This window comes from Protomyctophum bolini, assembly GCF_963924005.1.
Source record: "Protomyctophum bolini genome assembly, chromosome: 1".
NCBI classification, from domain to species: domain Eukaryota; kingdom Metazoa; phylum Chordata; class Actinopteri; order Myctophiformes; family Myctophidae; genus Protomyctophum; species Protomyctophum bolini.
This window is the reverse complement of record NC_137862.1, coordinates 22,614,532-22,686,620: the sequence shown is the minus strand read 5'-3', so window position 1 is coordinate 22,686,620 and position 72,089 is coordinate 22,614,532. Positions and strand designations below refer to the sequence as shown.

Here is a 72,089-nt window from a genome sequence, read left to right as displayed (position 1 = left end):
CAATTAATGTTTTAGGAGCTGTTTCTCAATTACCAAAAGTGTAAAATAATGTTTTAGGAGCTGTTTCTCAACAACCAAAGTGTCAAATAATGGTTAGAAGCTGTTTTTCAACAACCAAAAGTGTCAAATAATGTTTTAGGAGCTGTTTCTCAATAACCAAAAGTGTAAAATAATGTTTTAGGAGCTGTTTCTCAACAACCAAAGTGTCAAATAATGGTTAGAAGCTGTTTCTCAATAACCAAAAGTGTCAAATAATGTTTTAGGAGCTGTTTCTCAATAACCAAAAGTGTAAAATATTGTTTTAGGAGCTGTTTCTCAACAACCAAAGTGTCAAATAATGGTTAGAAGCTGTTTTTCAACAACCAAAAGTGTCAAATAATGTTTTAGGAGCTGTTTCTCAATAACCAAAAGTGTAAAATAATGTTTTAGGAGCTGTTTCTCAACAACCAAAGTGTCAAATAATGGTTAGAAGCTGTTTTTCAACAACCAAAAGTGTCAAATAATGTTTTAGGAGCTGTTTCTCAATAACCAAAAGTGTAAAATAATGTTTTAGGAGCTGTTTCTCAACAACCAAAGTGTCAAATAATGGTTAGAAGCTGTTTTTCAACAACCAAAAGTGTCAAATAATGTTTTAGGAGCTGTTTCTCAATAACCAAAAGTGTAAAATAATGTTTTAGGAGCTGTTTCTCAACAACCAAAGTGTCAAATAATGGTTAGAAGCTGTTTTTCAACAACCAAAAGTGTCAAATAATGTTTTAGGAGCTGTTTCTCAATAACCAAAAGTGTAAAATAATGTTTTAGGAGCTGTTTCTCAACAACCAAAGTGTCAAATAATGGTTAGAAGCTGTTTTTCAACAACCAAAAGTGTCAAATAATGTTTTAGGAGCTGTTTCTCAATAACCAAAAGTGTAAAATAATGTTTTAGGAGCTGTTTCTCAACAACCAAAGTGTCAAATAATGGTTAGAAGCTGTTTTTCAACAACCAAAAGTGTCAAATAATGTTTTAGGAGCTGTTTCTCAACAACCAAAAGTATAAAATAATGTTTTAGGAGCTGTTTCTCAACAACCAAAGTGTCAAATAATGGTTAGAAGCTGTTTTTCAACAACCAAAAGTGTCAAATAATGTTTTAGGAGCTGTTTCTCAATAACCAAAAGTGTAAAATAATGTTTTAGGAGCTGTTTCTCAACAACCAAAGTGTCAAATAATGGTTAGAAGCTGTTTTTCAACAACCAAAAGTGTCAAATAATGTTTTAGGAGCTGTTTCTCAATAACCAAAAGTGTAAAATAATGTTTTAGGAGCTGTTTCTCAACAACCAAAGTGTCAAATAATGGTTAGAAGCTGTTTTTCAACAACCAAAAGTGTCAAATAATGTTTTAGGAGCTGTTTCTCAATAACCAAAAGTGTAAAATAATGTTTTAGGAGCTGTTTCTCAACAACAATAATTTGCCAAAATAATTTGCCTCCCAAAATAATTTGCCTCCCAAAATAATTTGCCAAAATAATTTGCCTCCCAAAATAATTTGCCAAAATAATTTGCCTCCCAAAATAATTTGCCAAAATAATTTGCCTCCCAAAATAATTTGCCAAAATAATTTGCCTCCCAAAATAATTTGCCAAAATAATTTGCCTCCCAAAATAATTTGCCTCCCAAAATAATTTGCCAAAATAATTTGCCTCCCAAAATAATTTGCCAAAATAATTTGCCTCCCAAAATAATTTGCCAAAATAATTTGCCTCCCAAAATAATTTGCCTCCCAAAATAATTTGCCTCCCAAAATAATTTGCCTCCCAAAATAAATTTCCAAAATAATTTGCCTCCCAAAATAATTTGCCAAAATAATTTGCCTCCCAAAATAATTTGCCAAAATAATTTGCCTCCCAAAATAATTTGCCTCCCAAAATAATTTGCCAAAATAATTTGCCTCCCAAAATAATTTGCCAAAATAATTTGCCTCCCAAAATAATTTGCCAAAATAATTTGCCTGCCAAAATAATGTTTTAGGAGCTGTTTCTCAATAACCAAAAGTGTAAAATAATGTTTTAGGAGCTGTTTCTCAACAACCAAAGTGTCAAATAATGGTTAGAAGCTGTTTTTCAACAACCAAAAGTGTCAAATAATGTTTTAGGAGCTGTTTCTCAACAACCAAAAGTGTAAAATAATGTTTTAGGAGCTGTTTCTCAACAACCAAAGTGTCAAATAATGGTTAGAAGCTGTTTTTCAACAACCAAAAGTGTCAATTAATGTTTTAGGAGCTGTTTCTCAATTACCAAAAGTGTAAAATAATGTTTTAGGAGCTGTTTCTCAACAACCAAAGTGTCAAATAATGGTTAGAAGCTGTTTTTCAACAACCAAAAGTGTCAAATAATGTTTTAGGAGCTGTTTCTCAATAACCAAAAGTGTAAAATAATGTTTTAGGAGCTGTTTCTCAACAACCAAAGTGTCAAATAATGGTTAGAAGCTGTTTCTCAATAACCAAAAGTGTCAAATAATGTTTTAGGAGCTGTTTCTCAATAACCAAAAGTGTAAAATATTGTTTTAGGAGCTGTTTCTCAACAACCAAAGTGTCAAATAATGGTTAGAAGCTGTTTTTCAACAACCAAAAGTGTCAAATAATGTTTTAGGAGCTGTTTCTCAATAACCAAAAGTGTAAAATAATGTTTTAGGAGCTGTTTCTCAACAACCAAAGTGTCAAATAATGGTTAGAAGCTGTTTTTCAACAACCAAAAGTGTCAAATAATGTTTTAGGAGCTGTTTCTCAATAACCAAAAGTGTAAAATAATGTTTTAGGAGCTGTTTCTCAACAACCAAAGTGTCAAATAATGGTTAGAAGCTGTTTTTCAACAACCAAAAGTGTCAAATAATGTTTTAGGAGCTGTTTCTCAATAACCAAAAGTGTAAAATAATGTTTTAGGAGCTGTTTCTCAACAACCAAAGTGTCAAATAATGGTTAGAAGCTGTTTTTCAACAACCAAAAGTGTCAAATAATGTTTTAGGAGCTGTTTCTCAACAACCAAAAGTATAAAATAATGTTTTAGGAGCTGTTTCTCAACAACCAAAGTGTCAAATAATGGTTAGAAGCTGTTTTTCAACAACCAAAAGTGTCAAATAATGTTTTAGGAGCTGTTTCTCAATAACCAAAAGTGTAAAATAATGTTTTAGGAGCTGTTTCTCAACAACCAAAGTGTCAAATAATGGTTAGAAGCTGTTTTTCAACAACCAAAAGTGTCAAATAATGTTTTAGGAGCTGTTTCTCAATAACCAAAAGTGTAAAATAATGTTTTAGGAGCTGTTTCTCAACAACCAAAGTGTCAAATAATGGTTAGAAGCTGTTTTTCAACAACCAAAAGTGTCAAATAATGTTTTAGGAGCTGTTTCTCAATAACCAAAAGTGTAAAATAATGTTTTAGGAGCTGTTTCTCAACAACAATAATTTGCCAAAATAATTTGCCTCCCAAAATAATTTGCCTCCCAAAATAATTTGCCAAAATAATTTGCCTCCCAAAATAATTTGCCAAAATAATTTGCCTCCCAAAATAATTTGCCAAAATAATTTGCCTCCCAAAATAATTTGCCAAAATAATTTGCCTCCCAAAATAATTTGCCAAAATAATTTGCCTCCCAAAATAATTTGCCTCCCAAAATAATTTGCCAAAATAATTTGCCTCCCAAAATAATTTGCCAAAATAATTTGCCTCCCAAAATAATTTGCCAAAATAATTTGCCTCCCAAAATAATTTGCCTCCCAAAATAATTTGCCTCCCAAAATAATTTGCCTCCCAAAATAAATTTCCAAAATAATTTGCCTCCCAAAATAATTTGCCAAAATAATTTGCCTCCCAAAATAATTTGCCAAAATAATTTGCCTCCCAAAATAATTTGCCTCCCAAAATAATTTGCCAAAATAATTTGCCTCCCAAAATAATTTGCCAAAATAATTTGCCTCCCAAAATAATTTGCCAAAATAATTTGCCTGCCAAAATAATGTTTTAGGAGCTGTTTCTCAATAACCAAAAGTGTAAAATAATGTTTTAGGAGCTGTTTCTCAACAACCAAAGTGTCAAATAATGGTTAGAAGCTGTTTTTCAACAACCAAAAGTGTCAAATAATGTTTTAGGAGCTGTTTCTCAACAACCAAAAGTGTAAAATAATGTTTTAGGAGCTGTTTCTCAACAACCAAAGTGTCAAATAATGGTTAGAAGCTGTTTTTCAACAACCAAAAGTGTCAATTAATGTTTTAGGAGCTGTTTCTCAATTACCAAAAGTGTAAAATAATGTTTTAGGAGCTGTTTCTCAACAACCAAAGTGTCAAATAATGGTTAGAAGCTGTTTTTCAACAACCAAAAGTGTCAAATAATGTTTTAGGAGCTGTTTCTCAATAACCAAAAGTGTAAAATAATGTTTTAGGAGCTGTTTCTCAACAACCAAAGTGTCAAATAATGGTTAGAAGCTGTTTCTCAATAACCAAAAGTGTCAAATAATGTTTTAGGAGCTGTTTCTCAATAACCAAAAGTGTAAAATATTGTTTTAGGAGCTGTTTCTCAACAACCAAAGTGTCAAATAATGGTTAGAAGCTGTTTTTCAACAACCAAAAGTGTCAAATAATGTTTTAGGAGCTGTTTCTCAATAACCAAAAGTGTAAAATAATGTTTTAGGAGCTGTTTCTCAACAACCAAAGTGTCAAATAATGGTTAGAAGCTGTTTTTCAACAACCAAAAGTGTCAAATAATGTTTTAGGAGCTGTTTCTCAATAACCAAAAGTGTAAAATAATGTTTTAGGAGCTGTTTCTCAACAACCAAAGTGTCAAATAATGGTTAGAAGCTGTTTTTCAACAACCAAAAGTGTCAAATAATGTTTTAGGAGCTGTTTCTCAATAACCAAAAGTGTAAAATAATGTTTTAGGAGCTGTTTCTCAACAACCAAAGTGTCAAATAATGGTTAGAAGCTGTTTTTCAACAACCAAAAGTGTCAAATAATGTTTTAGGAGCTGTTTCTCAATAACCAAAAGTGTAAAATAATGTTTTAGGAGCTGTTTCTCAACAACCAAAGTGTCAAATAATGGTTAGAAGCTGTTTTTCAACAACCAAAAGTGTCAAATAATGTTTTAGGAGCTGTTTCTCAATAACCAAAAGTGTAAAATAATGTTTTAGGAGCTGTTTCTCAACAACCAAAGTGTCAAATAATGGTTAGAAGCTGTTTTTCAACAACCAAAAGTGTCAAATAATGTTTTAGGAGCTGTTTCTCAACAACCAAAAGTATAAAATAATGTTTTAGGAGCTGTTTCTCAACAACCAAAGTGTCAAATAATGGTTAGAAGCTGTTTTTCAACAACCAAAAGTGTCAAATAATGTTTTAGGAGCTGTTTCTCAATAACCAAAAGTGTAAAATAATGTTTTAGGAGCTGTTTCTCAACAACCAAAGTGTCAAATAATGGTTAGAAGCTGTTTTTCAACAACCAAAAGTGTCAAATAATGTTTTAGGAGCTGTTTCTCAATAACCAAAAGTGTAAAATAATGTTTTAGGAGCTGTTTCTCAACAACCAAAGTGTCAAATAATGGTTAGAAGCTGTTTTTCAACAACCAAAAGTGTCAAATAATGTTTTAGGAGCTGTTTCTCAATAACCAAAAGTGTAAAATAATGTTTTAGGAGCTGTTTCTCAACAACAATAATTTGCCAAAATAATTTGCCTCCCAAAATAATTTGCCTCCCAAAATAATTTGCCAAAATAATTTGCCTCCCAAAATAATTTGCCAAAATAATTTGCCTCCCAAAATAATTTGCCAAAATAATTTGCCTCCCAAAATAATTTGCCAAAATAATTTGCCTCCCAAAATAATTTGCCAAAATAATTTGCCTCCCAAAATAATTTGCCTCCCAAAATAATTTGCCAAAATAATTTGCCTCCCAAAATAATTTGCCTCCCAAAATAATTTGCCAAAATAATTTACCTCCCAAAATAATTTACCTCCCAAAATAATTTGCCAAAATAATTTGCCTCCCAAAATAATTTGCCTGCCAAAATAATTTGCCAAAATAATTTGCCTCCCAAAATAATTTGCCAAAATAATTTGCCTCCCAAAATAATTTGCCTCCCAAAATAATTTGCCTCCCAAAATAATTTGCCAAAATAATTTACCTCCCAAAATAATTTGCCTCCCAAAAGAATTTGCCAAAAGAATTTGCCTCCCAAAATAATTTGCCAAAATAATTTGCCTCCCAAAATAATTTGCCAAAATAATTTGCCTCCCAAAATAATTTGGTTTGAATGTAAGTCATCCTGTTTATCCTTAATGATGTTTTCTTCAATTTAAATTATTGATTAAAATAAATCTAAATTATTTGCCCCCCAAAATTATTTGCCAAAATGGAACCAGATGGACCCGTTAGGTGGACCCGTTAGGGTCCTTTTGGTTCCATTTGTTCACTCGCTGAGTTACAGACTCATAAGGGTCCATTTGGTTCCAAACTATCATTTAGCTGGGGGACCCCCTGAAACTCCCTCAAGGACCCCTGGGGGTCACCAGACCCCACTTTGGGAACCACTGTGTTACAGACAGTTTGAATGTCATCCTGTTTATCCTTAATGATGTTTTCTTCAATTTAAATTATTGATTAAAATAAATCTACAAGAAATACACAATTTAAAAATATAGAATAAAAACATAAGTGCGCACGCACGCGCGCACACACTCAAACGCACACACAGTCCACGGACAAAGGTTAATATTTAAACACTGATATTTGCGCCAAGTTCAACAGAAACATCAGCTTTTCCACTGCTGCTCTTGTAAACAGACAACACACACACACACACACACACACACACACACACACACACACACACACACAGTGATGATGATGATGATTATAGAGTGTATGCACATGCATGATTTTCCCATCAGGACACGCCCCCCTCATCTAGACTGAGTGGCAAAACCTTGAGCAGTTGGATTTGGAGTTTGGAAGCGCTCGTTGGAAATCACTCAACCGTCCTGCCGTACCACCTGTTTCTAAATGTCACACATGTTGTGTTATTGAAAACAAGCACTTCCAAACTCTGACACTTAGAAAACTAATCAAATGCAGGGCATTTCTTGACAGAAAGTAGCTCATAACATTTCTATGGTGGATTTTTTTTATGGAACAAAAACTTTGCAGATAGAGGATAATTCAAGCTTTTCGTACAGCTGCAATGTTGGTGAGTTTAACATTGTTTGATGCAATCAGACAGGTCTTTTCTGTTTGGATGAATGGGCTGTCAAGGCCAGAAAGTAGTATTTTGCCACTCAGTGGGTGTTCTCGCATATAACTTCCACGTACGTCACACGCATATATCTCTCTTTACTGGAACCAGATAGTCTCTAATCTCTCTTTGAAATATCTACAGTATGTGCGTACTGTACGTGTTGTGTTGCATCAGCCTGCAGAGTGATCATGTTACAGAGCATGGAGCCAGCTATAGTGTTCATGAAACATCCTGTACTTCTGTAAAGAAAGACAAATTTGAGCAACTTAATGCAAGTGGATGGAAGGAGAACTCGGATGTCATCTCTATTCATATACTCTTAAGGTCAAACCATGTGACTCCCATTGGAAATGCATCGAGGCAGTCATTACCGACAGAAGACACAGGAGGACACAAGTGTGTCTTGCGAGGCCAAAATACATGCTTTTAACCCATTCTGCATCATGTTATGCTTTAGCTATTGAAAAATAGCAGATCTACAAGCTCATAGCGCGCCACCGAGTGGCGCGCTATGAGTTTGTAGATCTTTTTAACTCAAATCTTTGCTTCTGCAAGGTGGTCCCTGGAACAACATATTTTCAGATGGGGGGGGGGGGGGGGGGGGTCTGATGCAGATCATTCTGGGGGTCCTTGACATGACCAAAAGGTTTGATCACCACTGACATAGAAACAGAGGTTTAGCATTTTGTAGAATCTGGTCTCAGTCCTAAATGGCTTAATCTATGATGTATACATGGCTGAAAGATAATTTAATGTTTGTTTAGACACCGTTTGTTTTACATCACCATTACCTAATCAACTTTAATATATTAGCGCCCCTCACTTCACACGGGTGTGATTTTTTTTTAAGAAAACTGTTTAGAAGCCATTTTTTAACACCCATTTTGGGGCGGGAACCCCTTTTGGTGGTAGTGATGTATATAATATACCATACAGAGGAGAAATGTGCACGCAGCAGACGAAGAGAAGTTCCATAGGTGTTTATTCAAACGGAGTACACAGCATACACAGCAACAGCATACAGGCTCATCACCAGCCATGCAGCAGAGTGCATGGCTCACGTCTCCCACAAGGCTCGCACCCCCGACTGACTGACTAAAATGATAGCATTGAAGCCACCTTTTAAACACTCCACATTTGGTCAAAGGGATCGACATGGTGCATATCTATTATAGTAGCAAAGTCCTTTGAGCAACTCAGGTCAACACAGACCCCTAATTAACATACAACGGAATTAGACTCCTATAGCTACTCCTGAAGAGACCGACACCCCTCTCTAGCAGCTGCTCACCAAAAGGTCTACTGTATGTAAATTTACACAATTGACATAGGCCTTGCAACACTGTATAATTATGAGATCCTAAATATTCTTCATATTCCCCCCTTGATCATCAAAAGATGATCATCTAAAAATATGGAACCATAATTATCTTACACCCCCCTTGACCCTTAGCTTAGACAATACATTCAAGAAACCAAAAAATAACCGCATTACAGTACAGAATTCTCCCAACATGGTTTCAAACATCCATACGTATATGAATAATGGAAAAATGATTAGTACAGTTAACTGACATTAAACAATACATATGCCGCTTTCAGCTCCCTTTTACAAGAGCCCTTTTTTGATACGCAATAACCTACGTGATTTACAAACTAAACTCTGCTGTCCAATGTTAAATACACAATGCCAGCTAAACCACTCTCGGATTTACGTCTGACCAACATCACACACTGGTGATCCAAGTAGATACACATTCCACGCCAGAGCCTAACAATAATATCACATATCTCTTCATATCCATAGGAAAATTCCTCATTGATTCATAATTAGGCTAAATGACTCAACTTATCTAATTATACGACAAACACATACCAACATGAGGCCTATTATAATTCATGCTGAAAACAAACTTGACGCACAATTTGTAAAACAGAGAGAAGAAAGTCCATCTTTTCTCTGTACGAACAAAGGAAACTTCTTCTCTGTATGCTGCTCATTCTAGTTTACCTCGAACTGTTCGCTTAGCTGCACGGACCAAAGTTCAAGAGTCTGCACTGCTGTTTTTTCGCTGTCCTCGTCATCATCATCCCTCTCCCCCCTCCCAACTCTGAACCATCAGAGCTGGGAACACTCGTGAAGAGAAAAGAAAAGACTGGAACGTCTTCATCACAGACCCCTGTCTGTGAAGGCCCTCAGCTTAGGTCAGACGGCCACTGCTGCTCCGCGCTGCGTCTCACCGATCCCCGCCCGCAATCGCTGTCCCCGCGCCGACGTGATGAATGACCAAGGCCTCCGTGTGGCTGTCGCCGCTCCATCGACCTCACCGCAGCCCACCCGTGACACCCGTCCGGTGGCTCGTCATCGGTCCCCGTCGCACAACACTCCTCACGGCGGTCGTCGTCAACATCCCCGCTGCGAAATGGACAAGAGATCACGGCCGGGCCGGGTCCGCTGGAGCTCCTCCGTCGCCGCTCACAAAAAACTCCCCTCCACCGAATTAGACGGAAAAAAAGCCGCTGGCACTGTTTCATCTGACGTGATAAACACACCAACACGACCGGTTTCTGGCACCATCTGATGTATATAATATACCATACAGAGGAGAAATGTGCACGCAGCAGACGAAGAGAAGTTCCAAGGTGTTTATTCAAACGGAGTACACAGCATACACAGCAACAGCATAGACTCACGTCAGCCATGCAGAGTGCATGGCTCACCCACAAGGCTCTCGCCTCGACTGACTGACTAAAATGATAGCATTGAAGCCACCTTTTAAACACTCCACATTTGGTCAAAGGGATCGACATGGTGCATATCTATTATAGTAGCAAAGTCCTTTGAGCAACTCAGGTCAACACAGACCCCTAATTAACATACAACGGAATTAGACTCCTATAGCTACTCCTGAAGAGACCGACACCCCTCTCTAGCAGCTGCTCACCAAAAGGTCTACTGTATGTAAATTTACACAATTGACATAGGCCTTGCAACACTGTATAATTATGAGATCCTAAATATTCTTCAGTAGCATTATGTTATGCTTTAGCTATTGAAAAATAGCAGATTTGCCAAAATAATTTGCCAAAATAATTTAACCAATTTAGGACTGAGACCAGATTCTACAAAATGTCCTCTAAATCATGTCCATTCTATATCAGTGGTTTTCAAAATATTTCATGTCAAGGACCCCAAAAATTATATATATTTGGCCACCGACTCCATGTCGGATTGTCGGGGATAGCGGAACGCCCTCTGTGTGATGATTTCAACAGATGATTTAAAAAAGATTTGGCACGGAGGCCAGACACAACAGCCTGGAAATGAAAGAACGGCCTTGAGGGATGACACGCATGGCAAAGTTTAAATGACCTACAGTAGCAGGGATAGAAATTGGCGTTTTGAGATTGAAGCGCTGAATGTGCAAGATTGGGTACTCTCTCGAATGCGCTGCAGGTCGACAAGAAGAAAATCATCAAGCCGGTGCAAAAAGGATGGCAAGCGAACCCTATTTAACAGGATCCAGCAAAGCGCTTCTGAGACCAAGTTGTGTCGTCCCCTGATGTCATCGCTAGGGACACATGCTTCAGTAGGCAGGAACTGGGGGTGGCAATAAGGACCGGGAAGTCTGGCGTAGCATTGTGGAAGCCATTATCTCGACCGCGGTCGAAAAATGATGATGATGATGATGATGATGATGAGGATGGCATGGAAAGGAGAGGAGTGGCACGTGCATTTCTTTCACCATGTATAGTAAGAATTGTGGGGCCCGCTCATCCCAGAGTTACGCTGCAGCGCAATATGGGAAGAAGGAAATTGCCGGAGTTGACAGACTCCACTTCATGTTGCAGCTGTGTTTGTAAACCCAGTATTGTGTAGAAACGGATGGGTTATTAATTATTATTATGTGTTGTTGCGCACACACACACCCACACACACTACAAATCCCTGTAGGCTACCCACATATTGGTAGCCTATATTAGCCCAATATTGCCGTTACGCATTACCGCATCGGAATCAACAGTGCAGAGCAGAGCAAACTTTTGGTTTGAACCTTGTGCGATGTGTGTGCGTGTGTGTGTGTGTGTGTGCGCGCAAGCGTGCACGCGCGGAGAGAGACAGTTATTTAATGAAACTGAAGATTACAACGTCCTGTCTCGCTATAGCTCTATCACAAACATGCCGCGGCACGCAGAGAGAGAGAGAGAGACAGATATGCGCCCTGTGTGGGTCTCGCACTTGTATCACGGCATCCTGCACACGCATGTCAAAATTAATTGGAATAAACACTTGGTGTTGTGCATGGTGAGATGTGTGCAAACGGTGTGGTTTCGGTCGTGTGCACTGCGTGTGTGTGTGTGTGTGTGTGAGAGAGAGATATAATGGCCCTATTAACTATTATTGTTAACGTTAAGTAAACAATATCTCTCTCTCACTCACGCACACACCACACACACACCTGTTGCACCGGACTCCGTTCCGGTGATATTGATTATTTATTAAGTAATAGAAGTATGCCTACTAGTTGGCCAAGTTTCACATCATCTGCTAATTAAAAGCAAACTTTAAATGTGTTGATGCTGTAAACGAGGGTCTGGGGACTGCATGTCCGGAACCCACACGTAAACACAAGCTGTTTTAATTGATTTTACGACGTGCTGGATATATACAATTGTATTTCTTTCCATAAATACGGTATGCTCTTGCTAAATCAACATTAACATTACATACTATTTAAAAAATAGCCCGGAAGGTTTCGCTCGTGGCCCGAGGAAGAGGAGAGCGGAGTGGGGGGTTCCCCCCCCAAAGATGAGCACTTCATCCGGGGTAAAAGAGGGAGGATCGAGATCCGGTCCGTGATCTTGTTCGGTTATTTACAAGCATGTTTACCAAGATTATAGTGTGTAAGTAGGCTGTAGGAAGTCACGGTTCGTGGGCTCACTGGGCTTGTTTTCTTAGATGTGTCAAGAAATTAGCAACGGTAGCCTATGGGAAAACAGGATGCAGTGTTGCCAGGTCCACAAGTTTTCTTTTTTTTTTATAACTTTGTTTATTGGTTTTTTTTCACAGAAGCATTATTTAAATACTGAGTTTGACAAATAAATGGTGGCATTGACAGCTTCTCTTAAATAAACCCCACAATTATGACATAAAAGAGTAAACACATTGGATTTTCACCCCAAAGAAAAAGGACAAGCCAGGTCCACAAGTTTTAAGCAAGTTGTAGTGTGTGTAAGTAGCGTGTTGAATGACATTTTTTGTGGGCTTGTTTTCCTAGACCTGGCGACAGTCAGTGTTCAGTGTGTGTGTGTGTGTGTGTGTGTGTGTGTGTGTGTGAGTGTGTGCGTGCGGGGGTGTGGGTGCTTGGGGCATAGTGTTTGTAGTAAACAAATGCATTGCCGGCGTGAATGTGGAAAGGAGGTGATTTTGGTGGCAGTGCAATGACAATTGTTCAATTTGTTCTGCAGGTGGTGTTGAGGCTCTGCGTTCTGCGCGACATGAGGAGATAGCTAGCTCTCCTGAACGACGTGGAGGGTAAGTGTGTGAAGTCACTGCCGTGTGATGTGAGTGTAGTGTGTAAGATGGCGTTGCAGTAGTGACGTAGCTGTTGACTTTGGGTCTGGGTTGCGTACACCTTTTTGTGTACACGTTTTCAATTGTATAATAGATGCATGCATTCATGGTCTGGTGGTTGTAGTTGTTTTACAGAAGGGTAAAATGGCAGGGGCTGAAGCCCTCTTTGAGGTCTATGTGTGCACATCCCCGCGGGGCCCACGGTTGAAAGTGAGACACTATTGCTGTGACGTTGGAATCTGTTTGTATAAACCGCCCCTAGCTCGGTTCCATAGCCTTCCTGGAAGCAGGAAGGCTATGGAACAGAGCTAAACTCTCTCTAGGAAGGAAGGCTATATGGAACAGAGCTAAACCGCCCCTTGAAAATACATTTTCCACACCAAAGTTCCAGACTAATATCTACGCGGTGAGGCTAAACTCTCCCACTCATGCAAGCATTGACAATATAAAGTCACATTTATTTGAGATTTTTTATTTATTTTTATTTTTTAGTTTGGAGTTAGTTGGTTTCTTCCCGACAGCAGAGATACTATACTTTAATTTGTCCTATTTAGTATTTTTGCTAATTCAGTATATTTTTCTATTTTGCTAAATATTTAATGCATTTATTATATGGTTTGTTTTGCATGAAAGAAAAATGTATAGCCATATTAATTCAGTATATTTGTGTTGCATGCTTTTATTTTGAACGTGATGGGCATTTTGGGGGCACAGCTGTTGCTATTTAACTAATGAGCACACAGACAGTACAGTAGGCCTGCAAGCACATATGGGCATCAAGGCACGGCAAAAATCCGCTCGGGGCAGGAGTTTCTTCCTGGTTTTTAGACAGCTGGTGGATGGAAATTAAGCTCCAGAAAACGGCCAGAAAACCAGAGACACTTGTCCCCGCGGCAAGTGGAAGCGAGCTTCATTTTCCATCCACCAGATGTCTAAAAACCAGGACGAGACTCCTGCCGCTCGCGGCTTTTGGCATCTTCATGACGCTACAGGCTACAATGTGTGTGCACCAGTTGACAGACAGTCAGTCAGAGCCTATAGCAAACAATTTGAACATCTTTTTCTCTATGTCTGGACTGGAAATCTGATTAAAACACCATCACAATGGCTAATGTGATGCCATGGACAATGGCTTAATTCCCTACTCTGTGTAAGATTCGCTGCCGGGCGCCTAGTGGCCTTTTGTGTTTCATTGTTGGTGTAAATTAGCCACTACACTACTTCATACATTATATGATACTGCAGACTTAGTTTTGTTGAAGTTAGGCAGGAAGCTGTCATTTGTGCGCTTAAAAATAGCCAATACAGTGGCAGTGGTGGCTGCTGTGCCCTATTTTTCTATGCTGAGAACCTGACGAGTGTGCCAGCTTGAATTTCCTCGAACTGGAGTGTCAAGCTATCAATTCCCTGCTGTTAACTCCTCCCCTGTGATTGTTGTTGATTTTCAGTTTGATTCTCTCTCTCTCTCTCTCTCTCTCTGTGTGTGTGACAGAACATTTCTGTTTGCTTTCTATATTGTTACGCAGATGATTCTCAGTTATACATCCCCCTCAAACCTGGCAGCACAGATATATCCCAGATCCTCACTTGTCTGAGTAAACTAAAGACCTGGAGGTGTGATCAATGCTCTTTGGCCACTAAGAATAGCCAAATGGCATTGATCACGCCTCCAGGTCTTTAGTTTACTCAAGTTAGGGAATAAGACCTGGTACTTAAGTAAGACATGCAAAATACACCCCTAAATCTGAAATCCTTATCTTTGCCTCCCCCCCCCAAATTCCATCCCCGCCTTCCAGTCACAGCTACCTACAGGCAACCTGTCCAATAATTTGAAAAGTGTAGCTCGTACTCTAGGCGTGATGTTCGACTCCAGTCTATCATTTAATCAGCAAGTAACTATAGGTTGTACAATCCTGTTTTTTCCAACTCAGAAATATTGCAAAAATCGAATAATTTATCTCATATTCTGACCTTGAAAAGTGACCACATTACTCCTGTCCTCGCCACCCTCCACTTGGCTGCCTGTTCGTTTTAGGATTGATTATAAATTGGTAATCACCACTTTTAAAGTACTGCATGGCCTTCCGTGTTGGGAAAATTAATTTCGTTCCCGTGTCATGGGCACTACTCATTCGATGCATTTTTGCATATAGATAATATATACATACGCAGAACATTTAGCCAAAAGCTTATGTTTCATACATACAAAGTGTCACAGCATCTGACATTTGTCCCAGATGTAGCCCAGGGCATGCTCTAATGATCAAGCTAGTGCGCCAGTGTTACCCAATTACTTACTGTTGGGTGAGAGACCAATCAAATTTCCCAATTGGCAAAGACAAGGAATCCACAAATTATCAGATAATGAATATGGTCTCAGATCTTTTCAAGAGCTTAAACAAATGTATAATCTCCCTGGTACATCCTTCTTTTTTTATTTACAGTTGCGTACTGCAAACCCCTGGAACCAAGTTCAACCAACCATTACCAGTTCATCCATTAATGCATGTATTGAGTGGTATAAATGTTAAAAGTGGCTGTGTTTCCGGGTTATATAATAAATCACAAGAAAGGTTAAATGTTACTACAGGTAATATCACTGTATGGAACATAGATCTAAAGGACTACAATATCTGCATAAATTGGCAGAACGTATGGACAGGGGCGTAACTACCGTGACGCAGACAACGCGACTGCGTGGGGGCCCAGAGGCAAGGGAGGCACACGGCCGCTCACCCGTGCCGTCTGTAAAATAAAATTATAGACACATACAGAGAAGCTGTCGTCGGGGGCACTCGCTGATCAGCCTGCGTCGGGGTCCGCTGGCATCTGGTTACGCCACTGCGTATGGAATAACATTCCACTAACATCTCGTAATTATAACAATCAACTAACCCATTACAAATTGATTCAAAGATCAAGACAGACTTATTGAGTCCTCTGCCACAATGTGCCCAGTGTGGCAAGACGTCCTTTTTTAATCACCCCCATACTGGCAAGAAGTTCACGATTAACAGCATTATAACTTGTGTTTCAACCTTGGTAGGCCTATATATGATCAGATGTCCCTGTGGTTTAGCGTACATCGGTAAAACTACTAGACAGTTACAAAGTTAATCTACGTCTAATTTACAGAAAATCTGCAGGTCAAATGACAGTAAAACAAAGAATAAGATTGAGAATGAAATTGAATATCGAGACGTTTATTTCTATCTGCAGCATAATATTGGTGTGACATGTTCAGTATACAGTATAACAGCAGTATCATAATAATGAAATATGTAGCGTCAGATGTAATGAAGCAGAAATAAATCATGACAAATCATTATCAGAAATAATGTAGATAGATTGATGTAATGGGTGGAAAAATATGCTCTAACAGACTCCAACAAAGTTTCTCTGAAAGACCCAGTAAATAAAAAATACCGCACAAAAACTGGTCATTTAAATAGTAGGCCTATACAAGTTTACTTAAAAATGGGGGAAAAAAAGAAGAAAAAAGATCATGATAGGGTTAGGGTTAGACTTTCTACACTTTTACATGGATGTGCTAAGCTCTTGTCATAATGTAAACACTGTGACTAGGGTTTCTCTCCAGTGTGAATTATCCGGTGGTTTTTAAGGCTGGACAATTGAGAGAAGTGTCGTCCACAATGATCACACCCATAGGGTTTCTCTCCAGTGTGAATTCTTTGGTGTTTTTTAAGGCTGGAGTTTTCAGAGAAGTGTCGTCCACAATGCTCACATCCATAGGGTTTCTCTCCAGTGTGGATTCTATGGTGTGTTTTAAGGCTGGACATTGTAGAGAAGTGTTGTCCACACTGATCACACCCATAGGGTTTCTCTCCAGTGTGAATTAAATTGTGTTTTTTAAGGCTGTACATTAGAGAGAAGTGTTGTCCACACTGATCACATCCATAGGGTTTTTCTCCAGTGTGAATTTTTTCGTGTGTTTTAAGGTGGGTCAATTGAGAGAAGTGTTGTCCACACTGATCACATCCATAGGGTTTTTCTCCAGTGTGAATTCTCTGGTGTGTTTTAAGGTGGGACATTCGAGAGAAGTGTTGTCCACATTGATCACATCCATAGGGTTTCTCTCCAGTGTGAATTCTATGGTGTCTTTTAAGGCTGGAGATTTCAGAGAAGTGTCGTCCACAATGATCACATCCATAGGGTTTCTCTCCAGTGTGAATTCTATGGTGTCTTTTAAGGCTGGGCATGTCAGAGAAGTGTTGTCCACACTGATCACATCCATAGGGTTTCACTCCAGTGTGAATTCTATGGTGTTTTTTAAGGCTGGACATTAGAGAGAAGTGTTGTCCACACTGATCACATCCATAGGGTTTCTCTCCAGTGTGGATTCTATGGTGTGTTTTAAGGCTGGACATTGTAGAGAAGTGTTGTCCACATTGATCACATCCATGGGGTTTCTCTCCAGTGTGGATTCTCTGGTGTGTTTTAAGGCGGGCCAATCGAGAGAAGTGTTGTCCACACTGATTACATCCATAGGGTTTCTCTCCAGTGTGGATTCTACGGTGTGTTTTAAGGCTGGACATTGTAGAGAAGTGTTGTCCACATTGATCACATCCATGGGGTTTCTCTCCAGTGTGGATTCTCTGGTGTGTTTTAAGGCGGGCCAATCGAGAGAAGTGTTGTCCACACTGATCACAGCAATGGAGTTTTTTCTTTGTCAAGCGTCTTTTTTCATTCACGTCTGGTAGGTCAGGGCAGTCAGAATGATAATGCAACACTGGATTGGAATAAATACAAAAGATTGTTGATAAGTTGATAGGTAGACTTGTGCAACAAATCCCTGCCAGGTAGCTAACTAACAATGGCCTTAAAAACCTTAGCATGACTAAAATATAGGAATTAAGTGATTACTTAAGATCCTTAAGTAATACTACAAATATGTGGTTATTGCTGTGACACAAACACAAATGATCTACAGCAAAGCTACTGATAATAGCTATTGGCTAATATTACAATTACTATTGAGGGAATAAAAACAGAACAGTTGGAGTGAAAAGGGAGGTTAAGTAACATACCAAGGTCTTTGGGTTCCTCATGTTCAGCAGAAATGTCCCTGGTGGGCCCGAGAGAGTTCATCTTCACCTGAAGTCTGCAGTCCACACTCAGATGTGATCAGAAATTATCCTGGAGGAGTTGTGGAGAAATGACACAGACCAAGTCTTCTTATACCAGAGAGCCACTAACTGCTTTGAATGATTGACTAAGAGAACAATAGAACCATCTCTCCACCAATCACATTCTGTCCTCCACCCTCCCTCCTCCCCACAGTCACTCACTGGATCCAAAGTGGTCATGTTACTGACTGGAATTGTCAAGAACAAACTGGACTCCTATAGCCTACACACCATCAATATATTGAATGTTTTGCTTGAATCACACGGTTTACTTATTCCACCACTGAACAACCCACAGGGTAGTTGGAATGACATTTAAACAGTCTTGCTACCAATTAATTGAAAATAAATATCCAACAAATTCACAAGATTATAATGTGTATTATCTCGCAGTAACTTAGTTAGGATCCTACTCCAATGTATTCTCAAAAGGTCACTTTAAAGAAGAGTGCAGCCTGAAAGTAGTAACCCTCCTCACAGCTCTCCTCCAGTTAACTGCAGTCAGGCACCATTTCAATGTGAAAGGCTCACAACCAAAGACACCTAGATGATGATGGGCCATCATCAGAGATATGTTCATAGACACAAGTTTCAATGTGCTTTTCTTTGCCAAAAGCCAGCAATGTCAGCAGTTCATTTCCAACGTTATTGATCAAGTTCTTCACTGTGCATTATCAGTGTAATTTAAAATGATAAAAAGTTTAGCCCTATGTGAATGAAATAATGTTTTTGAATATTGGATATTAAACGTCTTCATTCTTTCATCTATATGCCAAATTCACAATTGCACATTTTTACAATCTATAGCAATGTTGTCATTTTAACAGTAGGCTATAGTAACCTAACTGTATGGACATACATTGTTCATATTTTGTATAGACTAATAGTATATCTAAAATATTTAATGTCAAGACAATTGGTTTGATTTAACTGTGGATTTTTTTTCAAGATTATTCCACAATTTTCACAAATGTTCACAATTATTCTGTTATAGATAATCGTTAAGCTGACAACACATCATATCACAATGCGTTCTGAAATTGTAGATCAGTTAAATGATTAATTCACAAAGCTCAAATACATAAATATACTATTTACAATTTACAATTTAGGCATTTAGCAGACGCTCTTAATCCAGAGCGACTTACATTAAGCAAGAACAAAAGCATGGGAATACATCACATAAAGACATTTATCATGAAACATGCGTAGCTAAGAAAGTAACAGTGGAATATCTATAATGAAACTATACATATAAGCTATACATCTATACTACTATGCTACACATATGTACTATGACGTGCTATGACTACTAGAATTGCTATCTAAGGGGGTGGGGTAAGTGCTATGGGCCATGATGGAGTCTGAAAAGGTGGGTTTTCAGACTGCGGCGGAAGATTGGGAGTGATGCTGCAGTTCTGACTGCAATGGGAAGTGCATTCCACAGTTTTGGAGCCAGAAGGGAGAAGAGTTTGGGACGTGTGGAGCGTTGTCCCGGCGTTTTTAGTGAGGGTACTTCCAGCTTCCCTGCGTTGGCTGATCTGAGTGAGCGGGAGGGTTTGTAGGGTTCGATCATACTTGCAAGATATGGGGGAGCCATACCTTTGGTTGCTTTGAATGCCAGCATCAGGGTTTTGTATTCTGTGCGGGCAGCGACCGGGAGCCAGTGGAGGGAGCGGAGCAGGGGGGAGACATGTGAGAATTTTGGCTGGTTGAAGACCAAGCGAGCTGCAGCATTTTGGATCAGCTGGAGAGGCTTAAGTGCACATGCTGGTAGGCCAGTAAGGAGGGAGTTACAATAGTCAAGTTTTGACAAGACTGTTGTCTGGATTAGGAGCTGGGCTGATTCCTGGGTGAGGAACGGTCTAATTCGTCGTATGTTATAGAGTGTGAACCTACAGGATCGAGTGACAGCTGTGATGTGAGTTTTGAACGAGAGCTGACTGTCCAGGACAACACCAAGATTCCTGGCTGTTGGGACAGACGTTACCAGGGCGTTGTCTATGGAGATAGTTAGCTCCCGCATAGGGCAGGACTTAGCTGGGAAGAAGAGAAGCTCAGTCTTGTCTGGGTTCAGTTTGAGGTGGTTGGAGGACATCCACTGTGAGATGTCAGCCAGGCATGCGGTGATGCGCTCTTCCACCTGAGTGGCAGAGGGGGGGAAGGATAGAAACAGTTGTGTGTCATCGGCGTAGCAGTGATAGGATATATTGTGAGCAGAGATGATAGTGCCAAGGGATTTAGTGTACAGTGAGAAAAGGAGGGGACCAAGAACCGATCCCTGTGGGACCCCAGTTTGGAGGGTTCGGGGGGATGATAACAGACCTTTCCAGGAAACCTGGTAGGTCCGGTCGGTGAGGTAGGAAGAGAACCACTTTAGTGCCGTTCCACCGATGCCTAGATCCGCTAAGGTGTCTAGGAGCAGCTGGTGGTTCACTGTGTCAAATGCTGCCGATAGGTCTAGGAGGATCAGTACTGCAGAGTGGGAAGCAGCTTGGGCAGCATGTAGTGCTTCTGTGACTGCCAGCAGGGCAGTTTCTGTGGAGTGGGCCTTCTTAAATCCGGACTATGTAATATACAGCAAATCTGCAGGTTAAATTACAGTGAAACAAGGAATAAGATTGAGAATTAAATTGAATATTGTTTATTTCTATCTGCAGCATATATGTTTGTGTGACATGTTCCACAAAAGCAATACAGTATCACACTAATAAAACATGCAGGGTCAGATGTAATGAAGCAGAAATATATAATGTAGATAGAGTGATGCAATGGGGGTAAAAACTCCAACAAAAAGTCACCACATACTAATTAGTACATTTAATGACTGGTCAACAACCCATCTAGATACAAGAATGTGTAAATTGGGGGATACCTGGAGACAATGACAGTTAAAGTGTGTAGATTATACTGAGAGCCACCTGCATTTAAAATGCAAATAAGGCCCAGGCCACACGTATCTGGATCTTTTGCAAAACGCACATTTCTTTGTGCGTTTTGGGCCTTTCAGCCACACGCAAACGGCGTTTTATGCCAATCAAACAGAGGTTTTTGGAAACGTATAAATAAGTGAAGATTTTCGAAAATATCCAGCTCAGTGGCCTTGTGGTTAGAGTGTCCGCCCTGAGACTGGGAGGTTGGGGTTCGATCCCCGGCCGGGTCATACCAAAGACTCTAAATAATGGGACCCAGTGCCTCCCTGCTTGACACTCAGCATCAAGGGTTGGATTGGGGGTGGGAAGTGAGGACGCTGGCGTCGACTGTTCGCCGCTTCACCTCCCAATGTATGAATGAATGAACCATTGTAAAGCGCTTTGAGCACTTGGAAAAGCGCTATAAAAATGCAATTCATCATCAGTGGAGCTGTGTAGTCATGCAAAACGGAGCTTTTGACAGGCTTTTTGACGGAGGGGTCAATTGAGATGTTTGGAAGCGTAAAAGCATGCAGTATCAGTGGTGTGACTCAGGCGGTCCTATGCAAGATTAGAATGATAGCACTGCCCCGCCAGGGGGGGTCCGGGGGGGCTTTCCCCCGTGCTCCAGATTTGTTTTGCTTTGCGATTAAAATTCTTCAATCTGGTGCACTTTGAGATAAAAAATGAAGAGGCTCAATCTATAAAGAACTACACACATCATATTGGATCATTATTATCATCTTTACTGTGCTATTATTGCCATTTGTCAACATCAGCAGTAGGCTACAAAACAAAACATTGGATAGGGCAGGGGTGGGAAACTTTGATGATGGAGAGGGCCACTATATTTCAAACTCACTCCAGAGGGCCACAATGCATATATAGTCAAAGGTAGCTGATCTACAAGCTCAAAACGTGTCGCAGTGCAATGCATTTTGAGCTTGTAGATCTGATTTTTTGCTATTTTTGAATTGGAATCCTGAATTATTTTCACCTATTTTTGAATTGGAATCCGGAAAAGTAATCTTTTTTTTATTTAAAATACATTAACTTTATGATTATGAACTGAAATGCAAATATTGGACAAAAAAGACTAGTAGCCTACTAGTCGTTAAGCTATTATCACATTAGACTGAAGTAATTAATGCGGGATGTTCGCAGACCACATTAAGTGAACTGCGTCTGTGCTCAAAGAATACATTCTTCAGCGTGTCCACAATAGTCCATAGCCCACTTTTCCACTCTCTGATCCACTGCATCAATAGCACCCCTCCCCCCCAATGGCAGACAATCATGTCGGACACATACATTCAGTTGATCCCAATTAACATGTGTTAAATCCCTGTGCCTCAGGAATGTCGTACTTCCTGTTCTTTCCAGATGGGAGATGGCCATGACGCATGCTAGATGTTCCTTGCATGCCTGTACAATACTTTTTGTTTGTAGCAGCATGTTTTGAGTTGTTATAACCAGTACTGCTAGTGAATATCACTGCCAAATATCACTAGAAAACCAATCCAGCACAAAAGGTATTTTTATATTCTATTATTGACATTACAAAATAATATATATATATATTTTTGAGGGGTCAAGGAGGTCGGGTTGAGGGGTCAAGTACCCCCTTTGACCCCTCGTGGCGCCGGGCCTGGCTTTTGAGAAACGATGATGTCACCGCTTATTAGCGCAGTTTGTGCCTGCATGGAAACTACACAGATATCTATCTTAATTGTTCATGTTTATATATCACTGTTAACAACATGCAGCCATGCAGCCTATTATGATCTGTGGTGCGCTTGCTAGGCCTACATTCTCTCAATTAGGGATTTTCCCAGAGGTTAATTTCACTGATGTGTACAACCATTTCTATTGGTGCCTGCGAAGCTTGAACAATAGGTTCATTGCGGACCACTACAGATAAACTATGGATATTAACCTACCAATAAGAACACAGGCCAAATGCCGTTGCGCAGTAGCCTACACCAACAAGTCTATGAGTGGTGTGTGCATATAGGTCTGTAATTCTGAGAGTGTAACACATGGACCCAAATGGACCCTTGTCTGTAACTCGGAGAGTGTACTAGTAAAAATTGAACCATTTTATAACGTTTAACTCTGATACTGTACAAATGGAAATATGGAATCAAATAGGACTCTTATGGGTCCATTTGGTTTTACTCTCAGAGTTATGGGGGTCCTTGAAATGAAAAAGTCTGAGAACCTGTATGCAATGGCTTATCTCTTGTAAAAAAGAGAGACCAGCCTATTCTCCAAACCATCATATATTTTGCTTTGCTAGGTTGTACAAAATAATATTGGGTTAATTGAATTTGCCAGTCCACTGCGCAAAGAAGTTGAGATTTTACTCGTGCGATATTCAGATAATCTTCAACCGATTGTTATAATTCGAAGTGGTATATATTCTGTGAAGTTTATATTTTCATTGTTTGTACAAGTCATGTTTTTAATATGCCTTTATCAAATGATATAGAGAGATGGTAGGGTATAGTGCCCAAGCCCTGTTAGCCATGCAGCCTATATGATCTGTGGTGCGCTTGCTAGGCCTACATTCTCTCAATTAGGGGTTAGAGGTTAATTTCACTGATGTGTACAACCTTTATTCAAATAGTTTAATTTGTATTGGTGCCTGCGAAGCTTGAACGATTGCCATGCTTTTTGTTAATCGCTCTGGATTAAGAGGGTCTGCTAAATGCCTGAATTGTGAATTGTATCTCCATATATTTTTAAAGATATTCTCTTCTCTGGTCTTTTGCCACACACACCTTTTGCCACACTAAATTCGTCCCTGCCTGGAAACATATCGCCAAAATTGGACAGTGGGATACAAAATGTCACCTAGATACCCCTATTTTTTTGAACAATGTCTTACTGTTGGGTGAGAGACCAATCATATTTCCCAATTGGAAAAGACAAGGAATCCACAAATTATCAGATATATATTGTAAGTGCCTGTGACACTTGGTTTTAACTTCAATGTTTTCTTTGAACCCAGTGAGCAAAAAGTAGTCTTTATGACGTCATATAGACGTGATTCCCCAACGTTCAGAAGACGTACCCAGAAGAGCCAGAATGAAAGTTTTTAAGACGTCTTTTCCGGACGTTATATAGACGCGATTCCCCAACGTTCAGAAGACGTACCCAGAAGAGCCAGAATGAAAGTTTTTAAGACGTCTTTTCCGGACGTTATATAGACGCCATTATATAACGTCATATAGACGTGATTCCCCAACGTTCAGAAGACGTACCCAGAAGAGCCAGAATGAAAGTTTTTAAGACGTCTTTTCCGGACCTTATATAGACGTCATTATAAAACGTCATATAGACGTGATTACCCAACGTTCAGAAGACGTACCCAGAAGAGCCAGAAAGAACAGTTTCTAGACGTCTTTTCAAGACGTTAAATAGACGACATTATAAAACGTACTAAAGACGTTCTGGCTATGTCTACAGAGATGGAATGTAAAAAAACCAAAAACATAAGACATTAGGCAAGACAATAATTCAAATTTCAAACGTTTTACTGAGAAATATATTTGGGCAAGTGACAATGCAAATTTGTATTCCAAAGTAAATTCCAACGGGCATTAATTAAACAATTTCCGCTGCTTTGTACCCGCCCCCCCCCCACTCTTCCAGGGGCATGTTTCAGGTAGTCTCCTGCCGCCAGCCGGATATCGCTCTCCTTGGCGGTAGGCTCAGAGTTGACGACTGCCGCTACAAAAACAAAACAAAGAAAACATGTAAAAAAATGAATGCAGTTGCCACTGACATCTACAGTTAGATATAAATCAAGTTACATTGCATCAAGTATAATACTAATCAACATTCATTTCAAATTGACTACTATATTGCAATTTACTTTGGCGTTACCAAAGCCTGCCTGAACCGATTAGTTAGTCAAAAATCACACCTGTGTGAACTGAGTGGTGCAATCCCCCCCCTCTCTCTCTCTCTCAGCACAGCAATACCCCTCCGTTTCTGGCGCCCCCTACTGGTATTATTAAGTCACATACTCGTGCTCATGACAACATGATACAGGTACACGGACATTGCTGCCTGGTTGTAGGAGTGGTTGCACCAGCCGCTCATCTCTCAGGGGCACAGAAGTATGGCCACATCTCCCTGAGTCTCAGCTCCCTACACTGGCTCCCTGTGCGCTACAGGATCCAGTTCAAGATTGTAATGCTTGTTTTTAAGTCTGCAAATGAGTTGGCACCAGCCTACATATTGGAACTTGTAGCACACAAAGAATCGACAAGGGCCCTGAGGTCGACTGATATAAGTAATTTCTCAAGATCCCTAAATCAAAGCTGATATCACCCACACTGTGGAATAAACTTCCACCTAATGTTAGAGCTTCTCAAACCTTGCCCGTCTTTAAATCACATCTGAAAACTCACTTTTACTCCCTGGCGTTCGAACATGCAGATTAAGAGTTGCCGTTTCCACTGCACTGACTTTTATGTTGCCCTGTTATTATGCGTTTTCGCCCTTGGAATTTTAGTATATTTTGTGTACAGCACTTTATAAATAAAGTGGATTACCTAGAATTGCTGAAAATATCTTGGTCCCCTCGATGGCGATTTTATTCTGCTTCCCCTTCCCCTTCAAATTGAATTTGGACATCAGGTGGTTGGTGAAGAGCCTAATCCAAGAGAAATCAAATCATCATCAGAAATAATCATTTTTGCCATCCATGCATATACTGGGAGTTTATTTCAAGTCACATGGAGAACTAAACAAAAATTTGTAAGAGAACCAAATCTAAATGCCTTAAAAGATCTTTAAACATTTTATTTTAATATAATTACAAGTAAATAATTACTTTACCTGTCCATGGCTTTGTACGTGCGGTCCTTGACATCCTTACCACCTACTTTGGACAGTTGAGAAACCTAAAAATAAAAGCATTTTCTTGTATTACCACTACAGGCATGAGCTGTGAGCACAAGTAGGGATCTAGTTAGAGAAATATGGAAAATGTAACCATTATGACACTGATTTGTTTATGTTTCAATAAGCGTCTCGTTTGTCTCAGGCCTCACACATTCGAAACAGAACGTGTGTTCTGTCTGTTAAGGCTGTACTGCCAAACTGTAGGGCTCCGCTCACACTGTCAGACAAGAGATATGACACCAAATCTATAGCTCTAAAATGTAACATAGCATATAGAGCTGTGTTTATCTATCCTACTACGGATTAACATAGGCTTTAAGATTTCTAATATCAACTTCTGATATCAATCTCTGATTTAACAGTTAAGCTGAGCATTACACAGCAGCCTGCTAGTAGCTTTGTGGTCAATGCAGTTGGCTCGGTTGGACTTCATTAGTGACCGAATTTTGTTTTTACCAATGTATCAAAAGTGTTTGGGTCACTCAAGGCATCCTCTTTTTGTTGGAACTCATCCAAGGACTCCAGTCTGTGGATGTTGCTTGCAGAGTGTGATGGCTCATTTCTCTGCAGTCTGTCTATGGAGTCCTGGATCGTCACAAGTTTTGCAAGGACCACCTTCTGGTACTCTGGAAATAAAAATAGAAAAATATAAGTGCAAGTCTCTCAGAAGAGCAACGCATTTCTGACTGGAGAAACTCCCAGAAGAACCTGAGAAGATTCAGTTAAACACTTTATACAAAAAAGGAATGAACCTAAAGCCTGTGATATTTAAAGAATAAAGTTAAGATTATCATAGATGCTATCACATCCCCATGTCAAATGCCACGTGGGACAGTAGCACCGTGTGTGTGTGTGTGTGTGTGTGTGTGTGTGTGTGTGAAGATGATTAGAGTAATAAAGCCAGTTGCAAGGAGAATGCATAGTAATCAAACATAAGTAATGTGTGACACGGAAATATTCTTATACTTACTCTCTGGGAGCATTGGGAATTTGGGAATTTGTGGACGTGCTGACTGTGATCCAATATCTAAGCAAAAATAAAGTTAATGATATTGAATTAACATGTAGGCCTATGAATGTGCATCATTCAGTGAAAATGCATGAATGAATAAATACTAATGGGCCTGCTCTCCGCTGCTGTGGAACGGAATCTGTCTGAGTAATCAACACCAGAAAACGATAGTCATTAGTAGGGCCCTGTGATCTGCATGATTATTTCATGTAAATCGCTCTGGATTAGAGCATCTTCTAAATGGCCAAATTGTAAATATGCAATGAATGGAAATACTTACGACTAGTTGACCTGCTCCGGCTAGTCGACTTGTTACGGCTATTGGACCTTGAAGATCCTGAAAAGATTTTAAAAAATATATATATATATATCCATATGCTGCTTTTGATATAAATTCTGATTTACTATTCAGTGAATGACAATACTTACGGCTAGTTGACCTGTCCCTTTCACTTCCTCCGTCCCCACCAATCCTGGGAGAACCTGATCAATCCAAACAAGAGACAGTCAGTAATACTTTTGTGCTAGTGACATGAATGCTTATTGCTTCAGTGAATGACAATACTTACGATTAGTTGACCTGTCCCTTTCACTTCCTCTGTCCCCGCCAATCCTGGGAGAACCTGATCAATCCAAACAAGAGACAGTCAGTCATACTTTTGTGCTAGTGACATGAATGCTTATTGCTTCAGTGAATGACAATACTTACGAATAGTTGCCCTGTCCCTTTCACTTCCTCTGTCCCCGCCAATCCTGGGAGAACCTGATCAATCCAAACAAGAGACAGTCAGTCATACTTGTGGTGCTAGTGACAAGCATGCCTATTGCTATTCAGGGAATGACAATACTTACGATTGGCCTTGCCCTGTCCTGCACGGCCTTAAACGCATGCTCGGGGCCCAGGCAATGGACACATTGGCTGTGTCGGTCCATTCCCGACATGAGGTTCTCGCAGCCCGGCGCGTCGCACAACTTCTGCGGCAGCTTCACCGATCCTCTGCGGTGTCGCCGTGCTGCTGCCTTGGACACGGTCCCAGACCTGCTCATGGCCGTTTTGGGGCGTCTTAAGCTCCTGATAGAGACAGAGAGAGAGAGAGAGCGAGACAGTGGGGCGTCTTTGTCCACCAACTGACAGAGAGAGAGAAAGACAGAGCGTGGGGCGTCTTTTAGCCACCAACGAAAGAGAGAGAGAGAGAGAGTGGGGCGTCTCCGTCCACCGACTGAAACAGAGAGAGAGAGAGAGAGAGAGTTAAGTTAATTCACAATCAACTACATCACTTTATGTAACTGAGGGAGACACCTCCGGTTACCCCTAACCCCTTTACTTTACATACAGTATATAGCTTTTTTTTACACAGGCTTTCAACAGTATATTGGTGACAGGACAACCTGTACTCTTTTAATTACCTCGGTTGGCCTCACAGGTCTGTTCCAGGGTCTCAGGGTCTCAGGTTCAGGGGTCAGCAGCTGCAGCTCAGCTAAAATTGTAAAACTGTAACATCCAGAAAGAAGCACCAATTAAATAATGCCTATTTATATAATCCAATGAAATAATAAGCAACATAAAAAAGTAAAAAAACAAAAAAACAAATGGGGGGTCCACACTCCAGTTATTTTGCGGGGGGGGGGGGGGGGGGGGGGTCACAGCCTGAAAAGGTCGAGAACCACTGCGTTAGAGGACTACAGAAACCATGACCATTAACTCAGCAACCATGTTTGGTGCTGAGCAAACAGTTTGAATGACAACCAGCATCCCATTTCTGACTGACACAGATGTCATTAACCTTAACCCATTTAGACCCGAGTTAAAAACATTCTCTGTGAAAGAATATATATTCAAAGATTTGCACCACATTTTTACGATTTTACAAGCTCGTAGAGCGCCACTCGCACGCGCGCTATGAGCTTGTAGATCTGCTATTGTTCAATAGCTACAGTAAAGTATAACATAATCCTTAAAACACCAAGGGGTTAACGCCCAGAATATTAGGATATGATGATTATTAAAAACAAAAAAAAAGTGAAATCACTGAATATACACATTTAACATTATTAAGAATACTGTAGTTATTTATGATTTAAATGAAAAGAACGTACCTTGAACAAATCCCTCATACGATTTGGTCTTTTTCTTCCTCTTATGTTCAACTTCTTCCTCCTCTGCATGGCTGGTTTCCTCTGCATGGCTGGTCTCCAAATACCTTTCACATTCTTCGGCACTTTCTGAAAATAGACAATTCCAGTTCTTACAAGACACATTTGATATATGACTACTCCAATACCATTGTATGAAAAGTACAAGGTTACCTGATGTAAATTTTACTTTCTTTAGTTGAAATGTTTCCCAGTCTTCTTTAGGCACAATATGATTGAGATAACAAAATTTGACTTTTATCTTTGGCCACCTTATCGTTTTCTCAATCATATTGATCCATATTTCAGGGATGGTCCCCTCCATTTCAATACGACCTTCCATCCAAACTGCCTTGGCGTATTGGCGCATGATCTGCAAGCAAAAAAAATAAATAAATGGGAGGGGGGGGGGGGGGGGCACGACTATAAAACCAAGCTTTTTCCTGTGGCAGTTATTGAAACATTTAGATGTATGAAGAAAATACATACATTCAAGCAAGACAAATGAATGCCAACCTGTAACTTCAATGTTCGATGCCATGTCTCAGAGGAATCAGGACGGAACCATTGTTGGAATCAAGGCAGGCCACCTTGCGAATAAGGTCTCTTTCATCAACTTCTCTTCTTTTGAATACAACACTATTCTTTATATATGCTATGTTCAAGAGTTTTGACTTGCATGGTTTGTCAAATAAGTCGATAGTGTGGCTCTGCTTTACCACCTGACAAACTACTGTCCCATCTCCTCTCCTCTCTTTAACAAAGGCAAACCCATCTTCTATCAGGAAGCAACTGTCCCTCCGACGTGTAGAAATATACATTTTTGGCCTTACATCTACCTTTGCATTTCTCTGTGCATGCTCAAATTCAAACATACGTTTTGACACCTGTGCTAATGGGTTTCGTCCAGTCCTTACTAGTCGCTTTAAGTGCTGCAAGTAGTTCTCAAAGGGAAAGCAACTAATGTCATTCAAAGAACAATTGAAATGAGAGACATCTTCGTGAATATGCAACAGTCCATGGACATTGTACACATTGAATGTTTTGCCATACAGTACAGGGCAACTAGAAACAAAGTGCCTCATAAGTTCAGAGGCATAGTCCAGATAGGCAGCTCTTCTTTGGTCATCCGAGTCAAGCATGATGGAAACTGCCACAGTCAGTGTCAGGAAATGATCATACAGCTGTGAGGACACAATATTTTTAAGTACTAAGGGTCCTGTATACAGAAGAAATTGACGGAACTCAGTGGCTTTCCACCTGTCCAACTCCTCAAGACCACGGGGCTGTCGCACAAACTCACTGGGCATCTGGCCTCTAAGCATGTTAAGTTTTTGTGAGATTTCGGACTTCTGTCTCACAGACAGCTTACATACTTTTGGGCCTCTGGTCAGATACACCAAGATGCGCTTCACAACACCCAAACAAATCATATGCATGTAATCTAACACAAAGGCACTAACACAGGGAATGCCAGCAGTGATTAAAGGACTGGTCTCCATTTGATGGTTGGAATACTCTAAATTACTAAAAGCAACATCTGTGCGCAATGTGGATGTCAGTTGATTGAATACTACTCTCCTCTCAACATATTGGCCTCTTGATATACACCTCTCACAACTGTGGTATCCAGTATGACCTTTTATGCGTTTTAAAAATGCTCTTGCTGGAGCATCACATACTAAGGTTTGGATATTTACAGCATATTGTTTCTCTTGATATACAAGGCCATTCTGTTTTAGATGCACAAACTCCTCCAAAAAGTCCTTGAGGTAATCTTCAAGGGGCTGTGGTTTACTATCTCCACAATATAATGCCACAACAAAGGGTTGGAAATTGTTGAATGTCACTAGTATTGGCCAGAATTGGATGTTTCTACTTTTAAAGATGGGTAGCCCATCTACATTTACATCTAAGCTAACAGTGTCATGTTCTCGTCTAAAAGCAGTATTTTGGCTGAGTACACGGGAAATGCCCCTCTCCAACCCATAGTACACATACTTTCCACTGCATTTTGACTCACTGTCAATGGCTTGAGGAGTCTTTACTAAAGTACGAGCATATTTTGGGAGTACATGTCCATGATTTGCAAGAATGTGCAACAAGTCATTTAACGCCCTTTGAGTGATGTGATGTTTAGTATACCAGTCTCTCAAATCATCTCCCAGGCTAGGCATTTCTACATCTGGTTCACTGTTCAATGTTTCAGCATCAGAGTCAGACATTTCAATGTCTGTGTCAAAGTCGAACTCCGAGTCGGAACTGTCACCACCATCGGAATGGATCATCTCTGGGTGGTCAACGTCATCATTTGACACCACTGAGCCGCTACTGGTCGCCACTGGGCCGCTACTGGTCGCCACTGGGCCGATACTGGTCGCCACTGGATCAACATCATCGTCGCTAACAGACAGGATGAGCTTATTGATGTCTGCTTTCCTCTTTCGCCACATTCTTAAGTAAGCCATCTGTAACCAAACCCAAACAAGACTAAACAACATCCAATAACTACAAAATAATCCACCACCAACAGCCAAACCTATTGTGAAACCCAAATTAACCCATTTTGATCGAACAAATAAAAACTCTTCTAAATCCTAAAAGTTCTGAGAATCAGACCAAGTGAGGTGAAGTGAGTGAGTGAGTGAAGTGAGTGAAGTGAGTGGTGCAACAGCACCGGACGGCATCGGGACACAGGGACATAAGTCACATAGGTATCAGTAGTGCTCAACCTTTTTTTATGTCAAGGACCACAGAATTATCTGTATTTGGCCGTGGACCCCCATCTGAAAATATGTTGTTCCAGGGACCACCCCAGAAGCAAAGATTAGTTTAAAATGTTCGCTGTGAATTAATGTTAAGATTGCACCACATTTTCATGATTTTTTTTGAGTGGTGCAACCACTCCAAGGAACAGCTTAGTCCTGGTGTGACTATGTGACTAGGTTACTATGTCTGTCTAGAGTACCAGTAAGGGGTGCTGTTGCACCACTCGCTTCAGACTGGTCTGATTTTTCTACAACCTCTAGCGCAGCACTCCGTGCCGTGCTATGAGCTTGTAGATCTGCTATTTTTCAACAATATAACAATGCTTAGGGGTTCCCGCCCTGAATGGATTAAAATTATTTCTACAATACATTACATGTGTAAAAGTTGAAAATGTACCACATAGCACGTGTATATTAACCTGTCTAAATGAATTAGTCTTTAAAGTTAAAGGGATATTTCCTTTTTTTAATGGTCATTGAGTAGATGATACGTCTACTCAGGCTTATATGAACACCCCAGTGAGTTTTACAGTTGCTTGATTCAGTATTTAGATATTTGATATTCATTTTAGTTGCAACACCCCCACACAGCTCAAAACGGCACGTGTGGCAATAGTTCACTCACCTTAGAAGAGTGGAAAGGAGCCACCAGGAGCAGGAAACAGACCAAACGGAGCAGGAAACAGATTAAACAGAGCCACAGGGAGCAGGAAACAGACCAAATGGAGCCACAGGGAGCAGGAAACAGCCGCCAGGAGCAGGAAGGAGCTGTCAGAAGCAGGAAATGGACTGAATGGAGCCGCAGGGAGCAGGAAACAGACTGATGGGAATGTTACTGTTGGGTAAAGAAAGAACATAAAATCAGCTGGTTCCCATTTTGGACTGAGACAGATTCTAAAAATGCCTTCTAAATCCTGAACTTTTTCGATGCTGCTATAAATATTTCAGAAAACTTCTGAAATATTTATAGCAGCATCGATATTTTGTAATTTTTGAATACTGCATGTACTTAATCCCAAAAGGGGTTCCCGTCCAGAAGGGTAGAGTCACAAAAAGTGGTTCCTGCCTGTAATGTGTTAAGATTCCAAACACATTTTGCACACAAATATATTGTTTCACATTTGTTACAATTACACATTACAATAGCTACATCCCACTAAATAAAACAAGAACATTGACAAGTACACGTGACACGCACCTTCCACTCAAATTCTAATGGAGCCGCAGGGAGCGCAGGACAGGACAGGACCGATGGAAATGAGACTGTTGGGTAAAGAAAGATAACATAAAATCAGCTGGTTTATTAAGATTCCAGAACACATTTTGCACCAAAATAAAAATTGCAATAATAATAATCTCTAATAATCAATAATCCAACAATGATGATGTTTGGAATTGTTGGCATGGCATGTACAACATGGAATTAAGCTATAAAGGATAATTTGAAGAAAGCGCTACAGTACATCTTTCATTTGCATTACAATGATCATTTCTGATTGCATGGGCCCTGCTATATTATACCAGAGCTAGGGCCCTGCCACCCTGTATAAAATAGTTCTCAAAACCTGCCCAAAACAATAAAATAAGGTTATTTTCATGGCTGAAGAGGCATTTTAGCAAATCTCTGGAACGGAAGGCCCATCTGGTTATTTAAAAGCTTGTTAGAGGCACGATTTTGAAGAAATTATAAGCACATTGATTGGCAAAATTAAGCCAATTGCCACGCCGGCACGCTGGCTGGAGTTTTAGTATTTGTCCATTTGCTTTGGTTCCATTCGTGTAGGCCACTCTCACTTAAAAGTTGTAAAATATAAATGTTGAGAACGACTAGGTAAATCATTTGAATAACTTAATACAATGAATTTAAGGCACGCACGTGGTTCTCTAGCAATGAAACACGGGCGTCATGTGAACCATGGCTAGTGGTTCTCAGACCTCGTCATGTCATGGACCTCCCGTTTACACGCCATATTAATTCACATTAATTTACCAAAAAATATGAGATGCAATTATTTTTCAAACGGTCGAAATTACAATTAGCATCAAGAATGATCGGGAAAATACATGAGGAATGGGTAGCCTTGCTAGCTCTGGTCCATATATAGCCCCAATGCTAAGAGGGCTGCAGGAGGAGCTGCGTGGCCACATTATCTCTACGTTATCCATTTCAGGAAAACAACAATTGAATAATCCTCATAAACTACTAACTTTGATAAAAGTTTCGGGTAATAGTTTGATTTTAATTCCTTACCTCAATGATTTTGAAGCGGAGCAGCAGGAGTATGTGGACACAGGACAGAGACGATTCCGAACGTAGGCTACAATTCGCACAGCTGCCCAGCTACTTAATCACTAATCATCAGATTTGTCACAGGTGCGGTCAGAGCCAACCCCAGCGTGTGCGTGCGTGCGCGTGCGTGCGGATGAATCTGATGTTAAATAAATAAACACATACAAGCAAACGAAAGAAAGAAAGGAAAGAAAGAGTGTGTACATGCCTAGAGTCTGGGTTTTATGTGTGTGGGTCAAGCACTTTTTGGGGATTTACAGTCTGTAACCAAGTATATATTTGTGCATATGTGTATAACCACTGCTGTAGCCTATAAATACAGAAAAGAGGGGCCCACATATTGATTCAACATTTCATTTTTAGTAAATTGTCGATATGCATGGTCTCTCTGTCCAGTTCCCAACTAAAGGGCCCCTGATGAGAGTCAATTAAGGCCACTGGGAGGACTTAATAATAATAATAATACCTGGGATTTATATAGCATTTTTTTTGCCCAAAGTCAAAGTGTGTTGGGAGGGCCGGGGGGAGAGATTAACTTTATTTGTCGATCAGGGCAGTTTTGAAGGCAGGGAGGGGGTGAGCATCTCTGATGCATTTGGGGAGTGCATTCGAGGGAGGGGGCAGCCACAGAGAAGGCCCTGTCACCCCAGGTTCAACGCATGGCCATGGGGACCCTGAGTAGGCCGGCAGCACTGTACCTGAGGGAATGGGATGGGATAAGTGGCTAGGAGGTCGAGGTAGGGGGAGACGTTGTGTAGTGCAGTGTGTGGTGAGAAGCATTTTGAAGTGAATTATTTGTGCAAATCCAATTGTTTCCAGTCCAATACAGGACTCTTTCACAATTATTTTACAATTGTTTTATAGTCATGTATACTCTGATATGTGCTCATAAAAGCATTTAAACATTTTTTAAATGTCTATGGGTAAATGCATTGGGAATCATTTCCTGGGCCTGGTGTCGTCATGAATGGGGGAGGGACTGCTACGCTCTATAGTAGCCACCTTGAGTAAAACCCGTTATTATTTTGTTATTATTTTTGTATTATTCTATACCAGTAAGAAGCCTTGACTCAGGGCCAGAAGGCATGCATGCATCCACCTGCCTGGGTGATGGCAGACTGCAGACTGCTGGGCGAGTGCTGGCACTTTGGCATGAGGGGTCAGATCAACATATATGGAATGAATTCTGTACTGGCCATACATGTACATAGAGCATTTTTCAAGTGTACAGGGTTTGATGAGGTCAGATCAACATATGGTAATTCAGAATAGAATAAACTATACTTATGAATTTATGATCTATAACTGGTCAGTCAATGGACATCATGATTATGGCCTGTCAGGACACATTTGCTCAATGTCATTTAAGAACAAAATCTGCTTGGACGTCCATATTACGGCATAGCAGCAACGTCTTTTGTAAACTAAATCTGGTTGTCAATGGACGTCCAGATTAAGGCCTGTCGCGACTGTTTGCCCAAAGTCATTCATCAACTAAATCTGGTCGTTAATGGACGTCCATATTAAGGCCTGTCGCGACTGCTTGCCCAACGTCATTCATCAACTTAATCTGGTCGTCAATGGACGTCCAGATTAAGGCATAGCAGCAACGTATTTTGTAAACTAAATCTGGTTGTCAATGGACGTCCAGATTAAGGCCTGTCCTGACGTGTGTGCTCAACGTCATTTATCAACTAAATCTGGACGCCAATGGACGTCCATATTACGGCATAGCAGCAACGTCTTTTGTAAACTAAATCTGGTTGTCAATGGACGTCCAGATTAAGGCCTGTCGCGACTGTTTGCCCAAAGTCATTCATCAACTAAATCTGGTCGTTAATGGACGTCCAGATTAAGGCCTGTCGCGACTGCTTGCCCAACGTCATTCATCAACTAAATCTGGTCGTCAATGGACGTCCAGATTAAGGCATAGCAGCAACGTATTTTGTAAACTAAATCTGGTTGTCAATGGACGTCCAGATTAAGGCCTGTTGTGACGTGTTTGCCCAACGTCATATATCAACTAAATCGGGTCGCCAATGGACGTTCGGATTACGGCCTGGACGGGCGGACGTGATATCAACTAGATTTAGACGTCCACAGACGTTGCCTGCTCACTGGGTAATGAAGAACATGGGAGAGAAAGAAAGGCAGAAATATCTTACTTGACTTTTCTTTTTGCTTCTCAGAGTCGGGTATAGGCTACTGCAGGGCCTATACTCAGTGCACAACACGATTACGGTAGCCTACTCAGTAGGCTATACTTTGTGTTGTGCACACATTAGTAATTAGATATTTTAACCTACTTTTAATGGGTTTTAAAATAACTATTAAGACTGTAAGAGTATGTCAAACAACCTGTGAGTTTACTTTGTTTTGCTTATCTCAATTAAACGTATACTATTGTAATTATTGTTATTGCTTTATTATGTCCCGCTAAAAGCTGTACGTTTGAGTACGGTATGTATAAATAAATGTCCTTCCCCAATCCCCACTATACTCAATACAATAAAATAAAACGGGGGTGGGGTGGTCTGGGCTGGCTGTGTGACAGACTCTTGTTGTCAACGATTAATATGGATTTAATTTTAAGGTAATTACGCTACCTACTGTCCGATAATGGTGAGATGTATTTATAACAAAGTTTACACAGCCTTGTATCTAGACGGCGCTGTAACTCCCTACAATCACCGGGATAGTGATGCAATTGGTTACCCTATCGAATTCTGTTACGCCAGAGGTAATTCATTTACTATTTCGCGAAGGTGATCTGTAAAGATGTTTGCCAAAACTTGCCATCAGTGACACACATTACATTGTCAAGTTACAATTAATAATAATTGCCGACATAAAATAATGATTTTAGCATCAAAATAACTTCTACTGTCACGGAACACGATAGGTCACCAATGTAGGTGTACCACCAATGTAGGAAATCTTGCGTTAGTTCTTCCGGGTTGCAGAGATCACACAAAGAACAAGCAGCCGGTGTTAATATCAAATCATAACAATGGGAAAGAAACACAAGAAACACAAGTCAGACAAACATGGATACGAAGGTAAAACAGTATTTACAGCCCGTTAACAATCTTCTTATGGCTGGCTTCATACATGTATTGTGTTCTTCTGCGTGTGTGTGCAAGATAAGTGCTAGTTAGTTAACATGCTAAGCTAACCCGGTTTAAGCTACTCTGTCTTTTTCTAACTAAAAGGTTTTCTGAACTAAATAAAGCTGTTTTCTGCTTGTATCACGTACAAATCTCATCTAAATTTATTTAAAGCAGGAACAATCATCACCCAAAGTGGTATTTATTTATTTGTGGGTGGAAACAAACGTATTGCTTTTGGTCCAGATAATTTACTATTTTCATCATGACCTACAAATCAGCATAGCGAAATGATAGCCCTGAAACATGACTGCCATGCAGTTAAGCCATGACTCTAGTTGTAATGAATACGAGAGTCATGAACCATGGCTAGCGAAATGAGTACTTAAGTCATTAGTGTGTGAGGGTGTGTACTTTCCATGTATCATGTATGCCAAACACTAGCTAACCAAACACATAGCCGGCCTACCTGCAATATGATGCATTACAATCTGCTTATAACACTGTAAAATTCATTATAATTTATAAGCACTCATAAATAGTATTAAATACACGTGATTTATAACAATAATAATAATACTTTATTTAGACAAATGTAACAGCACAAGGTACAGTCAGACCTTTGAGCTAAAAGCATAAGCTCTGTGATGTTCATCAGGACTTAAACATTTGATGAAGATTCCTGACTGATCGAAACGTTGACGGTAGTAAATGTACAGTGAAGCTTTGCAGCCTTATATACCAGTGTGTAGGCATGGGACAATATGAAAATGATAAACTAATGATTATCATCCCATCCCTACCAGTGTGCAGAGTCTGCAGACTTTTTTTCCCCCTGATACTGCCGTTTGTACTGCACCTGGGCTGCGGAAGTGCGTTCACTATCTAACCAAAAGATGGTTGTTTGCCTGTGTGTGTGCAGAGTATGGAGAAAGGCCACTGAAGCTGGTGTTAAAAGTGGCGGGCAATGAAGTGACGGCCGGGAGCACCAGCCGTGACAACTTCTATGAGGATAGCAGCAGCAGCAGGCCGGCCGACCTCGATAAATCCAAGGAGAAGAAGAAGAAGAAAAAGAAGGACAAGGAGAGGATCCCTGGCTCGCCTGCCGACGATAAAGGGAAGAAGAAGGTAAAACCAGGGAGAATCTTCTGTAACACTTTACTTTAAAGGTCTGGTCTTAGTGGTCTATAATGCATTTATAATGAATGACCGCCCAGAGACTGACCCTCCTCTATACTGTACAATTTTACAATTTACAATTTAAGCATTTAGCAGACGCTCTTAATCCAGAGCGATTTACATCAAGCAAGAACAAAAAAGCATGGGAATACATCACATAAAAACATTTATCATGAAACATGCGTAAGCTAAGAAAGTAACAGTGGAATATCTATAATGAATTATGAAACTATACATATAAGCTATACATCTATACTACTATGCTATACATATGTACTATGACGTGCTATGACTACATACAATGCACTTATGCTGTCTACATAACATGCTATAAGTCTGTATCAAAATAATCAAATGCTATCTAAGTCTACAGAATTGCTATCTAAGGGGGTGGGGTAAGTGCTATGGGCCATGATGGAGTCTGAAAAGGTGGGTTTTCAGACTACGGCGGAAGATTGGGAGTGATGCTGCAGTTCTGACTGCAATGCCAAGTGCATTCCACAGTTTTGGAGCCAGAAGGGAGAAGAGTTTGGGACGTGTGGAGCGTTGTCCCGGCGTTTTTAGTGTACTGTAACTCCAGCACTTTTCCTGGGCATAGAAGTGGAACTGTGGAAAGTCCTTCTTAACCCATTTTGGGGCGGGAACCCCTTTTGGTGTTTTAAACATTATTTTATAATGTATCTATTGGAAAATAGCAGATCTACAAGCTCATAGCGCGCCACTTATGAGCTTGTAGGTCTGCTATTTTTGAAAAATCGTGAAAATATTTATTTCAGAAAACTGGAGGATTTAGAAGATTCTTTTTAAATGTTGAGGTCAGGCCTAAATGGGTTAACTAATATTACACTTCAGGGCTCGAAATTAACTTTTTTACTTGGTAGCGCTTGTGCTACCAATTACAAAATGAACGATTTTTTACATTCATAAAAACAATAATATAACGTGTGGTTTACAAATAACATGACCAAAAATGACCAAAGTATAAAATTGCATGCCAGAATTTAAAATGTAGTGTCTGTCCCTCATCCATCCATCTCTTCAAAGAGACAGAGGCATCAAACATCTCCAGATGAGGACCCTCTAGTCTACACTGATTCCGGCCAGTCACATCAACTGTTTTCTTATTCTTTGTTTTGTGCTTTTCACCTTCATAGCCTATTTAGATCATATATTAGAATTTCTAATATAAAATGATTTTGATGTAAAACATTATATTTATAGCTATGCCTACTCACTTCTAATCAGTGGTGGATAAATTACTCTAATGTTTTACTGAAGTAAAAGTATCAATACTGCTGCTGTGCTGCTATGTAGAAACACAAGTCTGCTATTCTCTCTCCCTTCCTCTCTCTCTCATTCCACATTTCTGAGTCTCACAATGATAGGATTTGCGTAAAATAAATCTGCAATGTTGCCCGTTACACATCCCAATGTTGCCCTTGACAATTGTCATTTTCTGTGTTCTTTAGATGGGAAAGAAGAAGAAGGGACAGGATGGAGATTGGGAGGAGCGGGAACAACAGAACAGGACTCCCATCCGCTCAGAAATTGACAAACTAGAAGGTAACCCTACACTGTTGAGCGATTGCAGTTTGTCAAGGAATGACAGCCTTGGAGAACAAGCATGGCTCTACACTGTAGAGCCATGCTTGTTCTCCAAGCGATTATTCATGAAATTACTGTAGAGTCAACAGTAATTTCATGAATAATCGCTAAGAAAATAATGTCCTTTGGTTTGGATGTGGTTTATATTTGTATTTCCCTTCCCAGAAAAAGATCAGAGCCCTCTCCAGGAAGCTTTGAACCAGCTCATCAGGCAGCTACAGAGGTAAACTATTATTGTTTATTGGTAGGGATGCGTCATTATTCATTGAACATTTAAATATTATTTAAAAAAGGCTATAGTCATTCAAAGCCTGCCCAATGTGACCATAGTATAACATTATAATGCAGTGTTTCTCAAACCTTTTAATTTAAAGGACCCCCATAAGCAAATGGAGGTCCATTTAGTTCCATTTGTTCATTCTCAGAGTTACAAATCTGTAAGGGTCCATTTGGAAACTGCTCACGGAACCCCAGTCCCTGGACCCCACTTTAAGAACCACTGTTTTAGAGTATGCCTAGTGCGAGTGTAATATTTTTTTGGTTTTGCATTGGCCTTGCCATCTTAGCATAATGTGCTAGGCTATACAGTACATTGCTTGATTCTGATTGGTCAATCGCCAAATTCAACGGTGTGTTATTTCTTGATAACAGACCGCTCCGCTCTATAACAGACCGCTCCGCTCTATAACAGACCGCTAACTAATCAAAGCCTCGAAGCACCTGGCTGCAGCCGCTGCACTGCTTGGATCTTATGCTGTACCCAACATGACAGCCATGAAAACTAACACGCAATGTCATTTAACTAAACAACATGGTTTCAAGAATGATTTTGAAAGCGAGATTTGAAGGGAGAAATAGACGATGCAGTACCCGAAAATTGATTCCATTTGATCAACACTCACTTCCTTGTTTCCGAGGCGACTCGTTGCGCTCTGCGAGGCCAATTAGAGCAGTAAGCAAGGCAATACTTTGTTTTGTTGTCACTTTTTGGTAAATGTATTAATTTGTGTATTCAGTAGCCGTGTAATAAGCCGTGATAATGTTATCCCGATAGTTAAATCACCCTGTCTCTGATTTATCTATCACCAATGACCACCAAGCCATACATTATCCCTTACATAACAAATGCATTCGCCCTGGTTCTGTGTATCATGTCAGGTGCTGATCTCACATCCTAATAGAACAATCACTACCGTGTGTGTGTGTGTGTGTGTGTGTGTGTGTGTGTGTGTGTGTGTGTGTGTGTGTGTGTGTGTGTGTGTGTGTGTGTGTCACATAGGAAAGACCCCAGTGCATTCTTCTACTTCCCAGTGACTGACCTCATTGCACCTGGCTACTCTTCTGTCATCAAGCGGCCCATGGACTTCAGCACTATGAGGGACAAAGTCAAGAAGGACTTCTACCAGTCTCTGGATGAACTCAAGGTATCTCATCACTAGGGCTGTCACGATTACAAATTTAATTGCGGTTACACCTCATTTTAAAACCATAGGCATATTAATATAGTGGAGTTCTGCTCTGGTTTTGGTGAATATTAAGTAGTTCCAGTCATTTTGTGAGGGGCACAGGGGGCCACACATTAAAAGTAAATGTATCCACAAAACATTTGTATTGTTGACCTACCGGTATTTCTAAAATATAGCGCAACTTTCGTTCAACTTTGACCCCTCTATCACACAGAACAATTTTTTGGGCGTAGTGACACAAAACAATACAAATGACGCTAGTTTTGTGAATTAACTTACTTTAAATTTTGCGGCCCCCTGTACCCCCCACAAAATGACCAGGACATACATATTTCACCAAAACCAGAGCAGAACTCCCACCACGGGACTCGGGCAATCAATTAATACAGTTGCAACCACTATATTAATGGCAAGTATTTGAATACAGCTTAAGTTAAAATCGGAACTACCCCATTCAAGGAGCACGTCACCACTTTTCAACCTATCTTCATATAATTGGTCTCACTAATGTTCATGATAAAATTCCCCAAAAGAATTCTACTCGGTCTGTTTCTTATAATAGGGGGCTGTGTGCAGTTCCGAAACCCGTCCACCAGTGATGTCAACTTTTCAGGAATAGAAACCCTGGCGTTTCTTTAAGCTTGGATTCCCTGTCGATGATGTCACTGGTGGACGGGTTTCTGAACTGCCCACAGCCCTCCTATGAGACACAGACATTTTATCATCATGAACATATTTGAAGGCAGGTTGAAAGTGGTCCTTAAACACAATGAGCGCCGGGATTAAAAAACTGGGATGCATAATGTTGCTTGCTTACCTTGCGATGATTACGAGTCTCTCTAGAAGCATTAATATTCTAAACGAGAGGCATGTTAAAGTCAGAAATGAAGACAGAAGTATGCCCATCATGGAGAGCTCCCTAGATTAGGAGAGATGAGCCATTCTTTCTGAGCCGTAAACCTGTGCGGTTGAGACCAGGAAGTTGTACATATGGCACAAATGGCCCAGCAGATGGCGTGATGCCACTGAAAGGAGAGATGCTTGTACATATGTCACCTCCGACCAACATTACTGTCTGTGTGATGATCCATGCTGGGACTTACTTATCCATTTGCTGTTAAAACTGTTAATATAAAAGGTAAAATGCAATGACTTGACATGATACAAGCATCTCTCCTTTCAGTGGCATATCATGCCATCTGCTGGGCCATTTGTGCCATATCTATGATTTGTATGTTTCTTTCCTTCCAGGGAGCAACATGGAGTCCACCGTACAGTCTTTTCCTGTCCTCTTTAAATAGTCCTTGCCGTAAACCAAGGACTGTCTAAAGAGGACAAGAAGCGAAGACCGTAAGGGCGCCGCCATGTTGATCACATGGTGCTCCATGGGAGAAAAGAAACATGCGCAATGGGCTTTATTTGCAGGAAGTGAACGGCAAAAAAACAGATATTTTTTGTTTGAGATCAATGAAAAAGCGCTAGGACATGTGTGTGTACACATCAGGGGGGCAGTCAGACAGATATTTTGTGAAGCCACAAGGAAATCGGGATTTCCTGAAAGTTCATATAATGGCCTGTTGTGGCGCTGACATTGGGCCCAAAATAGCCCCATAGAAGTCCATGTATTTGGGCACAACTTCACCTAGACTGTATTACCTTAATAAACATGGTCATGAATACTTTCTGCTTCCAGTCACTAGTTTAAAGTCTCATTTCTAATAATATTCTTTTTTGGAAAATTATGGTCCCATTTATGAAAAAAAAGGACCATAAAGTCGCGCATGTTCTGAGGGGCGTGGCTACAGTCTATGATCAGGATTCCCCTCCCACTCGAGTCAAAATAAAAACCAACTATGAAGAAGGGGGGAAGTCCCGCCTCGTTGCCTGGGCCAGCCAATGGGCCAGCTGGGCCCAAACGGATCTAGAAAGATGGCGATTTACAATTCAAGGACTGACAGGCTTCATTTTACGTTCATGTTAGACCCGGGGAACGCTTTGTCCATATTTTTTACAGTCTATGGTACACGTCCACTGGATCCGTCGGTTGATTTTCCTATGACGTTTACAACACGTCCTATGGTCTGAATGTGTGGTCTGGGATATTTCATAAAAGCAAACGTTAAAGCCTCAGTCGGTGATGTCTTCACCTGGTTGGCAGCATGTAGAACAGCAGGGACATCATAAGTGTGGGTCGGGGAGGGGCTCCTTTCACGGCGTTTTCCAAATCGGACACCGTTTTCCAGTCGTGACATTTCATGTCGCTTTAATCCATGAGCGTGGCTTTTTGTCGCCTGCTGTAGGAGGATTTCAGAGTCATGTGTGAGAACGCCATGAGGTACAACAAAGCTGAGACCATCTACCATAAAGCTGCACGCAAGCTGCTGCACTCTGGAATGAAGATCCTCAGCCCGGTAGGAACGCCACCACCACCAGATGACAGTTCTACATAAACCATGGGGTCGGGACCCATTTGTGGTTCACGGGCACATCTTTATGGGTCCCTTTCATTTTTGTTTCCCACATTTTGTTTTTAATTATTATTTAAAAAAATGTCATTCCCAAAAATTGGCACAAATTCAATTTTTTTCTCCTGTTATTCCATAAAGAAATTAAAGGTTAAAAGGTTTGGAAACCACTGACCATAAACAGTCTTCTGTTAGCCACTTTTAGGGGCTGTGTCCAGATTTTGAGATATTATGTAAACCCACATACCTTTTTTTTTTTTTTTCATTATAGGTGAAAATTATCCAAAACAAAAACAAATGGCAGATGTATAAGCTATTTAGTTTGTTTTATATGGCTGGAAGATGTTGCTTGCAGTTGCCACAGTTCTACACTAGGTGGTGATAGATGTCTCCAAATAATACATTCAGTTATCACTGTTTGTCATTATTACATAATTTGTTTTCATTGACAAGTAATTACTCTGACACATGTCACATTGTAAAGTATTACATAGTTGCTTTATAACCTACTGTCCGAAGATAAAGAGACAACATTTCTGAGTAGACATGCTCAAATATAACAATATCAATATAACAACATCGTTGTTTGTAATTTTTGAGTGAATACATTTCAGACAACTTAAAACAGGATTTAGAACATGATAGTGTGTAAAAAATAAAAATAAATAAAAGGAAATCTAAACTTTGCCATGGACAAGACCAAGTCTTTGCCACGGACATATTGATGACCCCTGCTCAAATGGTTATTCTTTGTCTTGTTCCTGTTGTCAAAGGAGAGGCTTGAAAGCCTGAGGCAGAGCATCGACTTCATGTCGGGCCTGGACCCCTCTGGCAAGCCAGGCAAGGTGGAGGAGGAGGGGAGGGCCTGCGGTCGGGACCACACCGCCATGGATGCCAGTGAGAGCTCCCAGTCCCCCACCGTTGGCACACCAAGGTCTGTTTCTCTCTTTTAACCTATTAAGACCCATTCAAATGTCTTCTGAATCCTAATGGTTTTCTCCAAAACGTATGTTGTTGTATCAGTGGTGCTCAAAATTGTTTCATGTCAAGGACCCCCATAATGATATGCATTTGGCCGCCGACCCCAATCCTTAGTTTTATTCTATTTTAGTGGCCCCGTAGTACGGTTGCACAATTAACCAAAAATATATTGACACGGAAATTTAGAACCGAATCCTGCTCATTTAGGTTCATTAATCGAGAAGCAGGTTTTTTTTTGTTTTCAATTTGTTTTATACTTATCAATGAGACTAAATCGACACAACGCTATTTTCACTATTTATTTTAAACTGTTCCTTAATCGTAATCGATTCAACAGTTGCCGGTAGACAGACAGTGCAGTGAGACAGTGCAGGGTTGGAGAGCCACATGAGGAAGGAACTTGTATCGTTGAATTAGAGTGCCAGGATGGGGTCTTCCTATTAACCATTTATGATGACCTAGGATTGAATCCAAAGCCAGCCAAGTAGCCTTGGGAACAAGAACCTATCTCCTGTTTCTGTGGCTATCTCCCTAGTCATGCAGCTAGTATGTCGCAGGGACTTGACCCCCAAACCAACCTTGCTGAGTGCCAAGCAGTGTGGCATAGTGTCCCAGTTTGGTATGATTGAACCCCGGACTCCCTCAATGAATCTCAGAGCGGACATTCTAACCACACCGCCACTGGGTGAAAAAAGTGTGTCCACAAATGGACATAGTACACATAGGGTGCTGGGATGGAGGTCTTCTTCACCATTAATGACGGCCTTGGAGGCCTGACCTAGGATTTAATCCAAGGCCATCCAGAGCATGCATGGAATGCATGTCCACAAATGGAAATGCATGCCAAAAGTTTACAAAGAAAGCATGCAGCCACACACTGGCTGCCTCCCAATTAAATCACAATTCAAAGAACCTGGTAATGAAATAAGATATATACAAAGCTTAAATTGACTCTTGAAAAGGATATATTTGGATCATGTCAGACTACCGTACATAGAACTGAGCATAACTATCGTTTGGAAACCTCAAACAGCTTTGCTTCGCACTGCGTTTCTAGCGGGTGCAGGCTTTAGTTCCGACATACTATTGATCCGAAACCTCAATCCTAACCTAACCCTAACCGCAAGCACGGCAGCAGCGCATGTCGGACCATCGCTTTTTCGCATCGCATCGCATGTCCCCCCGCTTCGGATCTTCGGTGTGTCGGAAAAGCGTGCGCACCCTGTTTCGAGCTTGCAGATTTGCTACTACTGTACTAATATGTTGATCTACCTCTACTGCCATAGTAGAGACTTTTTCATCATTGGCTGCCTCTAAGCCAATGGGAGACTTACCCATAACACCCATTGGCATAACACCCATACTCTGAACGCCGCAACGTGAAGCCCTATTGCCTGCATACTCTGGGCGCTGCAATGTGAAGCCGTGAGCTGAGGCACACAAACTGATTATAGCTGTTCATAAACAAGAGCTTGCTGCAGCTGGCAATTATGGCTGAGTCATTCTTGTTATTGTTTCTGCCCCACAGCAACGATATGACCTGCAACCTGACAAATAAGAAAACGTCACAGGACATTGTATATTTTACACAACAACATATCCACTATACCAGGAGTTACCAAACTCTTTCATATGTTGTGGAAACAAGCTCCAAAACGGGGTTGAGAGTCAGTACCACAACCCGAAGAAAACCTTAGTGGGGCACTGGGTCCTTTTTCTCCTTGGTCGAGTGAATCAGTCCTTTAAATTGTGCCAAGGAGCTGGCTGGCGGCAGAGAATGTACGGAATGCCTCTGAGCTGAGCCTTGCAGTCAGTCAGCATGTCTCCCATGTTTTCATGCTAGACAAAACCTGGGCGTTGTCCCCAAAGGTACAACACTGACTCATAACATCCTAATTTTTCTGCTCTGATACATTACATTTAGGGACGTATAAAAGTGTTGATTACTTATTTCTATTAATAACGATTATTTGAATAATTAGATTTTGTATCTATCTATCTATCTATCTATCTATCTAGACATTTTTATTTGTATTTTTTTTTATTTTTTCATGTTTTTAATTTTTTTTGTTTGGTTGATATTGTTCTGGGGATTTGCAAAAAATGCTCATCAAATGACAATTTATTATTATAAACCTTTGGGCAGGTGGAGTTTGCTTTAGAGTTGTCCGGCCGGGCCAGTGCACGTTTGAGTGGTGTCTGAGGACACAACTGTCTTTAGTTTGCTATAAACACAACACGAGATATCTGTCTAAACACCAGTGGGCTCTGTCTTCCCCTCTCCCCCCAGTGTATAAGTTCAATAGGACATGCCATGCAGTGCTGTACCTTATGAATAAGTGGTCGGAATTCAAATGAAAGTAATGAAGGGCAGATGGGATAAAAGGCCGTATGGGCAAATTCTTTGTGGTTCTGGGCATTCTGTTGCCTCGACCAGAGGGCAGCTTATGAAACTCATTACATTTGGAACATACTAAACTCAGCAACAAAAGTTCAGAAACTTAACTTTGGTCCATTATTCCTCCACTTTAATAACACCAATTTGTGTTGTATATTTTATATCATTTTAATCGTTGATTAGTCACCTTTACAACGAGGTATAGCTTGTAAGGATCAGGCATTCGTGGAATGAACAACACAGCTAAACGTGTGTGTGGGTAGCGCCTCCAAAACATTTTCCAAATTGGCTAGTGGTTGGTATTACATTTTTTGGAGGCGCAACCCACACGTTAAGCTGTGTTGCTCATTCCACAAATGCCCGATCCTTACAAGTTATACCTCGTTGTAAAGGTGACTAATCAACGATTAAAATTATAAAAAATACAACACAAATTGGTATTATTAAAGAGAAGATATAATGGACCAAAGTTAAGTTTCCGAACATTTGTTTATGCCCATGACACATTGATTCAGAGAGACTTGCTGTGTTTGTAAAAAAAAAAAACATTGTATGCAATGGAAGTTAACTATCTCATCTACTGTTTTGTATTCACTCAGATTTAACCACTTAAAACATATTTTATCAGGAGAGGGGGAAGATTATGAGCAAAATTTAAAGGCCTTTAATACATTAAAATTGTAGGGTGGTTTCATGTGAAAATAGCCAATCTACAAGCTCACAACGTGTTGTGGTGCGACCATCATTTTCCATCTGGATCCGTCTTCCTCTGTGACTCCTACAACATGCATGTCGTCTCAACTGAGTCACCTCATCCATAAACCTCCTCTTTGGCCTTCCGCTTCTCCTCTTGCCTGGCAGCTCCAATTTCAGCGTCCTTCTCCCCATGTACCCCTCATCTCTCCTTTGCACATGTCCTTTTCATCGGAGGCTGTCATGTGTGAGCTGCCACTTTGTGTGTTCATCCCCAGACAGGACAAGGACTCTAAAGAGGAGGCCCTGAAGGTAGAGAAAGAGCTGCAGGAGATCCGCAAACTCATTGGAGAGTCTGGAGGCAAGCTGTCTAACAGGGTGCTCCAGTGTGAGGTGAGAACTGTCTTAAAGTGTTCAGGCCAGCCTGGTGATAGGCGGTGTTCAGGGCTTGTTCAACAGTCTGATGGTAGCCGGCTGGACGCTGTTCATAAGTCTGGTAGTCTTGCCTTTGATACTGTGGTAGACCACCACAACATAAACCTGTTGCATGTTACCTGGACATCTATTCTGTCCTCCCCATGTCTCCAACCTTTTAAATGGTCAAAAAGGTGCTTTACATGGGAGAACAAGAGGAGGAAAAAAGTTTTTAAAAACTCTTTAATGTGGAAAAATCTAATATACCCTACATTAGCCTCTTAGTACTTTCGTGTTTGTTGTACTAAATTGAATAAGAGTGAGCATGTTAAGTGTCTCCCCAAATCCCAATTGAGTCGACCATATCATCAATGTTTTGTGTAGTTGGAGTTTGTCAGAAGGAAGAACGACGGTTCAACCACCCTGGGCATCCTCAACCCAGTGGACCTATCAGTTGGAGGTAGGTGACTAAAAATAAATGGCAGAGATGAATATGATGAACTCTGAATGTGTAGTTTGTAATTGTGTGTGTGTGTGTGTGTGTGTGTGTGTGTGTGTGTGTGTGTGTGTGTGTGTGTGTGTGTGTGTGTGTGTGTGTGTGTGTGTGTGTGTGTGTGTGTGTGTGTGTGTGTGTGTGTGTGTGTGTGTGTGTGAGAGAGAGATAGACTAAAGGTCCCTGCACACTGCTGCGTTTTTCAAATTGTTAGCGTCTGTTTTCTGAAAAACGGGTCCAGTGTGCAACCACCTTAAGGCCCCGTTTAGGCGACAACGGTACTAGAGAAAAGGCAAAATAAATGATCAGAGGTGCCTTCCATGTACGTCATTTTCGAGGGTTTAAAGCGCATCAAAATCTTTAGAAACGTTCCGCCTCGCAACTCTGTGTAAACGTGGCCTATAAGGTACTGCCTGTGTGTTGTACCAGATGTGGGCTACTGTCCGGTGAGGCTGGGCATGATGACCAACAGGCTGCAGAGTGGAGTTAACTGCCTGCAGGGCTTCAGGGAAGACAAGAGGAACAGAACCACTCCAGGTAAATACACAAACCTCTTATATATCTCTATCTATTCTAACTTAAACAAATAATAATAATATTTCTTTGTAAATTATTGCCGTTCTTGGATCATACTACAGCGTTGCACGTCGTAAGTAGTAGCATAATGCTGCGCTTTGAGCTTGTGGGTCTTCTCTTGCTATTTTTTTATTTGGATCCTGAAATGTAACCGTTTTGGACATGCTGTATGAGGTTTCCACTAGGGGTTGGCAAATGTTTTTCAATTATTTTTGTTATTTGTATTTATTTATTAGGCCCAGGGTCAAGCACATAGGCATAATATCGTCTCAATCAAATGGAAACCTCATGTCAAACTGTTACTTTTCAGGATTAAAATGCAAAAGTAGCAGATCAAAATCTGTCGATTCGTGCCGCATTTCGAGGTTGTGGATCTACTTACTACTTTTGTGTGATGCTGAAGTATGATCAAGTAGGGCGTTAACACTATCAGTGCTTGAAGTGCTTCAAAATAGGAGCTCTGGGTGGCTGGGGTTGTCTCAGCGCTTTTACTCTGAAAGCCATGACCCGGAAACAATCTACTAAAAAAAGTTGACTTTACATTGCTAGCTTATTGCGATCATTTTAATTTATACGATATATGATCCAAAAAGCGTTCATATTTTGCGGGAGAGAGGGATGAGGAGCAGAAATGAAGCGCCAGCATATCGATCCTTTCATAACCACGGAGAGCGCCCTTGATTAGGAGATACGAGTCATTCTTTCCGCCACACTAACATGTAAGTCAACGATAAGATAAGCCCAGAGCGTAGCATACGGCAGCCGAAAGGCGAACGGGCCAAAAAAATAAAAGAGGAAAGATTCTGAATATTCTTATCTCGCCCGTATCATTGAGGATGCGCTAGGACGTCCCTAGACGTTTAAGGCTCAGCTCGTTTTTAATCCTTAAGATGCCCAGGGACCTCTTACGTACAGAAACAGTTCATAACGAAAATTGCCCTACAGCAACAATAATGGTGATCCAGGGGGCAAATCATGTCACGTTTCCCAGAATGCTGACTGAATCGTATGTCACCAGACTCACCACCATATTGGTCAGGGAAACTTGCCATATTGTAACTCCGCCCCAGGAAATATGCCTGAGTCGTATATTAGTAGTTTAGTACCATTGATTGCTTTATTAACAATACAGGTACTACAGTATTGTCTAAAACATTCTTTCCCCTGTTCTATAACCATTGCTGTTATAGAACAGCAATAGAAACCCTAACCTCAGTAAAACTATGCCTGCCCGGGGGTGTGGTTATAAGCACAACCTGTGTTGGATTTGGAATGTCGTGCCCAGGACGTGTCCACACATCTTCATAATTACACCGTAGGAGGCCCAGGACATGTGGACACGCCTTCAGGTCCTTTTTAAATGGTATAAAACGTAGCCGCTAAAATCATTGTTTTTGACAGCGGCCGTTGCTAGGCAACGCCTTGTTTATCCGTCCCAGAATTATTTAGCTGCGCAAGCAGCCACTCACTTCCTTGTTTACGGGCAGACAAAACTCGCTATTCCCTAAATCTATGGCGCTGTCCATGGTTTTGATCAGAACGGCGATGTTCTGTCCTAATTTCTGACTTCAGCATGCATTAGGTAGCATAAGATGCCTTTGTTTTAAAGGAGGTGTCAGTGATTTCAGTCAAAAACCCTTAGGTTTCGTTTTTGCCTTGGGACACAAGCTTTCATCCAATCACGATAGAGAACAAAAACGAAACCTAAGGTTTTTTGACCCCCAGGGGTTAACTGGGGACAGGGAGGAACTCCTTATATGGTCAGCACACTCTATAGTAGAGAGGATTATCACAACAAAACAAAAAAATAAGTGATATTTGAATTAAGTGAAATCACTGACTCTACCTTTAACTTTAACAAGGAATTTCCATGAATAAAACTTTGGTAAACATTGTAAATATTTAGACCGGAGCCTTTCCTCTCTGTTCTTTTCTCTGCCACCATTAATTCTAGGCAGGAAAGCATGCACGAGCAAGACTATACATTCCAAGGCTTATTCTACAATATAAAACAATGTTGGACAAACAATGGGGGAAAAACATAGTTTCTAATGCTGTTCCTTATGTCCTCAGTGGCCTACATGAGCTACGGGCCGTACACCTCCTACGCCCCCACCTACGACTCCAGCTTCGCCAACATCAGCAAGGATGAGTCGGACCTCGTTTACTCCTCCTACGGAGAAGAGTCCAGCCTGCAGGGCTCAGAGAGGTATGGCACGCAAATAACACTGTCTACAGTAGAACCTGTGTGCCGTGAGGATATATATATAACAGCTGTTGGTGGTGGTATTGTGGCCCACAAGTGAAGTCCCAAGTACTGTGCTAGTAATTTAATCTTTTGTCTGGGAAATGGTGTTGAAATGGTGTTGATCAGATGACTATGGAGATAGTGTATACCGAATTGTGTGATGTATGGATAAAATGTGTACGAGTAATCTACAGAAATGTATTTTGCCTAAATCAGCCTCATGTTGGCGCTATAACAGGCCGTAGAGGAATATTTGGCATCCAGGCAGTGTGTGTGCAAAGTTTGGCATGGATCGGGCAACGGTGCCGGAGTTTAGCTGCTAACGGACCGACAGAAGGAAGGACGGACGCACGCACGCACGCACGCACGCACGCACGCACGCACGCACGCACGCACGCACGGAGTGCAAAACATACTCTCTCCCCATGCCTTCGGACTGGTGGAGACGATAATAAACAGACCTGCAAGCATTGCATTGTGAGCCCAACCTAAAGACAGGGAGACCCATGTTACGGAACAAACACTATACTGTATAGAGTCTATGGCAATGATTACTGACAGTTTTTTAACACTTCTATATTCCAGGAAGAGAACAGCTGTAGTTTCCATTAGCTTGAATTCCCCGCCAATGAAGTCACAGATGGGTACCTTTGAGACTCTGCGCATGTAGAAAGAAATGCAATGAAAAGAGGAATTTTGGACCTAGAGTTAAACATGATTTATACTTAGTTGCGTGGCTGTGTCATGCACAGAAAAATAGTTGATCTATAATCTCATAACGCGTTGCGTCGTGAGCTTGTAGATTGGCTATTTTGTGCCTTTAGGCTTGTGGCAAAACAAATTGATTAATGTATTTACCGGTACAATAGTGTTCATGAAGTTGCCGTCCTAAAATGTTGATGTCCTCACAAGTATAGTAATATAAACGTGTCCTCACAAGTATAGTAATACAAATGTGTGTGTGTGTGTGTGTGTGTGCACACACGCAGCATCTCTGAATTCCTGACCAAATCAGAGGAGTACACATATCAGCTGGCAGACAACCTCCTGGATGCCATGACCAACGGAGAACATTCAAAAGGCCTCAAGCACACCGAGCCGGTAAGCAGAGATGTGCAAATTAACCAAATTCATATTTAGAACCAATAATCGATTTTTTGTTTTTTACACATACAGTAAATTGTAATACATTTTTGACACACACACACACACACACACACGCACACATGCTTATGCTTATGTAGTCACTATTCATTGATACACTCGTATCCAAATCCATTTGGGAAAAAAAGCTTCTCACTGCTCAGGTCAAATAGGCCTATTGATATGCGATTAAAATGTGATTAATTGAGATTAATTAATCACAAAGCTTCCAAGTAATTAGATAATGTCTTATTCCCAACCCTATTCTTTATAGATCTAGCTTCAAATAAATAATCTAAAAAAGGTTAAATGTGTCGGATCGAATCACATCAAAATTGCACGAAATTGCACAACATCAAAATCGCATCGATTTGGACTGAATCGAATCGTTCTATATATAAAATGTATCGTCTCCGAATCGCATCATAGCCCATGCGTATTGAATCGTCTTATAAGGGAGAGATGCACACCCCTTATATATATATATACACACACACACACACACACACACACACACACACACTACTTTTGTGCTACACTCTTGTAGGGCACTAAAACTAAAGCCTATGAGATTGTTCTGTTCTGTACTTCCCAGCATGTGCAGGAGCCAAAGAAAACACAGAAGGACAGGGATAACATGGAGGTAATGTTACATTTTCATACCCTACTTTTATCATTTTATTCCCATTTTTGTAATCATTTACAAAATCACATACCATGGTAATTGAAAAGTCTTTAAACTAGCGACTGAAAGCATAAAGTGTCGGTGCTTCTTCTGCAACCAGCAGGAGGGGAAATAGCGACACCTACTAGGCCATTAATGAGAATTGCGGGGGACTCTGCACTTCCTTATTGGCTTCATTTTAAAAAGTGGATGCTTGCCACCTGGTTCACCTCAGCCCAGAGGTTATGTAAGGCCTCTATAGATCTCCTGACAACCCCCCTATCTCTCTCTGGTGGATTGATTTAGTGCAGGTAAATAGAGCACGGCTGGTTTTACATTACGTTATTATGTGTCGAACAGCTTTTTAACTCATTAAGTCACCAGACTGCTTTCACACATGGCTCCCAGCTGTGTCAACACGGCGTGACGTCGGGTCTTGAAGCAGTGAAACAAATCCAACACGTGGAAAGAACATTTCCCGCCGCTGGCTCCCCTCACCTCACCCCATGAGAGCCCCCCCCTCACCTTGATTTGATTTATTTATTAGATCCCCATTAGATTACTGTGAATCACAGCAGCTACTCTTCCTGTGGTCTTAAACATATCGATTTTTTTTTATTATTATTACGTACATTCATCCAATACAACACAAAACACCAACTCATGGTCCGTCTACTACATTTGATAGCTAGCTCTACAGTACAATCCAATCTTCAACCTTGACTGTAAAATAAATATACATTATCTCTTTCACATCTCTTGATTGAACAAAAACAACTTCAGCTTCTTCTTAAAACTCATATAGTTAGACATAGACAAAACAATTGTTAAGTATTAGGTAACGAGTTCCATGCCACCATTGCTCTGTAATGGACTGTTCTTTGTTTAACATTTGTTCTACATGAAGGAGCAGGAAACGACCCTCTGACTACCGAGTAAAATAATAATACTAATGTATCCGAGAACAATGATAAATGATAGCTGGGGTTTTAGTTGTGATGATGTTTTTAACAAAACAATAATGAATAACCCAACCTACTTTATACACTTAACCACACTAAATACTTGTTCATTGTACTTACTCTTGTAGCCCCCCTCACCTCACCCCATGAGAGCCCCCCTCACCTCACCCCATGAGACCCCCCCTCACCTCACCCCATGAGACCCCCCTCACCTCACCCCATGAGAGCCCCCCTCACCTCACCCCATGAGAGCCCCCCTCACCTCACCCCATGAGAGCCCCCCTCACCTCACCCCATGAGACCCCCCCTCACCTCACCCCATGAGAGCCCCCCTCACATCACCCCATGAGACCCCCCCTCACCTCACCCCATGAGAGCCCCCCTCACCTCACCCCATGAGAGCCCCCCTCACATCACCCCATGAGAGCCCCCCTCACCTCACCCCATGAGAGCCCCCCTCACCTCACCCCATGAGAGCCCCCCTCACATCACCCCATGAGAGCCCCCCTCACCTCACCCCATGAGAGCTATCACCTCACCTCATGAGAGCCCACCACTGCTCAGCCACGCTCAAGCAGTGTTGCCAAATGTTGAGAGAAAGGCAAGCGAAATAGCGCAATAGCGACTAGGGCTATTTGAAAATATCAAATCTACAAGCTCACAAGTAGATCTGATTATTCTTTAAAATATATTTTATTTATCTAGAATGTTCTTGAAACATTTTACAACTTTATTCTTATATGGGGTCCCTGGCACAAAATACTTTCAGATGGGGCTCTGTAGACCAGGGGCCTATTTCACGAAACTTGGATTAGAGATTAAGCCGGGCTTTAACACATATCCTGGCTTAATATATCCTGGATCAGTGCTTAACCGGTTTCATGAAAGCTGGTTGATCTTGCCAGATTAACTTAACCAGTTAACCTGGATATGTTGAGGCTTGATTCGGTTTCATGAAAGTGATGCTACATTAGTTACCATGGGAACTTATGCTTTGGACTTAGCCTGCTCCGGACCAGGCTAACAGCCAGGTTTAACCTAATCCTGATGTCTTTACTGTTCATTAAGCAGTCAAACTGATCACAAACCAATGATGTTTTCCAGATGTATTTAATTATTATGGTTTATGTTGCCTTATTTGTATCGGTCTGCATTAAAGGACTAATTTAAGCACTATATAAAATCAAATAACCAAAATATATAGGCTGCACAACATCATGACAGCTTGTGAGCTTGTAGATCAGCTGCTTTTGGTGAATGTTCCCCATGAATAGGTTTGCTGTCGTGCAAGTGCACGGTTAAGAATAATTATTATATTATATTATTATTCTTTGTAAAAGTGAAAACAAATATTACCATTACTCATTGTTTTACAACATATTGTAACGTTTCACCCACTACTAGTCCTACATACTTACACCTAGAAACCCCATTCAAACCTATTTAGGTTCATCCTACGGTGGACATGTGTGCCTGAAAAGGAATCTTTGAAATGTTTCATAGTTTTAGAAATATAGTGCTTTCAAATTTGAGACATTTATAGGCAGATAGTGGCACTTCAAAAAATCACTTTCACCTAGAAACTCCATTCACACTTTGTAAAATTCAGCTTACTGTGGAAACACATGCTGGAACTTTTTACTTTGAAATGTTTTGTAGTTTCGGAGTTATGTAACTTAAACGCCCAATGCATTCTCAATGGCAATAGCACAAACTTTGGCATGCTAACCCATGAACCTATGACCCTCACCAGTCTGGCCCCTGTCTGGAAAACAACCCCCTTCCCCAAAGGTAGCTCCCTCAGAGGAGGGAGTTATGGCCAAATATCACAATGCGACAATATCATTATGCTTACAATATTAAGAATTCTGTTTTAAGTTAATAGTAGTGGTAAAATGTAAACTATATTTTTGGGGTAGTTAATCATTCAGTCTATCCACTATTGAGAGTATGTTCTCTCTTTAATTACAGCAGCAGTATTTATTTTAGAAGCTTAAGTCCTTGTATCAGTTGGTCTTGAATAGATTATAGTAAAGACAATGAGATATACAGAAGGGGGCTGTAATGCAACTATTAAGGATGCAAACTGCCTTAATACCCCATGAAGAAGAAGGATCAGTAAATCTTTGATCCACAGAAGGGGTCTAGAGACAACAAGCCAGACTGTCTATTAAGCCAGGCTTGCTGATCCCGGCTCGCCAAATCCGCCAATTCTGAGCCTCGCTTGGCTTTAGTGGAACGGAATAAACCAGGCTGTAAAGATCAGGATTTAAAAAGCCTGGCTTTGGCCTATATCCTGGATTAGTTAATCCAAGATTCGTGAAATAGGCCCCAGGTGTTCCCAAACTTTTTTGGACCAGGTACCCCTTTTGGGGTAGATATTTTTCCAGGTACCCCCTCATCCTCGCAACACGGATAACAATATATTTACAACCACAAGCAGTGTTTCCTGCAGGAAAAAGCTTTGGCATGGTGCTGGGCACAGGCCGCAATTTTGATTAATTAATTAATTTGAGTCATTAATTAATAAGATTAATACATTAAGATTAATTTGTATTATTGCTCTTGTATTGCTATTGGAGACACTGGGAGGACACTGGGGGACACTGGGCAGGCACTGAGGAGGCACTGGGGAGACACTGGGGAGGCACTCAGGGGCACACTGGGGAGGCACTGGGAAGGCACTCGGGGGGCACACTGGGGAGGCATTGGGGAGGCACTCGGGGGGACACTGGGGAGGCACTCGGGGGGACACTGTCTAAATGTATACGTCTAAATGTATACGTCTAAATGTAGACGTCTAAATGTAGACGTCTAAATGTATACAGACGTCTAAATGTATACAGACGTCTAAATGTATACAGACGTCTAAATGTGTACGTCTAAATGTAGACGTCTAAATGTAGACGTCTAAATGTGTACGTCTTCTCTTATGGGGGTCCCTGGCATATCTTTTCAAATGGGGGTCCACAGGCTAAGTAGTGTCAATTTGGGGGTCCTTGACATGAAAAAGTTTGGGAACCACTGCTTTAAACACTTTAGCACTTTATGAACATGAACAAAATAGATAGGTCCCCCCTGGAACTCCCTCAGGTACCCCTGGGGGTCCCCGGACCCCACTTTGGGAACCACTGCTGTAGACGACTAACCATTAATTTGGGGGTTCTTGATGTGAAAAGGATTGAGAACCATTTTAGGACATCATTAGATCCACTCCCTCCATTGGCTCCCGGTTTCTGCCCGCAGTACAAAACTCTGATGCTGGCATTCAAAGAAACCAAAGGTATGGCACCGCCAACCGCCATATCTTGCAAGTCTGCTCGCACCCTACAAACCCTCCCGAGTGCTCAGATCTGCTGACGCAGGGAAGCTGATAGTACCTTCGATAAAAACGCTGGGACAACGCTCCACACGTCCCAAACTCTTCTCCCTTCTGGCTCCAAAACTATGGAATGCACTTCCCATTTCAATCAGAACTACAGATTCACTCCCAGTCTTCCGCCGCAGTCTGAAAGCACACCTCTTCAGACTCCATCCTGATTCCTCGCCCATACCACTTGCCGTAGTACTTGCCCTAGCCTCGACCTCCAACAGGCGTATGCAAAGGCTCAACTTATGTAAATTGCCAACTTAGATGGCAATTTATGTAGACTTAGCACTTTTATATTATGTAGACTTATAGCATTTTATGTAAACATCGCCCTATAGTATATGCATAGTCTCTAAAAAAACGACCAATATTTATGAGCCACTTATAATAATGGGACATGATGGCACCAATGTTTTCCCCCAGGATCGACGGGAGGTGGTGGAAAAGGCACTTGTGTTTTTCTGTGCCTCTTCTTGGTCTCGGGCCGTTTGAATCGTTCCCTTTACCCAGCGAGGGCAGGAAGCAGACGCACAGGCACACACACAGCAGCCCCTCTGTCCTGCGCTGTTTGCTGTGTTTGGAGTCTGTCCATTTTAGCCCCCCTTCCCTCCCTCCCTCCCTGGGGCGCCTGCATGGATGTTGGAGCCATTTCATTATACCTTCATTTTTTGGAGAGAGAGAGCAGGAGCGGCGATGACTAAGGAGGTGCTTCACACACACACAAGGCTTGGCCCAATCCCACCGAGTGTCAGCTGGCCCGGTCCCACCGAGTGTCAGCTGTCCTTCTGTGGAATGCACGTCAGTGATTGACGTGTGCAGGGCAGTGTTGCCAAGTTCAACCACTTTGGGCTTGTTTTTCTGCAAAGGTGCTTGTAAATGTTGGTAGCTGCGTCTTGCTTTTTTGGGGTGAAGGATTGTTTCTTAAAGTCTAGTTGCTTATTATGGCTTGCTGTCTAATGTTCAGACCTGCACACAAGCGGTGTGCCAGTGCGCATGCGTCGTCAAAATTCATTATGCGCTGTCAATCAAGCGCAGGGAAGCGCTTCTGCGTACCAACAGCTGGGGCCGCCCAGAATGATTATTATGGCCAAAATACTAGTAAATTCTGTGGCGAGAGCATTTCCCACTGACTGCCACTCAAAGTAGCTACTGGCCAATCGCAGCACGTCTTGCACAAGTCCACTGGCCATTGTGGCTAATCACAGCGCGTCCTTACTCAAAAGAGTGAGGATTCCATGCTGCTCGCTGCTGGGACGAGGGCGGTTGACAGCAGGATAGGAGTTTACTACTGAGACAACCTGACACAAATGGTTCGGCTTCTCCGTTTCAGATGTGGAGTGAACTAAAAAGTAAAAGTTGTAAAAGGGCATGCTTTGGATGCTTTGCACTCTTCCCATTCGCGCTGTGCTTGTGTTTTTTTTCCGGGTGCTGGAGCAAGTTGCTCATGTGTGATGCCGTCTCTCACAGCCTAGGCACCGGCCACCGACTTTTTACGGGTACAGGTTTTAGTGGGAGGAGTGCAAAGCATTGCGGACTGGCACTGCTGCTGCACAACATGAAGCTTATCAACATGACAACAGCGTGTCCCAACATACTGTCCCTTATTATCGTAAAGTCGGGTAGTGTACACTGTTTATTTTGCACCGAGGAGCCATGTGTGTCTGACTCTGTGTTGACTGTGTACGTCGCCTCAGCTAAAAACAGGGGAAGCCTGACGTATGCTTCGCCATACAACGTATGTTAAACAAATAGCTGATCTGCAAGCTCAACATGTCGCCTCCGCAACACGTTGTGAGCTAGTAGATCGGCTATTAAGAAGTTTGTATTAGAATATGCATATAGGGCTGGAATACACATGGACCTATAGCTGCAATTTGCAACTCTAGATTTTTTTAAATAATGGGATGAATCTAGAGTTGCAATACTCTCCATTGACTCCCCAGTCCCCACTTATCCAATAAATATCGTTTTGCTATAAGTTATTCATGCATCCCTCTCTTATCCATCCGGCGAGACGGGTCGCCACATTTTGGGAGCACCAAGTAACTTCTCCAGGTGCTCCTCTGAGTACTAGACCAAAAAAGTTGTTCTACCCATTAAGACCTGAGGCCATTTCTACAAATGTCTTCTATATCAGTTAGTTCTCACACTTTCAATATTTTTCTAAAATGCAAAAACAAATAGCAGATTCACAAGCTTGCAGTGCGACACCAACTGTCGCGCTGTGAGCTTGTATGTCTGCTATTTTAGAATAGCCAATGCAAAAATCGAAAAGATTACACAGATGTTTTAATGGGTTAAATCAGTGTAGTGGTTCTCAAACATTTTAATGTCAATGACCCCTAAGGAAGAGGCCCAATTTCTTTCCATGCAATATGACTACTGTCGTGCTGTACATAGAGCCTATTGTACTCAAATTGCTAATCTAATTGAATCCTTTCTCCTTGGTGTCCAGGTGGTGGAAGCTGCAGCAGCCAACGCCAGTAGACTGGACACTCTGAGGGCGCTGGTCTCTACTGTGTCCACTGACGACCAAATGTCTGGAGGTGAGGCTGCTGCTGTAGGTCTAGGGTTTTGTGTATACTAGTTAATCATACAAATACATTTAATCTATTTATTATCTGTTTAAGCTGTACATTGTTGTACAACAGGGTCGCACAAAAATGGCTAAAATCTCAACTCCAGATGTATTGTGCTGTGCTGGTAGATCATCTGTACTGGAGGACTTGTTTCCATTGTGGTCCTATGTATTCAATTCATCAACATAGCATACAGAATTAATACATTAAAACTCATTCGGTGCCATCACCGCCATCTGGTGGCTGAATTTATAATCGAAGACCGCCACCATTCATTTCAACGGGAAACCATCTTGTTTTGAAAGCCGTTTCACTCGAAAACGGAGAAACAGGAAGTGAAAGATCACTATGTAACATGTCCCCTGAATTTAATTCACCCAAAACATACATTTTGTAACCGGTGATCTTAGCGTTTATAGAAATGAGCCGCAAATCAAGCTTGATTTGATCAAAAACGCAGCCTGGAAGAAGAATCCGATAGCATAAGCCAGCTGTTTACTTCATCGCACCAGAATCAGAGTGTTACAGACACAAGCAGAACATAGTTGTGAAACGTAATCAATATAATTATATTAAAAAAAGACATGGGTGAGATAATACATGTCGTCAAGAAATAACAAACACTATACTGTATGAACAAAAGAGATGGGAAATTACATTTACCTACCCTTGTGACCAATTTTGAAAGAAACCAGTGTTACACATCCTTTAAAAATGGATGATGTGTTCAGGGCATTCCACATTTTGGTGGCAGAGCAGTAGAATGAGAACTTTCCCATGTTCTAAATTTGGGTCTCCATGTCTTGTGTGTCCAGTTTTTACTGTTTTCAGTAACTTGATCCAGTTCTCCTCAAGAAGGGGGAAACCAGTCCAATAAGCATGGCTTTGTTTTAGTTGGGAGAATGGTTAAGTTGAGCTAGTGATTTAAAAACACAGAGAAATTAGACACAGATGGCTAACTAACGGTGGGAAAATGATTACCGTGTTGATATTTTCTTTGTGGAAAAAAGGTGCTCGCAGTCTTGTACAGTAGTAGGTACATTCACATGTCACACAATGCTATGGGTATAAGGCACAGACTTGTTGCACATTGAATTACCTGAAGCTAACATCCTACTGTCTGTCAGGCAACATAATATACCGGGAAATGTGCATTCATAAAAATGTATAATGGAGGCAAATTTGGCCCCGACCTTGACATGTCAAAGGAGGACTACATTAGGCATGGGACGGTATGAAAATGTCATGTCACGATTAGAATGTAATCTGCCATACAAGGTTTTGGCCTGACGGTGATATGTGCGGTTTCGTGGGGTGAAATGGAGATATTTGTTTCAGAAAGATGAGAACAAACGAGCGTGACCTAAAACAGCCCCACCCAATCGAAGTTGTCTTTCTGTCATCCCAAATCGTTAAATCAGCCACTAGTCAGAATGCCGCATTAATATGAATCCTGCTAGACGAGGCCTAGAGCAGGCCAATAATGAGTAGTTTCTTTTTTTAATAAAAGGTTGTATCTGGCTTGTCAATGTTGCCAGAGGCTGATGTACGGAGATGAAAAAAAGCATCCTGATTGAGAGCATTCATATTGTTGGTGAATGGTCCTTTTGTGTCCAATTAATCACACCAAGGATAGGAGCATTAGGCTGCTCATGTGCTACAGGTGCACTCGCCAAAGTGTGTGTGTGTGTGTGTGTGTGTGTGTGTGTGTGTGTGTGTGTGTGTGTGTGTGTGTGTGTGTGTGTGTGTGTGTGTGTGTGTGTGTGTGTGTGTGTGTGTGTGTGTGTGTGTGTGTGTGTGTGTGTGTGTGTGTGTGTGTGTGTGTGTGTGTGTGTGTGTCTCTGTCTGTCTGTCTGTCTGTCTGTCTGTCTGTCTGTCTGTCTGTCTCAATATTGATCAAATCTAGTTCATTTGGGAGAGATACATATTGAAATGAATCTCACACATGATTTTGATAAATTATAATTGGTAATTAGGACATGATGACAGACACCTCTGTTCATCACACTGAACAGTCTATTCTATTCAGTTCATATCACCCAAGAGAAGCTTTGGGGGTCTGAGCTGCCCCTTTGCCTTCCATAGAGGCAAGATTGAGGATTGGGAACTTCCGTATCTCCTAGATTTGACTGTTTGATGTGCCCTTTTTGTTGTAATTTGAGCACCTGCTCCTGCCCCCTCCACCGGCCCTGGTCACAGGCTGATTCGTTTTGTAGTTTAGGAATGTGCTCACAATGAACACAAACCGTGTGTGTGTGTGTGTGTGTGTGTGTGTGTGTTTTCTTCCAACCATCACAGAGGCCCTGCACTTCCAGAAGAAGTTGGACGACACCACAAAGCTCCTCCGTGAGCTCCAGGAAGCCCAGCGGGAGCGGCTGAGTGCCAAGCAGCCTCCTAACATGATTTGTCTGTTGGCTCCCACTGCCAAGGAGCTGCAGCTGGGTAAGTGACTCCACTCCCCAACGTGCATGCATGGGTCTCTTTGTTTGTCCCCTCCACTCAGGGCCCACCTCCATTCATCAACAGCACCTCTATACTATTACTTACAGATGGGGGGGATTTCCCCTTTCTGACTCCCTTCTCAGGAGGGATTCTTTCATAACATTGCCGTCGGGGGGCTCGGGGCGGAAACCTCTTATATCCATATTCTAACTTTTTTGTTAAATTAATGCCCTACTTGATCATACTACAGCGTCACACAAAGCCCTCAAAAGTAGCAGATCCGCAAGCTCAAACCTTTTTTCTATTTTTGAAGTTGAATCCTGAAAAGTAACCACCCGGCAGAGACAATAGGGACTTTAAGCAACGACTGTTTTCAGGACGGCTCCGCTAGGCGGAAATACGGCGCCTATGACGCAATCGCCATAGCTGTCAAAATCATTAAGCAAACAGCCGTCGGCGACGGGTTCCCATGGTAACACACGCATGCATGTGTCAAACATAAACACTTTTTTTTTAACACCCCGGCTCGTGTCAGCTAACTTGCCGATATTGCTTAATTCTTACATGCGTTGGACATGATCAGCAGTGGAAAGAGGATGGTGCTGAAGCAATCTGTATTATTCTAAAACCATTTTAATAAACATGGTTAATATGACATATGGTATTAGTGTTATCTCTTCATTCAGAGCATGCCAACACATTACACAGCATAAAAGAGGTGATGGAACAATCGGTGTAAATGTATGACAGCTAATTTCAATAAACATGGCATGGCGTTGTAGACACTACGTGTAAGTGTAGGTTCCGCCATAGTAGAAAGGGCTGTGACGGCAAGCGGGTTTATCGAGCACTGATCCATTTCCGGTTGCCGGAGCGGACTGCCGTAGCAGTCGTTGCTTAAAGTCCCTATTATTAAGTTGAGGTAGTATAGTGCCCAGAAACGTCAGCCAGGGGGAAATATATATAATAATCTCCACATTAATGGTCAAAAACCTGCTAACTCCACATGAGATGTGTTTGGGTAAAGTGATGATAATATGACATATCTGACAATATAAAGTCACCATACCAACTTTGATGAGGCAGTATTGTGGTGTTAAAAAAAACAAAAAAGTAGATCTACAAACTTACCGGTACATGATCACAATGAGTTTCACTATTTGTATAGTATAGGCTATAGGGGCTTAGGCAGCGTTAAACTTTTTTACCAGCTGCAAGCTGGTCAATAAGCTTGCCAGAGTCCCGACCAGGTAGTACACACTGGTAGTACACACTGGAGATCATTTTCTGCTACTACACACACGCACGCCTGGAAGCCACGCCCACTCCACAGTGTGATCTCATCTCCCTCTAGTCCGCAGGAGATGAGGAGAAGAGAAACAGTCTCACGGAAGGAGGAAATGTCGGCTCACTATTTTGCTTAGCGGAGTGCAGCTAAAAAGTGGCATAACATCAGCAGCAGACCCACAGATAATAATAATGCAGCTGGTAATTGATTGATTTAATCAATTTGGGCTTGTTTATTGTGATGTTAATCGTTGCTATAGAGTTTCTTTCAGTAACAAGGGTCTCCCCATCTCACCATCTCTTTAGTAAACAGAAATGTATTTTTCAGGTGGATTGCCAATCAGCAAACGGTACCCATTTTCCGCCTCAAGTTTTTAATGTTCCAGTTATAATTTTGTCTGCTCAATTCTTTGTCATCAGTTCCAATTTAACGCGTTCATCCTGTATGTGTAGGTCCAGGAGATCTCTCTTCTGATTGGATTTTTTTTTTTTTTTTTATGTTTTGCACTGAACTTTTTCTCTTTATTAAAGAGCATGGGGAGACTCCTGTTACTGAACGAACACTCAACAACAATGATTACTATATTCAGAATATTTAGCTATTTAATACTTATTTCAACAACAAAATATCACCATAATATTCAGCACTTAGGTTACCCTACCTATATTATAGGTAGGGTAACCTAAGTGCTGAATATGGTAGGTCTTTTCATGTTTTCTTTTGACGTGAAGCCATTCCACCAGGTGTTTAATGTCTTTGTGAACGTCTGTCTGTGTCTGTAGCTGAGAAGGTGACGGGGAACCTGGCCCAGCTCACCAGCCAGGTGGCTCCATGTGACGTGAGCAGTGTGTGGGGCATCCGGAGGGCCATGGGCATCTCTCTACCCCCAGAGCCCAGCCAGCCTCTCATGGACCTCACCACAGGTAGGCCCTGTCACAATTAGTCAGCGCAATTCCATGTTGAGAGAGGTTCAGTTGTTTTGATCTTTTTTCAAAAATAGTTGAAATAGCCAATCTACAAGCTCGGCTATTTCCACTATTTTGTAACACATTTTGAGTATACATTTTAATTTCTTTGTGTATTGAAGTTTTTGTCTATATCTGCCCTGTGCAACATTTGTTTACTAGGCTTAAAAGGCACATCGATGGTGGTATATTGGTAACACCCCCCCCCCCACACACACACACACACACACACACACTCCCTCCCCATTTGGCTATAATCAGCCCCTAACATTGGTACACGTAAATTGTGTCATACATCATTCTCCCGTCTGTATTTGAGTGGTGCAACCACTCCTACAACCAGCAATGTCTGTGCGTATCTATCTATGTATCAGTGGTCATGAGCACGAGTATATGACTTATTAGTACCAGTAGGGGGCACCAGAAACAGAGCGGCAGCAGTGCGCTGCCTGCTGCCTGCTAATGAGAGAGAGAGAGAGAGAGAGAGAGAGAGAGAGAGAGGTGGGGGGGGGGGGGGAATTGCACCACTCAGTTCACACGGGTGTGATTTCTTTATATAATGGGTACATTTCTGTTGCTCTTCGTATTTCTCAATATAAATTGATAATTTTTTTAAGTTCCAATATACTGTAGTTTACAAAAAGCAATTACTGATGGCATTCTTGGCATTGTTCCTCTTTCAGTGCAGGAGCTGGCAGAGCCGATGGACACAATGTGTGCTCAGGAGGGAACAACACTCATCGCTGTGTAATGAAATCCAATTAAACACCTGGGATTGTCTAATATTTCATGTTTTGTACAAAAGGTGCTTTTTGTGTGACATTTGTATGCATTTCAGTCAATAAACCTTTTTATAGAAAGCCTGTGTTTCTAATTATGTATTTATTTTGGCTTGCACGACAACTGCTGCCGTTCAAGAATATGAAATAATATATTTGCTGTAATAATGATTCAATCGCAAATATTACATACATCAGCATTGGAGACTGAAGAAGGCACAGAATATTGTCCAACAACAGCCCCAAGCATTTGCAAATGTATATCTTTTGGAGGGAACCGATTTGTACATGTTGCTAATAGTGCTGCCAACGAATATTCTATATCCGAATATATTTTCGAATCAATTTTTTTTATGAATAACCGAATATATAAAATTAAGGTTCGAATTTAATTAATTTAATGAATTTAATCATAACGGATTTAATCATGCTACATTTACTGTTCCTAATAATCATTTTTCCTGTACATTTTAATGCATTTTGACCATTGCGTGTGGGTATAGTCACAATATTGGTTGGAATTAAGTTAATAAATCCATTGGATAAATAAATGCACACTTTCTTGTATTGATGATGATAATCGGAATACTTGACATATTATTGTAAATTCTTGTAACTCCGAGACCATGGGATGTACATTGTCTCGAATGATTTTCGTCTTTTTTTCAAATCCTCAAAGATTATGAAAAATGGCATGCTATAATAAGCCATCTGAGATGGGCTATAGCCCATGGTTAAAATGATGAAAAACGAGGATTTGAAAAAAAGACAATGATTGTGCCTGTTATTGGACAAGTCAAGTTGCCTCAAACATTATGGAACAATTAACCGTCTTTTATTTTCATTTCATTTGAAAAAATGAATAAAAATTTCCGCAATTGATGAAGCCATACTATAGCGCGCCGTTTTTCATCATTTTTGAAGATTTGAAAAAAATGACAAAATGACAAAAACGAAAGGTTATAGCCCATGTTTTTTGAAATTTTGAAAAAAAAAGTTAGCCTCGTTTCTCATCATTTTGGACCATGGGCTATAGCCCATATCGTACAGCATACTATAGCGCGCCGTTTTTCATCATTTTTTAAGATTTGAAAAAAATGACGAAATGACAAAAACGAAAGGTTATAGCCCATGTTTTTTGAAATTTTGAAAAAAAAAGTTAGCCTCGTTTCTCATCATTTTGGACCATGGGCTATAGCCCATATCGTACGGCATACTATAGCGCGCCGTTTTTCATCATTTTTAAAGATTTGAAAAAAATTACGAAATGACAAAAACGATGGGTTATAGCCCATGTTTTTTGAAATTTTGAAAAAAAAAGTTAGCCTCGTTTCTCATCATTTTGGACCATGGGCTATAGCCCATATCGTACGGCATACTATAGCGCGCCGTTTTTCATCATTTTTGAAGATTTGAAAAAAATGACAAAATGACAAAAACGAAAGGTTATAGCCCATGTTTTTTGAAATTTTGAAAAAAAAAGTTAGCCTCGTTTCTCATCATTTTGGACCATGGGCTATAGCCCATATCGTACGGCATACTATAGCGCGCCGTTTTTCATCATTTTTGAAGATTTGAAAAAAATGACAAAATGACAAAAACGAAAGGTTATAGCCCATGTTTTTTGAAATTTTGAAAAAAAAAGTTAGCCTCGTTTCTCATCATTTTGGACCATGGGCTATAGCCCATATCGTACGGCATTCTATAGCGCGCCGTTTTGCATCATTTTTAAAGATTTGAAAAAAATTACGAAATGACAAAAACGAAAGGTTATAGCCCATGTTTTTTGAAATTTTGAAAAAAAAAGTTAGCCTCGTTTCTCATCATTTTGGACCATGGGCTATAGCCCATATCGTACGGCATACTATAGCGCGCCGTTTTTCATCATTTTTGAAGATTTGAAAAAAATGACGAAATGACAAAAACGAAAGGTTATAGCCCATGTTTTTTGAAATTTTGAAAAAAAAAGTTAGCCTCGTTTCTCATCATTTTGGACCATGGGCTATAGCCCATATCGTACGGCATACTATAGCGCGCCGTTTTTCATCATTTTTGAAGATTTGAAAAAAATGACAAAATGACAAAAACGAAAGGTTATAGCCCATGTTTTTTGAAATTTTGAAAAAAAAAGTTAGCCTCGTTTCTCATCATTTTGGACCATGGGCTATAGCCCATATCGTACGGCATTCTATAGCGCGCCGTTTTTCATCATTTTTAAAGATTTGAAAAAAATTACGAAATGACAAAAACGAAAGGTTATAGCCCATGTTTTTTGAAATTTTGAAAAAAAAAGTTAGCCTCGTTTCTCATCATTTTGGACCATGGGCTATAGCCCATATCGTACGGCATACTATAGCGCGCCGTTTTTCATCATTTTTGAAGATTTGAAAAAAATGACGAAATGACAAAAACGAAAGGTTATAGCCCATGTTTTTTGAAATTTTGAAAAAAAAAGTTAGCCTCGTTTCTCATCATTTTGGACCATGGGCTATAGCCCATATCGTACGGCATACTATAGCGCGCCGTTTTTCATCATTTTTAAAGATTTGAAAAAAATTACGAAATGACAAAAACGATGGGTTATAGCCCATGTTTTTTGAAATTTTGAAAAAAGAAGTTAGCCTCGTTTCTCATCATTTTGGACCATGGGCTATAGCCCATATCGTACGGCATACTATAGCGCGCCGTTTTTCATCATTTTTGAAGATTTGAAAAAAATGACGAAATGACAAAAACGAAAGGTTATAGCCCATGTTTTTTTAAATTTTGAAAAAAAAAGTTAGCCTCGTTTCTCATCATTTTGGACCATGGGCTATAGCCCATATCGTAAGGCATACTATAGCGTGCCGTTTTTCATCATTTTTAAAGATTTGAAAAAAATTACGAAATGACAAAAACGATGGGTTATAGCCCATGTTTTTTGAAATTTTGAAAAAAAAAGTTAGCCTCGTTTCTCATCATTTTGGACCATGGGCTATAGCCCATATCGTACGGCATACTATAGCGCGCCGTTTTTCATCATTTTTGAAGATTTGAAAAAAATGACAAAATGACAAAAACGAAAGGTTATAGCCCATGTTTTTTGAAATTTTGAAAAAAAAAGTTAGCCTCGTTTCTCATCATTTTGGACCATGGGCTATAGCCCATATCGTACGGCATACTATAGCGCGCCGTTTTTCATCATTTTTGAAGATTTGAAAAAAATGACAAAATGACAAAAACGAAAGGTTATAGCCCATGTTTTTTGAAATTTTGAAAAAAAAAGTTAGCCTCGTTTCTCATCATTTTGGACCATGGGCTATAGCCCATATCGTACGGCATTCTATAGCGCGCCGTTTTTCATCATTTTTAAAGATTTGAAAAAAATTACGAAATGACAAAAACGAAAGGTTATAGCCCATGTTTTTTGAAATTTTGAAAAAAAAAGTTAGCCTCGTTTCTCATCATTTTGGACCATGGGCTATAGCCCATATCGTACGGCATACTATAGCGCGCCGTTTTTCATCATTTTTGAAGATTTGAAAAAAATGACGAAATGACAAAAACGAAAGGTTATAGCCCATGTTTTTTGAAATTTTGGAAAAAAAAGTTAGCCTCGTTTCTCATCATTTTGGACCATGGGCTATAGCCCATATCGTACGGCATACTATAGCGCGCCGTTTTTCATCATTTTTGAAGATTTGAAAAAAATGACAAAATGACAAAAACGAAAGGTTATAGCCCATGTTTTTTGAAATTTTGAAAAAAAAAGTTAGCCTCGTTTCTCATCATTTTGGACCATGGGCTATAGCCCATATCGTACGGCATACTATAGCGCGCCGTTTTTCATCATTTTTGAAGATTTGAAAAAAATGACAAAATGACAAAAACGAAAGGTTATAGCCCATGTTTTTTGAAATTTTGAAAAAAAAAAGTTAGCCTCGTTTCTCATCATTTTGGACCATGGGCTATAGCCCATATCGTACGGCATTCTATAGCGCGCCGTTTTTCATCATTTTTAAAGATTTGAAAAAAATTACGAAATGACAAAAACGAAAGGTTATAGCCCATGTTTTTTGAAATTTTGAAAAAAAAAGTTAGCCTCGTTTCTCATCATTTTGGACCATGGGCTATAGCCCATATCGTACGGCATACTATAGCGCGCCGTTTTTCATCATTTTTGAAGATTTGAAAAAAATGACGAAATGACAAAAACGAAAGGTTATAGCCCATGTTTTTTGAAATTTTGAAAAAAAAAGTTAGACTCGTTTCTCATCATTTTGGACCATGGGCTATAGCCCATATCGTACGGCATACTATAGCGCGCCGTTTTTCATCATTTTTGAAGATTTGAAAAAAATGACAAAATGACAAAAACGAAAGGTTATAGCCCATGTTTTTTGAAATTTTGAAAAAAAAAGTTAGCCTCGTTTCTCATCATTTTGGACCATGGGCTATAGCCCATATCGTACGGCATTCTATAACGCGCCGTTTTTCATCATTTTTAAAGATTTGAAAAAAATTACGAAATGACAAAAACGAAAGGTTATAGCCCATGTTTTTTGAAATTTTGAAAAAAAAAGTTAGCCTCGTTTCTCATCATTTTGGACCATGGGCTATAGCCCATATCGTACGGCATACTATAGCGCGCCGTTTTTCATCATTTTTGAAGATTTGAAAAAAATGACGAAATGACAAAAACGAAAGGTTATAGCCCATGTTTTTTGAAATTTTGAAAAAAAAAGTTAGCCTCGTTTCTCATCATTTTGGACCATGGGCTATAGCCCATATCGTACGGCATACTATAGCGCGCCGTTTTTCATCATTTTTTAAGATTTGAAAAAAATTACGAAATGACAAAAACGATGGGTTATAGCCCATGTTTTTTGAAATTTTGAAAAAAAAGTTAGCCTCGTTTCTCATCATTTTGGACCATGGGCTATAGCCCATATCGTACGGCATACTATAGCGCGCCGTTTTTCATCATTTTTGAAGATTTGAAAAAAATGACGAAATGACAAAAACGAAAGGTTATAGCCCATGTTTTTTTAAATTTTGAAAAAAAAAGTTAGCCTCGTTTCTCATCATTTTGGACCATGGGCTATAGCCCATATCGTACGGCATACTATAGCGCGCCGTTTTTCATCATTTTTAAAGATTTGAAAAAAATTACGAAATGACAAAAACGATGGGTTATAGCCCATGTTTTTTTAAATTTTGAAAAAAAAAGTTAGCCTCGTTTCTCATCATTTTGGACCATGGGCTATAGCCCATATCGTACGGCATACTATAGCGCGCCGTTTTTCATCATTTTTGAAGATTTGAAAAAAATGACAAAATGACAAAACGAAAGGTTATAGCCCATGTTTTTTGAAATTTTGAAAAAAAAGGTTAGCCTCGTTTCTCATCATTTTGGACCATGGGCTATAGCCCATATCGTACGGCATACTATAGCGCGCCGTTTTTCATCATTTTTGAAGATTTGAAAAAAATGACAAAATGACAAAAACGAAAGGTTATAGCCCATGTTTTTTGAAATTTTGAAAAAAAAAGTTAGCCTCGTTTCTCATCATTTTGGACCATGGGCTATAGCCCATATCGTACAGCATTCTATAGCGCGCCGTTTTTCATCATTTTTAAAGATTTGAAAAAAATTACGAAATGACAAAAACGAAAGGTTATAGCCCATGTTTTTTGAAATTTTGAAAAAAAAAGTTAGCCTCGTTTCTCATCATTTTGGACCATGGGCTATAGCCCATATCGTACGGCATACTATAGCGCGCCGTTTTTCATCATTTTTGAAGATTTGAAAAAAATGACGAAATGACAAAAACGAAAGGTTATAGCCCATGTTTTTTGAAATTTTGAAAAAAAAAGTTAGCCTCGTTTCTCATCATTTTGGACCATGGGCTATAGCCCATATCGTACGGCATACTATAGCGCGCCGTTTTTCATCATTTTTGAAGATTTGAAAAAAATGACAAAATGACAAAAACGAAAGGTTATAGCCCATGTTTTTTGAAATTTTGGAAAAAAAAGTTAGCCTCGTTTCTCATCATTTTGGACCATGGGCTATAGCCCATATCGTACGGCATACTATAGCGCGCCGTTTTTCATCATTTTTGAAGATTTGAAAAAAATGACAAAATGACAAAAACGAAAGGTTATAGCCCATGTTTTTTGAAATTTTGAAAAAAAAAGTTAGCCTCGTTTCTCATCATTTTGGACCATGGGCTATAGCCCATATCGTACGGCATTCTATAGCGCGCCGTTTTTCATCATTTTTAAAGAT

General features: G+C 40.6%; 1 protein-coding gene across 1 annotated transcript; it reads left to right on the top strand.

Annotated features, from left to right (window-relative positions):
- Positions 1-36,959: 36,959 nt before the first annotated feature.
- brd7 (bromodomain containing 7) lies at positions 36,960-65,899 on the top strand. The gene is made up of 17 exons (XM_080761392.1): positions 36,960-37,060; positions 38,031-38,236; positions 39,757-39,850; positions 40,058-40,115; positions 41,172-41,316; positions 43,659-43,769; positions 44,597-44,757; positions 48,174-48,288; positions 48,694-48,769; positions 49,232-49,339; positions 51,452-51,587; positions 52,616-52,727; positions 53,365-53,412; positions 60,221-60,311; positions 62,643-62,786; positions 64,857-64,997; positions 65,723-65,899. Exons 1-17 carry the CDS (start codon positions 37,012-37,014, stop codon positions 65,788-65,790), a joined length of 1,863 nt encoding a protein of 620 aa, XP_080617518.1. The 5' UTR covers positions 36,960-37,011; the 3' UTR covers positions 65,791-65,899.
- Positions 65,900-72,089: the final 6,190 nt, after the last annotated feature.

What these genes read in the sequence shown, in the direction of transcription:
- brd7 (XM_080761392.1), top strand. Translation starts at nt 37,012, where the DNA reads ATGGGAAAGAAACACAAGAAACACAAGTCAGACAAACATGGATACGAA. An exon ending in AGACAAACATGGATACGAAG is followed by an intron (nt 37,061 to 38,030) that starts GTAAAACAGTAT and finishes GTGTGTGTGCAG; the next exon opens with AGTATGGAGAAAGGCCACTG. An exon ending in AGAAATTGACAAACTAGAAG is followed by an intron (nt 39,851 to 40,057) that starts GTAACCCTACAC and finishes TTCCCTTCCCAG; the next exon opens with AAAAAGATCAGAGCCCTCTC.